The sequence below is a fragment of the Schistocerca gregaria genome, chromosome 2 (assembly GCF_023897955.1).
Source record: "Schistocerca gregaria isolate iqSchGreg1 chromosome 2, iqSchGreg1.2, whole genome shotgun sequence".
Lineage (NCBI taxonomy): Eukaryota > Metazoa > Arthropoda > Insecta > Orthoptera > Acrididae > Schistocerca > Schistocerca gregaria.
Genome location: NC_064921.1, coordinates 737,109,302 through 737,181,390, shown reverse-complemented (window position 1 = coordinate 737,181,390; position 72,089 = coordinate 737,109,302). Strand labels below are relative to the sequence as shown.

General features: G+C 42.7%; 1 long non-coding RNA gene and 1 other non-coding gene across 3 annotated transcripts; one reads left to right on the top strand and one right to left on the bottom strand.

The window, feature by feature from the left end:
- Positions 1-36,976: 36,976 nt before the first annotated feature.
- Positions 36,977-63,033, bottom strand: LOC126336419 (uncharacterized). Of its 2 annotated transcripts, none has more exons than XR_007564958.1 (3): positions 62,919-63,033; positions 48,747-48,947; positions 36,977-37,005 (listed from the first exon to the last, which is right to left on the bottom strand). It is a non-coding gene; the product is annotated as an uncharacterized LOC126336419 (long non-coding RNA). The 2 variants fall into 2 exon arrangements; XR_007564959.1 differs by having other exon boundaries at positions 48,747-48,861.
- Positions 60,604-60,676, top strand: Trnaa-agc (transfer RNA alanine (anticodon AGC)). The gene has a single exon. It is a non-coding gene; the product is annotated as a tRNA-Ala (tRNA).
- Positions 63,034-72,089: the final 9,056 nt, after the last annotated feature.

The following is a 72,089-nucleotide window of genomic DNA, read 5'->3' as shown; positions in this document are numbered from 1 at the left end:
CTTGAGACAACGCCACCTACGACTGGCGGAGCTTAAAAGGGGCGTTACTGTGGGTCTACATCTGATCGGCTGGTCTGTTTATATAAGGGGCGTTCAAAATGAAACGAGCAGGAGGCATAATTGCAGAAACCAGTAGCTGTATGTTAGAAGTATTGATCGTGGCTGTTGAGATACCTGTCCCACTGTGTCACAAGGCGGTGAACGACTGTCTCATAAAATTCCTGGGGCTGCGATGTTAACCAGTTCCGCATGTAGTGCTGGACGTCTTCGTCTGAAGTAAATCGTTTGCCCCTCAGAGCTTTCTTAAGGGGACTAAAAATGACTTAACCACAGGGAGAGAGGTCCGGGCTGTATGTAAGGTGGCCGAGAACCTCCCATTTGAATTTCTGCAGGAGTGCCGCGACTGTGTTGGCCGTATGAGGCTTTGCATTGTCATGGACCAGGATGACCCCACAGGTGAGATTGCCTGGTCGTTCTGATTTGATCGCTTGGCGAAGGGTGGTCAAGATTTGCGAGTAACGCTGGGCATTCACTGCTGTCCCGTGCTGCAGGAAATGAATCATTGTTGGTCCCCTTAAAAAGGCTCTGAGGGGCAAACGGTTCACCGTGGACGACAACGTCCAACTATACGTGCGGAACTGGTTGACATTGCAGCCCCGGGAATTTTATGACATAGCGATTCACCGCCTTGCGTCACAGTGTGTAAGAGGTCCATGATTAAAGAATTTGTTGCTAGCGCACTCGAGCTGATGTAATTTCGATGGATTGCTCACGTGCTACCTGCGATATGTAAGCTGTAAGAGAATCTGAGACCAAAGAGCAGTGTTGACTGCAGTAGGAACTGTGTGGCAGTAGCAGTAAGTAGTTGCTAGCAGTTTGGTGTATCGTGTTGGCTGGGCCGGTCGTGTGCAGCGATGGCAGAGCCTGAGCGTTGAGTATAAGGTAAAAGCAGCCTCGCGCATATGTAGTATTGTTATGTCAAGTCCCATGTAAATGTTTTTTTTAAAAAAATCGCTTAGTAAGAATCTTTCTCATAAAAAGTAACTTTCGACAATCATTCATTGCAATTTAAAGAATTTACTAATTTCTCCGATCCTTGGTCATCCCGATTATTGAAAAGAAAAATTAGTTCTTTCCTTTTATATAAGACAAATCTATCGGCCAGCATTGCACTTAGCTGCGCCAGAAAAACTTCTTATAGGAGCAGATATATACGTGTTATCCGGCGACCTAATTAAGGTAAGATTTTTCAGTTTATTCAGAATGATGTATCAGGGTCATGACGCAGCACTGCTGACGTCCAAAATTTGCCAGGTTAAATTGACAGCCAATTATTGAAAGGTTATAAGTGAGTCGCAATTTTATTGAGAGATTAGTCACATTGTAGTATTGGTAGGTTACGGAATTTATCTGTGGGAGGTTACGCTGAATGCTATAAATAATTATATTGCTTACTGTTGGGAGGTTACGGAAATTATTTTGTGGGGAGGTTACAATAGCATTACCAAAACAGAATTTTCTGAAATCCCTAAATGTGAAAGTCGGTGCATTACCGCTGACCAATGCCTTTGGGGACCAAAATAAGAAAATATCTTGCTAAGATGCTGCATAGTTAAAGCTGTCGTCATTTCTCTACTTGGGACAAACCAGATGAAGTTGGTGAATGCATCCACCACAGTCAATAGATATTTATTGCCACTGTTCGTACGTTGAAGTGGCCCTAAACAGTCCTCGAACAGTATGTCCATGGGCCTCTCTTCCCGATCTTCCCGAGTAGAGTCCAGGAAACCTTGAAGGACACTGAGATTAGGCTTCGCTGAACAACGTTCGTGGCATTGGTGGACCAATTTTCTAATATCAAAATTCAGAGATGGCTGCGTCTGGTGTTCCTTAATTTTCATGATGATCTTAAAGGACCAGTTGCTTAGGAAAACGCATCTTCAAATTTCCATCAAATGGTTCAAATGGCTCTGAGAACTATGGGACTTAACTTCTGTGGTCATCAGTCCCTAGAACTTAGGACTACTTAAACCTAACTAACCTAAGGACATTACACACATCCATGCCTGAGGCAGGATTCGAAACTGCGACCGTAGCGGTTGCGCGGTCCCAGACTGTAGCGCCTAGAACCGCTCGGCCACTCCGGCCGCCAACTTTCCATCATAGCGAGTACTACAACAAAGAACTCCCCTGGTAATCTGATACCCTGCAACTTCCTTCTCACTAAGGAGCTGTTGTTTAACTTCCTTGAGCATCATCGAATCCTGTTGCTGCTGCTCCTCCAAGTTTCCAAACAGTGCGGGAATTGCTGTGAGTACAATTGCACAAACATCGTAATCCTCGTCAAACTGCGTTATCTCAGGGGGTTCCTTAGGCTTGGCGAACATTCGGCTCAATGCGTCTGCCAACCAATTGTCAGGGCCCTTAAGTGCTTAACTACAAGCTGAAATCAGGACAACCCATCAGGCTATCCTACCAGTTTTCCGAGGCGTCACCAGCACCCAAGGCAGAACCTGATTGTCAGTTTCCACTAGGAAATGACGGTGTTCCAAATAAAACTTACGTTTCTCCAGGCCAAATAGCACCGCCGAAGTCTTCAGTTCATACGAGGAGTATTTAACCTCTGTCGCCTGCAGAAACCTCGAGACATAGGCGACTGGCGTACGGTTCCCATCAAATTACTGTAACAAAACAGCAGCAACTCACGGAGTGGTTGTTGGAGAATAAACTGACGCTGAAAATCAGGAATGGATAACACGGGGGCATTTCTGAGTGCTTGCTTCAAAGCATCGAAGGCGGACAGCTGGCTGTTAGGCCATTTGAATGGTTCGCTTTTACCATGCAGTCGATTCAAGGGAGAGGCTAGATGGGCAAAACTCGGCACAAACTTCCTAAAAAAATGCATTATGCTAACAAACTGGGCAACTCTCTTCTTATCCTGAGGTGGTTGAAAATTATAAATAGCCTTAGCGCGGTCATGGTCGATCTTGACACCACTGGCGAAAACCAGATGACCCAAGTTAGATATCTCAGAAAGGCTAAATTAACCTTAGCAGATAATCCCTCCTTCCTAAAATAGGTTAACACCTGCGTAAGATGTTGAAGGTCTTCTGAGAGGTCTTGCTGAAAACAACCTTGTCTTCCAGATAATTACACACAGAATCAGATTTCAGCTCCCCACAAGGTTATCCAACAAACCTAATAGGACTCCTGAAGCAGTGGATAAGGAACGCTGTTGAGCTCGTACAAGCTCCAATCAGAGCAGAGAGCCGTCACTGATTTAGATTTTTCAGCCAGAGGTATTTGGTTGTAAGCCTGATTCAGATCCAAAACTGTGAAATATCGTGCGCCTGTATTCTAACTGATGCATGTGAGAAGGTCACGCAAGGGAACTGACCCCAAAACCACCTTCTCATTTAAAATTCTATAGTCGACAACGGGCCTATACCCTTCGCTATTGGCTTGGGGACTAAAAACATGGGTGAGCCATGCTGAGTAGTAGAGGGTCCAATCACCCCTTCCGAGAGTAACTTTTCAAAAATCCTCCTCAGCTCTCGCATCGTGGGTGGTGACAAGCAGTAAGGAGAGTGTCGCTCTGGGAACTGATCGGTGAGTTGGATTCGGTACTCTATTCTGTGCGTTCCTCCCAACTGGTCCGTCAAAACGTCTGTAAATTGATCTAGCAACTGTAATTGCCACTGTGCTTCATACTACCCGAAAAGTCCGTCATCGAATCGGAACTTCCCGTAATTCCTCCCCCAAACCTGTCTCTGACACCATCACTTGCCACCACCTCCCCAGCGTACCTCCGGACATTGTCGGGCAAAATGTCTCCGTTTCGTACACTAAAACGATTTCCGCCAACATGCTCAGTTCCTCCCACTTTTCCATGAAGCTGAGGGGAAGCATCGCGTGGCATATTGCCTTGCTGGTTAGCTGCATCTCTTTTTTGATCAGCGAAACTATTAGGCCTACAACTTCGCTTGCACCGTTTTGCAATAGACGGTAGTAGCGGCAAGTGGGGTTCAGGTGGTTGGTCATAGGTGTAATACAATAATCTTAGGCATCTGTAAACATAATGCCACAAAAATATTAGTCGATTTGTGATTGCATCATAAGGTTATTCTCGATTAAGTACGTCAACTTACGTACCCATTTCTCGCCATTTGCGGGAAGTTTTAATTTTGTGCTTTAATATGAAGAAATCTGCGGCGGTGGCTCTTAAAATGCTGGTATGGGAACTATTAGTGGTTCAAAAAATGGCTCTAAGCACTGTAGGACTTAACATCTGAGGTCAAGAATCCCCTAGACTTATAACTACTTAAACCTAACCAACCTGAGGACATCACACACATCCATGCCCGGGGTAGGATTCGAACCTGTGACCGTAGCAGCAGCGCGGTTCTTGACTGAAGCGCTTAGAACCGCTCGGCGAAAACGGCCGGCAGCCATTAGTGGAAGAGCGCGCAAAGAATGTTTTCAACGCCTTAAGAGCGATGATTTTGATGTCGAAGACCGGTATGGCGGTGGAAGACAGAACGTTTTCGTAGCTACTGAAACAGACGTTGAAGTCACAGGGCATCATTATCGAAAGCAATTGATGCGTTAGAGCCCAGCACTGAAACACAAACTGCCACAGTGCAGCGATAGACACGTAAAGGTAATTTTGCAGCAGGTCAGTGCTCGACCCCATGTCGTAAACCCGTCAAAATATACATGGAAACGTTGAAATGAGAAGTTCTATCCCTCCCGCCGTATTCTCCATACGTTGCTCTCTCTGACTACCACCTTTTTCGATCAGTGGCATACAGTCTGGCTGACCGCACTTCCGGTCATATGAACAAGTGCAAAATTGAATCGATTCATGGATCCCCACAAAAGACGCCCAGTTCTGCCGCCACGGATTCGTATGCTATCCGAAAGATGGGAGAATGTAGTGGCCAGCGATGGGCAATAATGTTAATCACAATTTTTTTGTAAGTTTTTCACAATAAAGAGCTGAACTTCGAGAAAAAACGGTGGAGGCAAAGTTGTAGACCTGGTAATACTCTCCACACCTCGCTCCACCTGATATAGGTCACGAAAAGTACTTGGTCTGTTAGTAAAAACCGGCCGTGAATGGTCTTCTGCCGGCATTCTCTCAATTATATTGTCAAAAACCTGAGACTCTATGAACATGACACATAACGCTGTTTGAGTGCGTCTGATGTTGTGAATGCAATTCATGCAACTTTCCTGTTGATCTAATAAACTGAAATAATGCTTGTTGATTAACTTATTCATCAATCCATCTGACAAACTTCGGTTAAAAATACGATCGCGCGAAACACCCAAGTGTCCAATTCCCGAATAACCTGATCAGTCATATTAGCCCACTGCGGGTTAGCTGGTAAATGAACTGAAAAACAACAAGATCGGGAATGCAAAAGGCAATGGCCTCTTCTTGCAACTTAACTCACAAACACATAAAGCCTACCACTTTGTTACTCGTCTCCATCGACAACTTCGTAACTCCTTGCATAATAGTCACCATGGTATTAGGTAAATGGCTAAAATGCTTCCATGTCTCCATACCATAACCACGCCTTGAAATATGCCCAGACCCTTTAGTACTGTCTAGCCGTGCCTCCTCGCCCGCACCTCCCACCCATAGCAAAAGATCAACTCTGCATTGAAGTCCCCTAAGATTTTCTTGCATTACTCCAATCTCGGTCCCTTGCTTAGCATCTTTACAAATCCTACGCAGATCCTGGACTCTGTTACTCAGACGGTCGAGATAAGCCTGCACGCGCAACAACTGAGAGCACGAAGAACTGGAACCCTGAAGCAAGTCAGCGTTGTTCAGCACACCGGCGAGGGACTCATTACACATAAGCGTGGCCTGACCTTCCACGCCAAGGGTAGCGGCGCTCAGTTGCAGACGGAACTCTAGGGCACCGTGGAGGTGCTGCGCCAATTCATTAACGCTGTCTTTAACCGGCTGGACGCGGATCTTTAATTTATAACGTATCTGTTCCTTTTTTAAAGGCTCGATGCCCCGTACATATCTGGTTTCCATGGTTGAAGAGGAGGAGGAGGAAGAGGAGGAAAAGATTAGTGTTTAACGTCCCGTCGACAACGAGGTCATTAGAGACGGAGCATAAGCTCGGATGAGGAAAGGATGGGGGAGGAAATCTGCCGTGCCCTTTCAAAGGAACCATCCCGGCATTTGCCTGAAGAGATTTAGGGAAATCACGGAAATCCTAAATCAGAATGGTCGGAGACAGGTTTGAATCGTCGTCCTCCCTAGTGCGAGTCCAGTGTTCTAACCACTGTACCACCTCGCTCGGTGCTCCATGGTTGAAGGGAGAGGGACCTGTGAAAACAAGCACTTGAACAGAATACAACGCCAAGAGACAAACAGAGAATAGGGGAGCAAAGGAATTCTATGACTACAAATTTAATGTTACGTGCCCTTTCTGTGAACTCAGTACACCCCACACCTACAACCACGCTCTGCTACCTACGAAGTCGGGCAGCTAGCAAGAAGCTGGAAATGGTTAGGTGCTAGAAGGTCCAAATACATAATTTTTATTATTAACATTGCCTTAAACGAATATCAGAATTTCAGTGATACCAACTTGCAGCAAACTCAAAAGAAAGCTAACACGCTAAATTATCTGAATTATGAATACATCTAAGGACTATAACAGTATATACAGACACCAAAGAAATCTTTTAGTCTGAACGCTTTGAATTGTACAAACATATATAAACTAAAACAAAAGGAAAAAGGGTCATTAACAACTTGCCAAGAACACAACTAATGCGAATGGAAAACTAACGATTAGTTCAAATGGCTCTGAGCACTATGGGACTTAACATCTGAGGTCATCAGTCCCCTAGAACTTAAAACTACTTAAACTTATCTAACCTAAGGACATCACACACACCCATGCCCGAGGCAGGATTCGAACCTGCGACTGTAGAGATCGCTCAGTTCCAGACTGAACCAGTCGGCCGCCCCGGCCGGCTAACGATTAGTTCAGGTCAAGTAAATTATATATCTCGAGAACAGTGGGCAAAAACCAGCACATATACAGGGTGGTCCATTGATAGTGACTGGGCCAAATATCACGAAATAAGTGTCACACCAAAAATACTACAAAGAACGAAACTTGTCTAACTTGAAGGGGGAAACCAGAGGGTCCTATGGTTGGCCCGCTAGATGGTGCTGCCATAGGACAAACGGATATCTACTGCGTTTTTTTAAATAGGAGCCGGCCGGAGTGGCCCAGCGGTTCTAGGCGCTACAGTCTGGAACCGCACGACAGCTACGGTCGCAGGTTCGAATCCTGCCGCGAGCATGGATGTGTGTGACGTCCTTAGGTTAGTTAGGTTTAAGTAGTTCTAAGTTCTAGGGGACTGATGACCTCAGCAGTTAAGTCCCATAATACTCAGACCCATTTTTTAAATTGGAACCCCCATTTTTATTACATATTCGTGTAGTACGTAAAGAAATATAAATGTTTTAGTTGGACCACTCACAATTTTAGTTGAAAAGTTGGTAACTGGTATGATTTTTAAATTAAAATACAGAACGTAGGTACGTTTGAACATTTTATTTCGGTTGTTCCAATGTGGTACTTTGTCAACTTATTTCTCAGAACGCATGCTGTTACAGTGTGATACCTGTAAGTACCACATTAATGCAATAAATGCGCAAAATGATATCCGTCAACCTCAATGCATTTGGCAATACGTGTAACTACAGTCCTCTCAACAGTGAGTAGTTCATATTCCGTAATGCTCGCACATGCATTGACAGTGCACTGACGCATGTTGTCAGGCGTTGTCGGTGGATCACGACAGCAAATATCCTTCAACTTTCCCCACAGAAAGAAATCCGGGGACGTCAGATCCGGTGAACGTGCGGGCCATGGTATGGTGCTTCGACGACCAATCCACCTGTCATGAAATATGCTACCCAATACCGCTTCAACCCGCACGCGCGCTATGTGACGGACATCCATCATGTTGGTAGTACATCGCCATTCTGTCATGCAGTGCAACATCTTATAGTAACATCGGTAGAGCATTACGTAGGAAATCAGCATACACTGCACCAATTAGATTGCCATCGATAAAAAGGGGGCCAATTATCCTTTCTCCCATAATGCCGCACCATACATTAACAAGCCAAGGTCGCTGATGTTCCACTTGTCACAGCCATCGTGGTTTTTCCGTTGTCCAATAGGGCATATTATTCCGGTTTACGTTGCCGCTGTTGGTGAATGACGCTTCGTCGCTAAATAGAACGCGTGCAAAAAATCTGTCACCGTCCCGTACTTTCTCTTGTGCCCAGTGGCTGAACTGTACACGAGGTTCAAAGTCGTCACCATGCAATTCCTGGTGCATAGAAATATGGTACGGCTGCAATCGATGTTGATGTAGCGTTCTCAACACCGAAGTTTTTGAGATTCCCGATTCTCGCGCAATTTGCCTGGTACTGATGTGCGGATTAGCTGCGACAGCAGCTAAAACACATACTTGGGCATCATCATTTGTTTCAGGATGTGATTGACGTTTCACATGTGGCTGAACACTTCCTGTTTCCTTAAATAACGTAACTATCCGGCGAACGGTCAGTACACTTGGATGATGTCGTCCAGGACACCGAACAGCATACATAGCATACGCCCACTGGGCATTTTGATCACAATAGCCATACATCAACTCGATATCGACTTTATCCGCAATTGGTAAACGGTCTATTTTAACACGGGTAATATATCACGAAGGAAATAACATCCGCAATGGCGGAATGTTACGTGGTACCACGCACTTAGACGTTTGTGACTATTACAGCACCATCTATGACAAAGCGAAAAAAGTGGTCCAACTAAAACATTCATATTTCTTTACGTACTACACGAATATGTTATAAAAAATGGGGGTTCCTATTTAGCTGATATCCGTTTGACTATGGCAGCGCCATCTAGCGCGCCAACCATAGCGCCATACGGTTTTCCCCTTCAAGCTACGTGAGTTTCGTTCTCTGTACATTCTTCATTTCATGCTTATTTCGTGAGATATTTGGCCCGGTCACTATCAATGGACCGCCCTGTATATTACAATCAAGCAATGACACTCTCTTAATTGTACAAGGCATATAACGGCAATAATGGCTTAATACCAAATAATCTGCCACTAGTGACTAATAGACTCAAAATTTCACATGCGTACGCTTCAACAGGCAGTCTTGTAACGTGTCTTCACTTTCCAGTCAGTATCTTAAGAGGAAAGAGTCTTTGAACCCTGTGTACTTAATTCGAACTATTCAGAACGCCCCAGTGGGCACACTTAATACAGTTAAAAGGAATCAGTTCTCGCCCTGAAAAGACATTACATTCTCAGTCATTAATAATCATGGTTTGTGCATACCACGCGAGACCAAAGTTCACTGTCAGGCTGAATTTTAATTCACGAATGAAGTCACGGACAAAAGCCTGTCTTATCAAAGGGGACTTGCAATGTATCCGCAGCACTGAATGCCATGCTGAAGAGATACGGCCTCGGTTTGTGTCGCTCTGCCCTGCCGCCGTTGCTACAAGTAACCGATCGCACGGGCAAGGAAAACCACCCTGCGGTACTGCTGACGTCATTGTCGGCCAAGCGCCGCGACCTGGACTTCCGCTCTGGACGTGCTCCCGTCCCGGAAGGCGCTAGTGACTCGCAACCACGCCTCCCCACCAAGCCGCTGCTCTTTGAGGAACTGTCTTCTTCTAGACGTAAGCACTGACTCCCCATCAACCTAGAGGAACTTCACACGCGCGCCACCACGCGCCAGATGCATCAAAGGTGCGTACGGTTCATATACCTAGGCTAGACAGAAACCTGTCTAAGAGCAGGGGCGACATTATAAAAGACATTAAATCCCATATCCAAAAGTGTGCAATCACCGAAAACGAAATCAAAAGAAACTATGAACGACCTCTCATCCTACACTATTGGCCACTAAAATTGCTACACCAAGAAGAAATGCAGATGATAAACGGGTACTCATTGGACAAATATATTACACTAGAACTGACATGTGATTACATTTTTACGCCATTTTGGGTGCATAGGTCCTGAGAACTCAGTACCCAGAACAACCAACTCTGGCCGTAATAGCGGCCTTGATACGCCTGGGTATTGAGTCAAACAGAGCTTGGATGGCGTGTACAGGTACAGCTGCACATGCAGCTTCGTCACGATACCACAGTTCATCAAAAGTAGTGACTGGCGTATTGTGACGAGCCAGTTGCCCGGCCACCATTGGCCAGGCGTTTTCAATTGGTGAGAGATCTGGAGAATGTGCTGGCCAGAGCAGCAGTCGAACATTTTCTGTATCCAGAAAGGTCCGTACAGGACTTGCAACATGCGGTCGTGCATTATCCTGCTGAAAAGTAGGGATCGAATGAAGGGTAGAGCAATGGGTCGTAACACATCAGTTCAAAGTGCCGTCAATGCGAACAAGGAGACCGAGACGTGTAACCAGTGGCACCCCATATCATCAAGCCGGGTGATACGCCAGTATGGCGATGACGAATACACGCTTCCAATGTGGGTTCACCGCGATGTCGCCAAACAAGGCTGCGACCATCATGATGCTGTAAACAGAACCTGGATTCATCCGAAAAAATGACGTTCTGCCATTCGTGCACTCAGGTTCGTCGTTGAATACACCATCGCAGGCGCTCCTGTCTGTGGTGCAGCGTCAAGGGTAACCGCAGCCATGGTCTCCAAGCTGATAGTCCATGCTGCTGCAAACGTCGTCGAACTGTTCGTGCAGATGGTTGTTGTCTTGCAAACGTCCCCATCTGTTGGCTCAGGGTTTGAGACGTGGCTGCACGATCCGTTACAGCCATGAGGATAAGATGCCTGTCATCTCGACTGCTAGTGATACGAGGCTGTTGGGATCCAGCACGGCGTTCCCTATTACCCTCCTGAACCCACCGATTCCATATTCTGCTAACAGTCATTGGATCTCTAACAACGCGAGCAGCAATGTCGCGATACGATAAACCGCAATCGTGATACGCTACAATCCGACCTTTATCAAAGTCGGAAACGTGATGGTACGAATTTCACCTCCTTACGCGAGGCATCAGAACAACGCTTCACTAGGCAACGCCAGTCAACTGCTGTTTGTGTATGAGAAATCGGTTGGAAACTTTCCTCATGTCAGCCCGTTCTAAGTGTCGCCACCGGCGCCAACCTTGTGTGAATGCTCTGAAAAGCTAACATTTGCATATCACAGCACCTTCTTGCTGTCGGTTGATTTTCGCGTCTGTAGCACGTCATCTTCGTGGTGTAACAATTTTAATGGCCAGTAGTGTATAAACCACAGTACAGACTCAGAATTGTCCAGGTTTTAGGATGTTGCTAACATACGAGGGCGTCTGGAAAGTAATCCATCCGATTTTTTATGAGAAGCTGCTTCAGCTTTTTAAATAAAACGAAGGTTATTAACATAGTCCATATTTATTCTTCATGTTTACAGATTCGTCTCTCAACATAGTCGCCCTAGTGACGAACCCATCTCTCCCAACGAGAGACCAGTTTGTTGATATAGTCACTGTAATATAACTTTGTTGACGGAGCCACAACCTCATCTCTGCAAGCATCGCTTCATCCTTACCAAAGTGAAATCCACCAAGGTGTTTTTTAAGTTTTGCAAACAGATGATACTCAGGTGTGGCCAAGTTGGGACTGTGTGGGGGATGCTCGATGACAGCGAACCGAAGGGTTCGAGTTGTTCCAGACGTCAGAGCGCTCGTATCATGCTGAAGGAGAGGGTGATCCATGTGTGGATGAACTGTTTGTATTTGAAACTTCATCACAGCACGGTGTTTCTCACTCCCCGACATTGTTATATTATGCACTGTCATGTTACATGCCAGAATTCGAAGCCCTCTAGCGGCAGAGGGGTGCAAATATGTAGACATGAAGAATAATCACGTAGAATGTTGGTTGGTTGATTTGGGGGAGGGAACCAAACAGCGTAGTCATCGGTCCCACAGGATCAGGAAAGGATGTCGGTTGCGTCCTTTCAAAGGAACCATCCCGGTATTTGCCTGAAGCGACTTAGGGAAATCACGGAAAATCTAAATCAGGATGGCCGGACGCGGGTTTGAACCATCGTCCTCCCGAATGCGAGTCCAATGCGCTAACCATTGCTCCACCTCGATCGATATGTAAATTGTTTTATTTAAAGAGCTTTAAGAGTTTTCACATAAAAAATTCCGAGGCATTACTGTTCAGCACGCTCCCGTACTTCTGCGTAACGTTAGACAGCCCCACTTTGGCACACTGAAACTAGAAAAACAGACGATAAGTACCTCTGAAGCTACAGGCGTCAGTGTGTACACGAAACTTGCCTTGATGTAAAGACTCTGACATAGCAGTAATGCACACACGTCCATCTAGAACCGTATCAACCAAGCACCGATTTCAAAGTACGGGGGGACGGGCCATGTTGTCACCACGTAAGGGAGTGTACTGCACACTTCATCTCATGTCTAAGGTCCAGCCTGTTATCCACGTTATCGTCATCTCTTAGGCCTGTAAGCATATTTAGTTGTAATTTTTCTGATGCGCTGAAGTTGGAACTGTTTTCCTGAGACCTGGCTGTTCTTTCCTTTTACTGGAAAATAAAAGTTTATTACAACTGTAGCATATGTTATCTATCATAAATAATTTACGTGACAATTGTGGATGTCTTTTCTATCAAGAGAAATATGTATGTTAGAGTTCATTATTCATAGTGCCTGGCGAGTAGTGGCATAAAGATTGTTCAAAACATTAGGGTCTGATCTCAGTTTCTGGGAGGCTTCCCTTGGTTATCAGGCGAATGCCGGAAACGTGAATCCCAACCTGAATATTCCCTTATGGGAACATCTTTGCAGCAGTTCTAGCTTTATGGAAAATTTAGCTGCAAAGAATAGAAATTTGGACATGTCGGCTTGCTCTCAAGAGCAGGGAATCAGCTATGCCTAAAATAAAGTTGTTTTCGCTTTTCTCTTGGACTTGGGCACACTGAGTGAGTATGCTGAGCGGCTAGTAAATTGGATTCGGCTTCAGCAGGGACAGACACTAAACCTAGGCCAGGATTCTAGATTTTGATTTTCCGTTATTTCGTTAAATCACTTAACACGAATGCTGGCATGATTCCTTTGAAAAGAATGCGGCCGATTGCCTTGTCCGATCAGAGCTTGTGTTGCGTCTTTAATGACTCCGTCGTCGACGACGTTGACTGTAAATCATCTTCCCTTCCGTCGGCGTGAGAGGGCGAAGCTTGGCAATTACTGTGGCGTCGTGTCCGTTGCCGAGACATGACGGACAGAGTCCGATACGCAGCAAGGACGAGTCGACAAACTGAAATCGCGCACCCGCTAAGGACTGCGCGAAAATTCTGAATACCTGAGCATTTTTGGGCAAGGAATCGACCCTTTCTACGCCAGTAAGTAAATTCTGCTTTGCATTGATGATCTTGGGACTGTAAACTCTCGTGTGCTAAGCATTGTTTGTTGATATTAAAATAGGAATCTGTTGGGTGTTTACTTTCACGTCCCGTGGTACACATAATTATAGTGTTTGTTGCATTGGAATATTTCATTCAGTAGGAAGTTCCACCATCTTTTATGTTTCTTCTATTAACATGAAAGATCTATAACAAATGATACAGATAGTACAACAGTTTTTAACAAAATAATTGCTTTCGAGACCGTCATTATGTACAGTTTAGCGTTTTCATCAGTGACATCAAGTACTGAGCACTTGCTTACGCGACTAGAATTCAATATGCTCCTGATAGTTTGAATCACTAGTGGCTGGAGATTTATAGTTTTTGGAACAAAATGTGGTTTGAATAAAGTTCACTAATTTTCACATTTCTTGTGAATGTCGTATTACTTCGTCACCGATAACAAAGATGACATATTATGAGTTTAATTCTTGATTTACAAATCTAAGGTGGAACAGTTCACCAGTGGTTGCAGGCTGAAGGTTTGTGCAGAAGGATCAAATGTGACAGATCGAGAGTTTGGTTGAGCTGGTGTTGTCAGATGAGATCGGACCCAGCTGAAGGATTAGACTTTGGGTAGGAAAGTTCATCGTCAAACAGCAGCCATGATAGGTTACGCAGAGTTTCTGGTTTCTCATGTTTGCCTCACACAGCATTGCATCGTTATATCACATGAAACAACTCTACAATTGGATTACAATTACATACAGAAAAGTTCACACAAGTTACATTAAATGAAAGTTTCATTAGATTATAAATAACAGCTTCTTCATTCACATGATAAATAATAATAATCTGAATTTCTTGGTGCGTGGAATGGATTCGGTTTTACTTGAGGGGGGAAGAAAATTCTATTTATACTCCGCATTTTCTAGGATGCCACTTCTGTTTGTACAGCGTTCAGTTAGCAAAGTTTGTGTTTAAGTAGTTCTTGAAAGCAAAGTCATTACTTTATTTAATGCCTATAACATGCACTTCTGTAGTGCCCCTATCGGCAAATCCTTTCTGTTTTCAAAATGTTGTTGTTGTTGTTGTTGTTGTTGTCTTCAGTCCTGAGACTGGTTTGATGCAGCTCTCCACGCTACCCTATCCTGTGCAAGCTTCTTCATCTCCCAGTACCTGCTGCAACCCACATCTTTCCGAATCTGCTTAGTGTACTCATCTCTCGGTCTCCCTCTACGATTTTTACCCTCCACACTGCCCTCCAATGCTAAATTTGTGATCCCTTGATGCCTCAAAACATGTCCTACCAACCGATCCCTTCTTCTAGTCAAGTTTTGCCACAAAATTCTCTTCTCCCCAATCCTATTCAATACCTCCTCATTAGTTACGTGATCTATCCATCTTATCTTCAGTATTCTTCTGTAGCACCACATTTCGAAAGCTTCTATTCTCTTCTTGTCCAAACTAGTTATCGTCCATGTTTCACTTCCATACATGGCTACACTCCATACAAATACTTTCAGAAATGACTTCCTGACACTTAAATCTATATTCGATGTTAACAAATTTCTCTTCTTCAGAAACGCTTTCCTTGCCATTGCCAGTCTACATTTTATATCCTCTCTACTTCGACCATCATCAGTTATTTTACTTCCTAAATAGCAAAACTCCTTTACTACTTTAAGTGTCTCATTTCCTAATCTAATTCCCTCAGCATCACCCGACTTAATTCGACTACATTCCATTATCCTTGTTTTGCTTTTGTTGATTTTCATCTTATATCCTCCTTTCAAGACACTGTCCATTCCGTTCAACTGCTCTTCCAAGTCCTTTGCTGTCTCTGACAGAATTACAATGTCATCGGCGAACCTCAAAGTTTTTACTTCGTCTCCATGAATTTTAATACCTACTCCAAATTTTTCTTTTGTTTCCTTTACTGCTTGCTCAATATACAGATTGAATAACATCGGGGAGAGGCTACAACCCTGTCTCACTCCCTTCCCAACCACTGCTTCCCTTTCATGTCCCTCGACTCTTATAACTGCCATCTGGTTTCTGTACAAATTGTAAATAGCCTTTCGCTCCCTGTATTTTACCCCTGCCACCTTCAGAATTTGAAAAAGAGTATTCCAGTCAACATTGTCAAAAGCTTTCTCTAAGTCTACAAATGCTAGAAACGTAGATTTGCCTTTTCTTAATCTTTCTTCTAAGATAAGTCGTAAGGTCAATATTGCCTCACGTGTTCCAACATTTCGACGGAATCCAAACTGATCCTCCCTGAGGTCAAAATAGGCACTCCCTATTTAATAATGCCGGCGCGCCGAGCACTCATAGCGGCAATGCAGGCGAGAACTAACCACAGCGGCGGTTAGGTGCAGCCCCGATTACCAACTCCGGCGCGTCGTAACTGCGCATCCTGGAATATGACTGTTTCCACACCGTGCAAGCAGGCGTCGCACACCTCACCGGAGAACTCCGTCATAAATCCTGTACCACACCATCAACAAACGGCCCATTGCTGACTACATTACTGGCGAGTACAATATTTCATTGCAAGTGTGCACTGGTACGTTTTGCAGTTACAACACGCCGTAACATGTTAATCACTCTTTATATCTTGTCATTTGTTCGCAGTCTGAAGTGTCTTAGATAGAATTCGCCTGAAAGAGCGGTTAAGAAACGGGACTCGTCCTTTGGAGGAAGCATGTTTCAAATTACTATTCAACGATCCTGAATTCGATTTTCCACTGTTTCCGTAAATAACTAGAAGCTAGCATTGGAATGGTTCGTAAAATAACGCCACAGCCAACTACTTTGTCCGTCCTTCTACAGGAGGGCCAGAAGTCACGATCGGAAAATATTCAAGTTTCTTGACCTAAATTTTTGCGATTATGTGGATCTGGAAATGTATTCTAGGTTGAAAATAATGTTCCATGCTCATAGTACGTTTGTTTCCTAGTAGAGGTCACTCAAATTACAACAATGCAATGCGTCAAATTACAACACGAGCTTTACTCCATGAAAATACATCATATGACCGTCTTGTTTTGCTTGTGGTCCTGGCAAATGCAAGGGCAAGTGGTCGTGTTCTGTTTTGCTACCAAAATGGCATCGTTTTAAATATTTGTGTTATAACGGTGAATACAAGCAGATTCACAATAGAAGAACGTCTTCTTTTTAGTCTATGGGTGCATGAAAAGGAACCAACGGGTGAGACATGTGATGAAACCAGGGAAAACTTTTTTAATCGCTTCAGAAAATAAGCCCCAACGGAGACTAATCTACGGGGAACGGAAAGGAAGTCCTTTGCAACCGGGTCTGTGACAGATGCACCACACAGTGGAAGGCCCAAAAAATATGACAACGATAATGAAATCACACAACGCATCGTGGTTTTGTTCACCTGCAAAATCGTCAAGGAAGCGGTCAGCAGGGATGAACATTCCCAGAACCTCCATGCGTCGTTGGACAAAAAGTACGTTACCATTCACGTCGACCTGTCAGCGTCAATGAATTTTGAAGTTGCTTCTTCTACAATACAACAATATTAAACCTTTTGCTTCTTCTTTCTATACAACAATATTTAACCTTTCTGATCGTGACCTTTTGCTCACCCTGTAGATCTTAAGCAATACATCATTAGTGAACTCGACATCGAATAGGCACTGAACACTAACTTTGCTAGCGCTCGGAATTCGCCTTCACCTGGAAAGTATCTGCAGCGTGAAGTATAACTATTGCGTTGTTTTTATAGCAAAAAATGGTTCAAATGGCTGTAAGCACTATGGGACTTAACATGAGGTCATCATTCCCCTAGACTTATAACTACTTAAACGTAACAAACCTACGTACATCACACAGAGCCATGCCCGAAGGAGAATTCGAACCTGCGACCGTATATAACAAAAATTGTACTGAATAACATGAAACCCATGGACATGTCGTCAAAGACGTCATAATAATTTTAAAAATGTATTATCTAAATGTAAGCACTATAATTTAGAAGGGAGTATGTTAAAGTAATAGGACTGCAGAGATTTGCTATGTGTCCGCAGTAAAAAGCAGTTGGGGACGTGTGCATGTTGTCAGATACCGTATCTGTTTCACGGCACCGTACGACACCTCTGTGGGTTGAAATCCTTCACAAAAGGTTTCGTGCCAGGCAGTGACTTGCAAGTTGCACAGTTTCAAGGTTGCAGATAACAAATACGAGTATATTCAGTTAAACGATCAAGACTGTCACCTGGTGAACAGCACGGACAAGCCAGAGTGTGACAAGTCTATTTTTTCCCTTAATGGGTGTTACAAAAATACGAAAACGACTTCATGCGTTAGCTGCAATGGAGAGATAAGCAACCTGTGAACCCTGAAAAAGAGAAAGAACGAAGTATTCGAATGTCGATAATGCTGGGTGTCTGCTCATCCAGGATACACACCTCTTCGTCTGGAGACAGAGATCGAACAGTTGTTAACACATTTTCCTAAAACGTGACTACCCCTCCAAGTCTATTCTGGAGGCAACTTCCTGTTCAGTCACCCATCCCAAAGACAGAAGTTCATCCTTCCTCTCTGTGCTATGGCAGCAAAGTGATTCGGAGCGTAGCTAGTGTAATCGGGTCTCGATAAGATACACTTCCGTTCTCGTCCTAAGGAAAAGCATGCGTTTAAAATTAGCAGATGTTGGAAGGATATAGCTGTGAGAGGAGCATATGTCAACAAATTTTAGATTATAATTGCCAGCTAAGACAATATTTTTTGTTGTTATTAGCACTACTTGTTAGTATGGTTTGTTGGCCAGCTTTTAAGTTTCCATCACAGTTCCTAGCAACATATATAGGGTGATTATGATTAAAGTTAAACTTTCAGATCGCTGTAGAAATAACATCACTAGTCAGAATAATGTCAAATTGCAACGGAATATTATCGGAGAAGGGGAAAAACATATGGCAGAAGAAAAATAAATAGTTACGAAATGTCGCATCTGATGGCGATGTAAGCACCATAATTTAATAGTGGTCAACTACAAATGATAAATGAATCATACAACAATGCCTAAGGTGGACGTTTGACGTTAAAAACTACTACTCAGTGTGTACGGGTATACAGGTGTGAAACAGTAAGTTACGTAAGCCCATCCACCACGGCAAGGTCATATCACATCGGATGGAAAAAATCCGTTTTTAATTGTCCTGAGGCGAAAAACCGCATAAAAAGCATCAAACTCATCGGTTTTTAATTGTCCTGAGACCAAAAACCACAGCAAAAATATCAATCAAAATGAAATCTGGTTATTAATTTTCGTGTGTCTGGCGCAAAACATGTTCATGCTGTCCACCGATTTCTGCAACACGTTGAGGTCGAGGAACAGCATGTTCCACAACTGATCGAAATGTTTCCCGGGTCCCATCAGAATGTGTTTCGCAATGCGTGTCTTCAATGCACCTAAGTTTGCAATCGGAGCACTGAACACATCTTTCAGATAGCCCCACAGGCAGAAGTCACACGTATTAAGATCAGGCTGTAGGGAAATGGCGGCTGATAATTCTAGCAATTCCTAAATGGCGCCTTCAGCAGCTGCTTAACTGGATTTGCAATATGCGGATGTGCGCCATCTTGCATAAAAATGACCCCATCCACATATCCACGCTGTTGGAGGGCTGGAATGACGTGGTTGCCAAAAGACGCTCATAGCACTTACCAGTGATGGTACAGATAACAGGACCGGAAGCACCTGTCTCTTCGAAAAATGTGGCCCTGTGATAAATGATGCCGTAAACCTGCACCACACAGTGACCTTTTCAGGATGAAGTGAAGCTAGTTAATTTGCGTGTGGATTTTTCGTTGCCCATTTTCGACAATTCTGTGTATTGACATACGCTGTAAGATGGAAGTGGGCTTCGTCTGTCCACAAAATCTTTCACGGCCAATCATTGTCCACTTCCATGCGAGCAAGAAATTCTAAAGCAAAGGTAAACAGGAAGCTACTCGTGCACACGGGCAATTTTGAATGAATAGCAAAGAAGGATGTTTGGTAGGATTGTACGCATTGTACTCACGGGTATGTCCAATGTTCACGCAATTCTCTGTGCACTACACGTTTGCAAACCACCGCTCGTCTCCTCCTGCATTACTGTGGCCACTGCTTCCACTGACGTCGAATCAATTGGTTTCCTCCTCCTACCAAGTTGCACACCAAAAGAAACCGTCTTTTCGAATTTGCGAATGATTTTCTCCAGACCCACGGCAGTCTTTGGACCAACGCCTTTTTTCAAACCCTTCAGCGTCCGGAACTTCTGCAGAGCGACGTGTGCACAATCATCATTCTTGTAATACAGCTTTAGAAGCTGAGCGCGATCCTGCCTTGAGACAAACAGGGCGAATGTCGCAGACGCGAAAGGACGAAAAGCCGGACCGGCTGGGGTGGCCGAGCACTTCTAGGCGCTACAGTCGGGAACAGCGCGACCGCTACGGTCGCAGGTTCGTATCCTGCCTCGGGCTTGGATGTGTGTGGTGTCCTTAAGTTAGTTATGCTTAAGTAGTTCTAAGTTCCAGGGGACTGATGACCTCAGAAGTCCCATAGTGCTCAGAGCCATTTGAAACATTTTTGAACGAAAAGCCGTGTACCCGACTTGTTTATACCAACTGCAATGGGTCGTACGCGTGACAGGTGTTTTCATTTACGTATTATAACACATACAGCGCCATCTATTGATCAATTTTCATACTATTTTTCTTCTTCTTCCATACGTTTCCTCCTTCTCCGATAAAACTCAGCTGCAATTTGACGCCATTCCGACCAGCGGTGTTATTTCTATAGCGTTTTGAAAGTTTAATTATAAACATCCTGTATATAATTGATATAATAGTTGGACATGTTCTGAGGCATCAAGGGATCACCAGTTTAGTATTTGAGGGCAGCGTAAAAATCAGAGGGAGACCAACAGCTGAATACAATAAGCAGATTCACAAGGATGTAGGTGCAGTAGGTACTGGGAGGTACAGAGTAGAGTAGCATGGAGAGCTGCATCAAACCAGTCTCTCGACTGAAGACCACCGCAACATCAACAGCCCTTTAAATATCAAATTACAGATACAGAATGCAAAAACTGTAATCAGAGTAGGCCCCATGATTTTACTTTATTATTTTTGTCTTCTCTTCAAAGAGTAAGACTGTATTGATTTTCCTTGCAAACTCTTGTAAGTGCAATATTTGTTTATAGACCATTAACTGTAACTGTCTTTAAGTCCATATTTTCACAATGAGAGTTTCCTTGCAAAGAGCTATTATGTCTCTTTAAAAAATAAATGTAACTATTTATTTCGAGGAAACTCCCCTAGTAAATTTGTTTGTCCTTTGATTTATCGTGATCTGTTACTGATTTTTAGTGAAGTTATTTTTTTCGTTTATCTTTCAAAAAATACAAAAGCCATATAATCAGCAAAATAATGAATTTCTTAGGTATTATATCTGGTTTTATCGAGCGCCAGGCTCACTACAAATTACTGTGAATGCAATAGCCTAGCATTACTCAGCTCCAGTTCACTGATGTGAAATTATGACTATCACAGAAAATAGACAAGATTTAATAAAATTATTTCACTGGATTCCTTCAATTAATCTAACTAAATATTTTTACATAATTTCTTCCGCTCCGACTATCAGTCATTGTGCTGTGAAAAAATATTTTTGAATGTACCGCGTAATGGCGGCTAAATGTTAACAGTCAGAGATCACTGTTACGCGCTACGCAGCAGTTGGAAACATGCTAAATAATTTTCATTAAATATTCTTTTCATAAGATAAATGTGGCGTAGGTTCTTGAAATAACACACTGAGATCACTTTATACTAATATATTCTTACTAGGGCACAGTTTACACCATTAAATATTTGCAATTACGTTACGACAAAAACAAATGCTAGCGCAGCACAATAGATTGCGTACCTTAATCCAGCTAACACCAGGACGAACAGAACAAAAAAGACTAGACAGAAGAATGAGCATTGCATTGTGTTTTATACTCTTACTTCTTTTAATTACTTACTCATTATAATCTCATACAATAAAAATAATGTCTTTTCTGCATCTATCGATCTATACTGTATATTTTTACAGTTAGTGTTATTGGCTTTCGCAGATAAACCGATGTTTGCAGTTCACTTTGAGTTACATACAGTCATTTTTATTTATGTTTCACCTCGATAATGGTGAATATTGCAAAAGGGACACTACAGAGCCTCACCATCTTCAGTGCAAGAAGATTCAGTGAACATAACTTTTTATATAAAATGAACTTATGATTTTTTCAGATTTTATTTTCTTTGAACTATTTTTCAGTTTTCTGTCAATTGTTCAAAGGTTTCCATTTTAATTCAGGATTTTCGGTCTCATTTAATATTGATGATTTTCTTTTTTTTCCAGATGTACTTTTTACTACTGCTTTTGAAAAAGGCCGGAGAGCTTCATCTTCAGGTGCCCTTCACTCCTGATTTCTTACAGTTAGCTGTATATTCTTACCTTGTGCTCCGTTCAAGTTCAGCTGGGCAGTTCACTTCAGCGTGCTAAGAAACAGGTACAACTTTCAGATTGTGTATACGGTCTCCTGTACAATCTCTTGAACAAATAGTTTATTCATAATAGTAAAAAATTTGGTGGCAATTTCTTTATTAACAGTTGTTTCTCCTGATAAACTGTTCTTTTCAGGTTTTCGTTAGGTGGGCTGCTGATATCAGGTGATGAAGCCCTTGACCCACTCAGTTACAGCTATTTCATTTACATCCTAACTAAATCGTGTGCTTGAACCCAGCCGTTTTGCATATTCGCATGAGAGCTGTCGTTTTTCTTTGTAAGGCAGTCAGTAATGCATACTTCTATCACTCAGCTTAATATCAACTACATTACTGTACCCTAATCTGTCAAATACATACCATATAGGAGCTCTAAAATAACATGCCGTGTTTTACTGTTTTCGCTGCCTTTGCAGTTTTTTTCGTCACTAGCTTCTAGTTTGCTATGCTTTTTTTGTAAGTTCGCACCATATTATCAAAGCCTAAAAAGAAAACAAATTACTTTGGATCTATTGTTCCACAAAGTGGTATATTTTGTCGAAATAAATTATTTATATCGGCTGAGGAAAGATTTCAACACAGCTGAAATCTACCGCCAAATCTGCCCCTTCTCTAATCATTTAAGTTAACGCATTGTTACTGCTTTTAGAAAAGTGTTTCAGGTAGTTTTTAGTGTTAGCAGATGCAGAATTTTCTAATTAATTGGATGAATATATTTCATATACATTAATTAATATTAAGAAAATAGTGGTCTGTCGGAAACGGAACTGAGCATTTACTTTGTGCAGCACGAATCCGTATTTATTGCTTAGCAATCCTGTAACGGATAATAATGGTGAGAAATCAATTGTATGCCGTTGTCTTGTCGTGAATCTTAATTTTTTTACTTACTGACTGGTTAAACAGAGGTTACAGTGCTGACAAGACTCAAACCGTTGAAATGTTGCCTAACTGAAATCCCACCGTTCCCTCCCTCAGCAATGCTTCTGTAGATCTACTTCTACATTTATATGATTACTCTGAAATTCATAGTTAAGTGCCTGGCAGAGGGTTCATAGAACCACCTTCAAGCTATTTCTCTACCGCTCCACTGTCTAACAACGAGCGGGAAAAACGAGCTCTTTGAACTTTTTGTGCGAGTTCTATTTCTGTATTGTATTACGATGTTCATTTCTCACTAGGTAGGTGGGCGCCATCAAAATATTTTCGCATTCGGAGGAGAAAGTTTGTGATTGGAGATCCAGCCACAAAGAAAAATGCCTTTGTTTTAATGATAGCCACCCCCAATTCACCCATCGTGTGCGTACCACTCCCCTATTCGCGATGACACGAAACGAGGTGCCCTTCCTTGAACTTCTTCGATGTCCTCCGTCAGTCTCGTCTGATGCGGATTCCTCGCCGCACAGTAACAGTCAAGAAGAGGGCGGAAAAGCGAGGTATAAGCAGTCTCTTTAGCAGGCCTGTTGCACTTTCTAAGTGTTCTGCCAATGAATTATAGTCGTTGGTTTGATTTCCTCACAGCATTACCTACATGATCATTCCTATTTAAGTTATTCGTGATTGTAATCCCTAAATATTTGGTTTAATTTATAGCATTTATATTTATGTGGTTTATCGTCTAACCGAATATTTAGAATCAGCTGGCGCTTTTCATACATACAGATATCTTGTCTAAATCATTTTGCAATTGATTTTATCATCCGATGACTTTAGAAGATGGTAAACGACGATACCGTCTGCAAAGAAGAGGGCTGCTCAGATTGTCACCTAAATCTTTTATGTAGAACAGGAACAGCAAGGGGCCTATAACACATCCTTGGGGAACGCCAGATGTTACTTCTGCTTTACTCGATGATTTTCTGTCATTTATGATGAACTGTGGACTTTATAAGTCACGAATCCAATCGCACAACTGAGGTGATGCTCCATTGGCACGCAATTTGATTACAAGTAGCTTGTAAGAAACGATGCCGAAAGCCCTCTCGAAATCCAAAAATATGGAATCAATTTGACGTCCCTTGTCTATAGCACTCATTACTTCGCGAGGGTAAATTGTATTACATAAGAACAATATTTTCTGAATCTGTGCTGACTATTTGTCAATAAAACGTTTCTTTCGAGGTAAATCAAAATGTTCGAACACAACATATGTTCCAAAATCCTTCTGCAAATCGACATTAGTGATATGGGTCTGTAATTCTGCGGCTCACTCTTACTTCCTTTCTTTGGTATTGCGATGACTTGGGCAACAGGTCTCTCGACGAGCGAGCGGTTGTATATGATTGCTAAGTACGCAGCTATTGCATCACCATACTCTAAAAGGAACCTGGCTGGTGTATAATCTGAACCGGAGGCGTTGCCTTTTTTAATTCATTTTAGATGCTTCGCGACACCGAGTATATATCTATTTCTTACTTTCTCATGCTGGCAGTTGTTTTACGTTCGAATACAGGAATATTAACTTCATCTTCTTTAGGAAAGGAGTTTCGGAAAACAATGTTTAGTAATTCTGTTTTAGTGGTTTTGTCATCAGCGACATCACCATTGTTATCGCGCAATGAAGATACTGGTTACGTCTTGCCGTTGGTGTACTTTACATATGACCAGAATCTCTCAGGATTTTCTGCCAGATATCGAGACAGAGTTTTGTGGAAACTATTAAAAGCATCTTGCATTGAGGATGGTGCTGAGTTTCGAACTTTTGTAAAACTTCCGTAATCTTAGGGATTTTCCGTTTTTTTTAAAATTTGGCATGTTTTTTTCCGTTGCTTCTGCAACAGTGTTCTTACCCGTTTTGTGTTCCATGGGAGATCAGTACCATCTCTTATTAACTTATTTGGTATACATCTCAATTGCCGTCTATAGTATTTCTTTGGATTTAAACCACATCTGGTTTACGCTTACATAGCCAGATCGCAGGAGTGAAGTCTGTCTCTTAGAAAGGCGGAAAGCGAAATTTTATCTGCTTATTTAACAGATGTTCCTTGCGTTTACTTTTGTGGTTTTTGATGTTAAAGTAATCAGTCTCACTACAACAACCTTGCGATCACTAATCCGTGTAACTCATGATGCGCCCTATTTGATTAGAATTATTTTTTGGTAAAGGGTCAAGTACGTTTTCGCAAAGATTTACTCTTCCAGTGGGCTCCTGAACTAATTGTTCAAAATAATTTTCTGAGAAAGCATTCAGAACAATTTCAGACGACGTTTTATGCCTACCGCCGGCTTTAAATATGTATCTTTGCCAACATATCGAAAGTAGATAAAAGCCACCACCATCTATCATTGTATGAATGGGGTACCTGTTTGAAATGAGACCCAAGTTTTCTTTGAATTGTTTAGCAACTGTATCATCTGAGTCCGGGGGCGTTAAAAGGAACCAATTATTAATTTATTCCAGGTGTCAAGTATAGCATCTACCCATACTAACTCACAGGAACTATCTACTTCAGTTTCCCTACAAGATAAACTACTTCTGACAGCAATAACACTGCAACTGTATTTAATCTATCATTTGTGAACACAGTTAGGTCATCTGTAAACAATTCTGCTGAACTTTAGGCAGCTTCCCGTACCTATAAAGACCTGAACTCCTATAATTTCCCAAGACACTCTAATCTAAACCGAGACGCCGCCAAACAGCTCCCGCTACCCGTGTGTAGTGGCTCTTTGAACTATTAAGCGGGCCGCGCGGAGTGGCCGTGCGGTTTGAGGCACCATGTCACGGACTGCGCGGTCCCTCCCGCCGGAGGTTCGAGTCCTTCCTCGGGCATGGATGTGTGTGTAGTTCTTAGCGTAAGTTCGATTAAGCTGGTTGAAGTAGTGTGTATGTGTAGGGACCGATGATCTCAGGTCGAAAAATCCGCAGCTTGCACGGTCACAGAACCGTCTGAGACTATGATTCAGAATCTCCGCTCGGCTCTTTACCTGTCCGCTAAAGTCGGTTTTGTTGACGATACTACAGATGGTGAGCTCTACCTTCATATGGAAATACTTGCAAACAGTAAACTAGCATGGAAGGCTGCATTAAACCAGTCGTCGTACTGAAAATCACAACAATAATAAGTGCAGCCCTTTCTAGCTAACGTGGCCATACGAGAAAGAGCTGGTAGAATCCTTAAAATAAGTGGTACATCGTTAGTGTTGTTGTTATTATTATTATCTTAAGCAACAAAGCGAATTATAAATGATAATTCATTAAAACCCTCAGCTGCCGACAGGTGTTGTTGATATACCTCGATGGGGACAGCTGAAAATGTGTGCCCCGACCGGGACTCGAACCTGAGATCACCTGCTTACACGGCAGACGCTCTTTTCATCTTTTATTTTTTTAATCTCGTTTTGTCCGCTTTCGTTCGTTGCATCTGCTTGGGGCGGACGTCTTAAGACATCCGTTTAAGTTCGTTGTTGATCGATTAACTCGGATTTTTTTTTGTTACAGAGGGCTGCTAACCCCCTGACCAAACACGCAGAGCTACCGTGCCGGCACCCATCTGAGCCACCGAGGACACAGATAAATAGCGCGACTGCAGGGACTGATCCCTTGCACGCTTCCCGTGAGACCCACATTCCCAACTCTCCACAATTCTACATATGTATTGTACCTAATGTACATTGTAAGAGGTCCATGATTAAAGGATATGTTCCTAGCGCACTCGAGTAGATGTAATTTCGATGTATTGCTCACGCGCTGCCTGCGATATGTAAGCTGTAAGAGAATCTGAGACCAAAGAGCAGTGTTGACTGCAGTAGGAACTGTGTGGCAGTAGGAGTAAGTAGTTGCTAGCAGTTTGGTGTATCGTGTTGGCTGGGACGGTCGTGTGCAGCGATGGTGGAGCCTGAGCGTTGTAGTATAAGGTAAAAGCAGCCTCGCGCATATGTAGTATTGTTATATCAAGTCCCATGTAAATGTTTTTAAAAGAATCTTTCTCATAAAAAGTAACTTTTGACAATCATTCATTGCAATTTAAAGAATTTACTAATTTCTCCGATCCTTGGTCATCCCAATTATTGAAAAGGAAAATCAGTTCTTTCCTTTTATATAAGACAAATCTATCGGCCAGCATTGCACTTAGCTGCGCCAGAAAAAATTCTTATAGGAGCAGATATATACGCGTTATCTGGCGACCTAATTAAGGTAAGATTTTTCAGTTTATTCAGAATGATGTATCAGGGCCATGACGCAGCACTGCTGACGTCCAAAATTTACCAGCTTAAATTGACAGTCAGTTATTGAAAGGTTACAAGTGAGTCGCAATTTTATTGCGAGATTAGTCGCATTGTATTATTGGTAGGTTACGGAGTTTATCTGTGGGAGGTTACGCTGAATGCTATAAATATATTTCTTACTGTTGAGAAGTTTCGGAAATAATTTTGTGGGGAGGTTACAACATATGTAAGCAGGAAATCCCGGGTTCGAGTCCCGGTTGGGGCACACATTTTCAGCTGTCCCCATCGAGGTATATCAACAACACCTGTCGGCAGGGTTTCAATTATTTATTCTAGAGAAAGCTGCACGGTCATCAATAGTATCTGTTCTTTCTAGAACAGTTACTGTCTTCATATATAAAGCGAAATATGCTTTTGTGCTTAGCCTGGAAGCTTAGAGTAATTTCTCAATTCAGGGTCAACGACATCTGACACAATAAAATGGTTCAAATGGCTCTGAGCACTATGGGACTTAACATCTATGGTCATCAGTCCCCTAGAACTTAGAACCACTTAAACCTAACTAACCTAAGGACATCACACAACACCCAGTCATCACGAGGTCTGACACAATAACAATATCCTCTTGTAGTATATGTTATTCCTCACTATGCAGTTGTCAGTTTAGTCGAGCACTCCACTTGGTCGGGCTGTATCAGAAAACCGTACGTAATTGATTGCGAAAACATCGATCATGCGAAAACTCGCGCAATTCCCACGCGGGATATAATGTGTCTTGAGTACACGTAACCATATGTATTCGACCTTTCTAGGCTCCAGGAAAACCTATGCTTCACTACGAGTTATGTACCTATTAAAACGTAGCGCCTGCACGGAAAAACCTAATCAGGCTTGCGAGTGGATCGAAATCTACAGACTGAACGCAGCACATTGCTGTTTGAAGGGCATCTACATACGCTAAAATTATATCTGGTTTGCCCCATTGACATGTATTCGGCGTATTACCGTTTATGTTATACATCAACCACTTAGCTGATATTTTATGATCTTCGCCATTATTACACGAGGATAGGCCGGCCGGTGTGGCAGAGCGGTTCTAGGCGCTTCAGTCTGGAACCGCTACCGGTCGCAGGTTCGAATTCTGCCTCGAGCATGGATGTGTGTGATGTCCTTAGGTTTATTAAGTTCTAGGGATCTGATGACCTCAGATGTTATGTCCCATAGTGCTCAGAGCCTTTTGATTTTTTTGCTAATCGACCCTTGAGGTGGTGTAGAGAGTGAGGCTATTGGACAGTGGATGACTGGAAACGAGTGCTATGGAGCGATGAATCACGCCAACTCAAAATGCCCAACGGGAGTGAGCTATGTATGTTGCTCGGTATCCTGGACGACATCGTCCAAGTGTACTGACCGTTCGCCGGATAGTTACGTTATTTAAGGAAACAGGAAGTGTTCAACAATATGTGAAGCACGACCTGCAACAAATGATGATGCCCAAGTATGTGTTTTAGCTGTTGTCGCGCCTAATCAGCACATCAGTAGCAGTCAAATTGCGCGAGAACCGGGAATCTCAAAAACTTCGGTGTTGAGAATGCTACGTCAACATCGATTGCACCCGTACCATATTTCTATGCACCAGGAATTGCATGGTGATGATTTTGAACCTCGTGTATAGTTCAGCCACTGGGCACAAGAGAAACTACGGGACGATGACATATCTTGCATGCGTTCTATTTAGCGACGAAGCGTCATTCACCAACAGCGGTAACGTAAACCGGCATAATATGCACTATTGGGCAACGGAAAATCCACGATGGCTGTGACACGTGGAACATCAGCGACCTTGGCGGATTAATGTATGGTACGGCATTATGGGAGGAAGGATAATTGGCCCCCATTTTATCGATGTCAATCAAAATGGTGCAATGTATGCTGATTTCCTACGTAATGCTCTACCGATGTCACTGTAAGATGTTGCACTGCATGACAGAATGGCGATGTACTTCCAACATGATGGATGTCCGTCACATAGCTCGCGTGCGGATTGAAGCGGTATTGGATAGCATATTTCATGACAGGTGGATTGGTCGTCGAAGCACCATACAATGGCTCGCATGTTCACCGGATCTGAAGTCCCCGGATTTCTTTCTGTGGGGAAAGTTGAAGGATATTTGCTATCGTGATCCACCAACAATGCCTGACAACATGCGACAGCGCATTGTCAATGCATGTGCAAACATTTCGGAAGGCGAACTACTCGCTGTTGAGAGGAATGTCGTTACACGTGTTGCCAAATGCATTGGCGTTGACGGATATCGTTTAGAGCATTTATTGCATTGATGTGGTATTTACAGGTAATCACGCTGTAACAGCATGCGTTCTTAGAAATGATGAAGTTTACAAAGATATATGTATCACATTGGAACAACCGAAATAAAATGTTCAAACGTACCTACGTTCTGTATTTTATTTTAAAAAACCTACCTGTTACCAACTGTTCGTCTAAAATTGTGAGCCATATGTTTGTGACTATTACAGTGCCAACTATCACAAAGCGAAAAAGTGGCCCAACTAAACTTTTGTATTTCTTTATGTACTACACGAATATATAATAAAAATGGGGGTTCCTATTTTTGAAAATGCAGTTGATATCCGCTTGACCTATGGCAGCGCCCTCTAGCTGGCCAACCATAGCGCCATCCCCTTCAAGCTAGACAAGTTTCGGTTCTTTGTAGTGTTTTCATTTGACGCTTATTTCGTGAGATATTTGGCCCGGTCACGATCAATGGACCACCCTGTATATGGATGGAGACCTTACGTGTAGCGCCAATAATGAAATACGGAGAAGGTGATGTTACAGTATGAGGGTGTTTTTCGCGGTTAGGGTGTAGTCCCCTTATTCTGCTTCGAAGAAAACAATAAATGCAGAAGGACGTGAGCACATTTTACAGCATCAATTCGGAGACGATGGTTGTTTGTACAAACATGGCAATGTATCTTGTCATAAAAGAGCATCTGTGAGGCAATAGTTTGTGGACTCGATCGTTCTTGAAATTAACCCAATGGAACACCTTTCTACGTCGACATCGCTCCAGACCCCAACGTCCAGCATCAGTATCTTCTCTGGTTTTGGCTCTGGAGGAAGAAAGGACTGCCTTTCTTCCATAGACATTCAAACGCTTCATTAAAAGTACACCCAGTACAGTTCAAGATGTCAAAAAGCAAAAAAATGAAAACAGCCAATATTAATGTCCACTAATAGAACTAATGTCAGGATACTTTGCGTAAGAGAGTGCATGTGAAATGAGATGGTGAAGAGAGCTCAGTTTTATCTACAGAAAATAACAGGATTCGAGTCTTCGATTAGAAACAGGAAAATTACAGTTCATCTAAAAAGGAGAGCGCTTAAAAAGACACTTTTACTGTGCGTAAAGGAATGTAGCTATAGTTCATGGCATTTGTTTCAGTCTGCGTTAGCAATGCATAATGAGCGGACAGAAAAAAGAAGGGAGCGAAAAGTCACTAGCTTTTTCACAGACGAGAAGATGTAATAGAAATGCTGAATGTTTTTTACCGGTAAACACACGAGAGAAGAAGCCTTGTATGTGTCTTGGCGAAAACTAGTTAGAAAATTTCAGGACCTGGCTTTCATGGCCACATCTGCAAACTTTTCAGCGATGCGCATGTCGACCACGTAGAGTTTGTTAAAATAAAATTAGATTTACCAGAATTCGTTCAGAGGTCTCCCAGCAATAGCCTTCGAAGTTAACAAACCTCTGCCAACAAAGGTAACGAAATCTCCCCGGCATTTGACAGTGCTGAGCGTTGCCTCTGGAAAACCACTACGCAGTCTAAGTACACAGTAAAACGTCACAATAACGTCGATAGCTAGAAATAGAAAGCGTCCTAGAGACTGAAAGTAACTCAAAGGTATTATTTGCACATTATTTCCACCGGAAACCAGTGCTCCTGGGTATTGTTTTCATGCGTCATTGTGATGCTGAGTTCTTGACCATTGTATTCATGAGCCACGCTGAAATATGAGCGTGAGTATATCCATGCGCTACAAATCACGGAGAATTTTTTTCCTGTAAGTAGAACAAAATAATTACGTATAATTATGAACAATTAAATTTAGCATGTAAGAATATACACAATTCCAGAACGCAAGAAACGTAACAAAATTATTGCCATTTTGGAGGGGAGTATTTAGTATGTTGGGAGAGGAGTGCAGGGCCCAGGCACATGTTGTTCGGTGTCTGCTCTGTGCTAGAGTGGTCAGAAATGGTATAAAGTGAATCTCTAAACTGTGATTTTTGTTTGTCCCACTCAGATGCATGTATACAACAAATCGTGATTTAACGGTAAAATGGCAAAGAACTGAGTAGTTATATCGTTCTTTTAAGAGCCAAAAGTGAGCTGTAGCTTTTACGGCAAGACTTTAGTAGCCGGAAGTGCCGGTTAGCGTTATAACAGGTCACCTTCGACAAATTATCGTTCTAGATAATAAAGGTATATATGCATACTACTATTTTATGAGGTTTGACAATTCACCGTTAAAGCAAATCATCAGGTGCAAAAATATTACATGTGTCTGAAGAACATTCATGGAGAACAGAGCTGACGCTCGCCGTCGACAACATCATAAGATATTTGGGAGACTTTGCGAGAATGTATGAGAACCATGACGAAACCATTCCACCTGGAATGCAAGATATATGAGAGGTGAAATATGAGACTTATCGATTAATGCAATTCCAAAGAAGGCAGTTGCTGAAAGGTGTATTACAGAACCATCATTAAGTCGTAGTCACACGAGTCATTTACAGACGAATGGAAAGACTTGTAGAAACTAACTTCGGGAAAGTTCAGTTTGGATTGCAAAGAAATGTACGAAAACTAAAGGTAATCCTTACTGTAGAATTTGTTTTAGTAGACTGGGCGAAGGAAAACAAAATTACATTTACAGTATTTGTAGATTTAGAGATAGCGTACGACAATTTCTGCAGAAAGCAGACTGTAGTTTTAAGATCGAAGGACATGAAAAGAAAGTAGCCTTTGAGAAGAGTGTGACAATGCAAGACAGGTGTCGGAAGTTCCATGCGGCTTTTCGCGGATGGTGCTGTAGTGTACAGAGAAGTTGCAGCATTAGAAAATTGCAGCGAAATGCAGGAAGATGCAGCGGATGGGCACTTGGTGCAGGGAGTGGCAACTGATCCTTAACATAGACAAATGTAGTGTATTGCGAATATATAGAAAGAAGGATCCTTTATTGTGTGATTATATGATAGCAGAACAAACACTGATAGCAGTTCTGTAAAATTAATTGCTGGTCAGGAGGGTGCCAGGTTGAGATTCATTGGGAGAGTCCTTAGAAAATGTAGTCCATCAACAAAGGAGGTGGCTTACAAAACACTCGTTCGACCTATACTTGAGTATTGCTCATCAGTGTGGGATCCGTACCAGGTCGGGTTGACAGAGGAGGTAGAGAAGATCCAAAGAAGAGCGGGGCGTTTCGTCACAGGGTTATTGGGTAAGCGTGATAGCGTGGCAGACTCGAGTCGGCCGGCAGACTCGAGTCGGCCGGCAGACTCGAGTCGGCCGGCAGACTCGAGTGGCAGAGAGGCGCTCTGCATCGCGGTGTAGTTTGCTGTCCAGGTTTCGAGAGGGTGCGTTTCTGGTTGAGGTAGCGAACATATTGCTTACCCCTACTTATACTTCCCGAGGAGATCACGAATGTAAAATTAGAGATTCGAGCGCACACAGTGGCTTTCCGGTAGTCGTTCTTCCCGCGAACTATACGCGACTGGAACAGGAAAGGGAGGTCATGACAATGGCAGGTAAAGTGCCCTCTGCCACACACCGTTGTGTGTCTTTCGGAGTATAAATGTAGATGGTTGTAGGCGATTTTCGAAGTCACTGAATTTGTATGTTGGACAAGCAGTACAGGAAACCAAGGTGAAATTCGGAAGGGGAATGAAAGTTTAGAAAGCAGAAAAAAAATTGATGTTGCCGATAACATTGTAATACTGTCAGAGACAGGGAGGATCTATTGGATATAAGGTATAGGACCTTGGAGAGAAGTTACAAAATGAATTTCAACTAAAGTAAAACAATAGTAATGGAATCAGGCGATGCTGAGGGAATTAGGTTAGAAAACAAGGCACTAAAAATTGTAGAAGAGTTTTGATGTTGGCCAGCAAAATAACTGACGATGGTCGAAGTAGAGAGGATATAAAATTCAGACCGGCAACAGCAAGTAAAGCGTTTCTGAAGAAGAGAAATTTCTCATGGAATATAAATTTAAAAGTCAGGAAGTATTTTCTGAAGGTATTTGTTCGTAATGTAGCGTTGTAGAGAAGTGAAATGTGGGCATTAACCAGTTCAGAGTAAGAGAGAACAGAAGATTTTGAAATGTGGTGCTATAGAAGAACGCTGAAAGATCGGATAAATAAGGAAGAGATACTGAATAGAATTGGAGTGAGATTTGTGGCAAAACTTGATAGGTTGAAAGGAAAACTCTAGAAGCAGTTTGGTATTGTCGATTATGTAACGGAGGGAAGTAAGGGGCGAGGGGTAAAACTGGTAGGAGGAGAGCAAGACTCGACAGTAGGTTGTAGTAGTTACGCAGAGATGAAAAGACCGGCAGAAGGGGAGCTGCACCGTACTACCTGACCACGATATTATTGCACTTGGCCTGCCGTTGCTGTCATCTGAAACACCTGATGACGTTACCGTAAACAAGTACAATGGAGACTGAGGAAAACGCAACGCACTGTGAATGATTTCAAGACAGATGTGGGTTTTCTATTAAGTGGTTCAGCGTGTTATTCCGATAAAAACTCACGATAAGCCTACCGAAGCGCCCTCACTAGCAGGTGCAGTAATATTGTAGTCGACTGATGCCATACCTGGAAATGAAGACCACAACAACAATACCATTCGAGCGACTTCGCAGTCCATTATTCTGTATTGCTACCCGTTACTCAATACTACAGTAGGTTGTCTCCGCATCCGTTACGAAAGCTAGCTCAGAACGAATAGCGTATGATTCCTATGAGACAACGGAACGATGTTAAAGCGGCCACAGCGTGACGTCACGGTGGCAGAGAGTGAAAGTGCTGGCAGGGAAAGCTTACAGCCCAGAGCGCGGCCGCCCGCTCACCACAGAGCAGCGTTCTTGCCGATGTGAAGCAGTCGTTTGTCTCAAGATCCACAGTCAACTGCTGCAACGGATGTGCAACCAGAAATACATGATGTTATAGGAGGAGTGGTAAATATTTTAGTAGGTGGCAGTGTAGACGAATTGCAGTAAAATGTCTCATATACAGGGTGACATTTATTTAACTGTGTGAAATAAAATCGCTACAACTTCTGAGCGGTTTGAACAAGGACGTTCAAACTGCATAGGTGGTCGCGGGGCATGATGGGAATCAGTATGCGCATTATTGTTTGGTTTAGAGAGGAAGCCCACTTTCATTTGGATCGGTTCGTCATTAAGCAAAGTTGGCTCCTTTGGGGGACTGAGAATCCGCATTTCACGATCGAGTCGTCTCTTCACTCTCGATGGGTGACTGTGTGGTGCTCAGTGTGCAGTCACGGAATAATCGGTGATATATTCCTTTATGGCACGGTGGCTACCAAATGGTACGTGCAGGTTTTGGAAGATGATTTGATCCCCATTACCCAAAGTGACCTTGATTTCTATAAGATGTGGTTCATGCAAAATGGACCTCGATCCCATCGAAGCAGGGGAGTGTTTTATGTCCTGGAGGAGCACTCTGGGGACAGCATTCTGGCTCTGGGGTACCCAGAGGCCACTGCCATGGTCTAGATTTATCTGTCATATTCCATATTCTCCGTTTAAGTAGTTCTAAGTCTAGGGGACTGATGACCTCAGATATTAAGTCCCATAGTGTTTAGAGACATTTGAACCACTGCTGAGCTGAAAACAGCCTTCAGCAGGTCATCGACGGCATCGATGTTACGACACTTCAGCAGGTCATGCAGAAATCCTCTATTCGTCTGCGCCACATCATCGCCAATGATGGCAGGCTTCTTGAACATGTGAATCTAAATCCGATTATCTGTAACGACGTTTACTTGTTGAATAAAGTGTGTGCCCTCCGAAGTTTGTAACTAATTTACATTTCTTTTCATATAGTTCAATAATTGTTGCCCTGTAACAAGTGTCCAGTATTTACTGATACAGAGGTACAGCTGAGTTCAATGCATTTTCGTTTGGTGCGTTGGTACACCGATTGCTATGGGCGTATTTATCGAAAATCAGCAGTAGAGTGTTCATGTTCACATTGTGAAGTTGTGCTTTAGTTAACATTGAAGTTTTCATTCCGATTTGTTGGCCAAATCTACTGTACTGTAGAATGTAAACATGCCGCACATTTTTACACATGCTGAGTATGCCGATATTGTAATTGTGTATGGTTTTCGAAATGAAAACGCTGCTGTTGCTTGTAGAGCATACGGCATATGATTTCCTAACCGCAGACTATCACATTAAAGCGCGTTACTGATTTGTTTAATACAATGAGTGACACTGGTACAGTGCACAGCAGTATATTGCATCTAAAAGTGTAAATGAACAGACTGTGGACGAAGTAAAAAACATTATTTAGTCGGTAAACGCAGTCCTTCAACAAGCACACATAGAATTTCTGCACGTCTCGATATTCGACATACAAGAGTATAGCGAACATTAGGTATGCACAGGTTCCATCCATATCATTTACAACTATTCAACACCTTCGAGCAGGAGCAGGATGATAGACGATTGGAATTTTATCACTGAATACTTATAACACTTAACTCTCATCAATGGTCTGAAGATAACCCACATGCCTTTGTGGAGACATTTTCAAGTATCCTTCTCTGTAAATGTGTGGTGTGTTTTGATAGACAATCAGTTGTTTGAGCGTGTTGTGTTACCGCATCGTCTTACAGGACCCCATTATCAACACTTTTTTGAAAATGAGCTTCCAGCATTATTGGGAGAGATTCCTTTGGCTACAAGAATATGTTCATCAGTGTAACGGGGCTTTTACACATTGTATTCGTCGGATGACATCATCTAACCGTAACATTCCCTGGAAGATGGATCGGTAGATATGGGCACGTTTTTTGCCCATCCACGTCCCCGAACCTTAATCCTTTGGATCTTTGCCTGCGGGTATGGTTGAAAGGCGAAGTCTACAAAGAAACAGTAACCACAAGAGTCGATTTGACCATACGGATTATGAGTAGTGCAGACCTTATAAAAGAACGCAAAGACGACCTCACAATAGCTGCACGTGGTGTTATCAAGCGAAGTCATAAGTGCATTGAAGGTGGCAGTGGAATTTTTGAAACTCAGCTGTAAACGTCCTCATTTGCCTGTGCTTTAAGTTTGTTTGGGTTACATACTAACAGCTGTAACTCCATACTTAAAATTGGGATTTTTATTGCCTTCCTAAAATATTTACTGTTCCTCCTGTAACACTCTGTATAACGCTTCCGCAGCTGTCTCGAATTTGCATGTGGCCTCCTCCTTGTGAATCCAAATGGGGTGGACTTCAGCAGCTCACCCAGTGTTGTCTTGAGTCGGGTTCGGTTAGCTTCGGACTTCCGGCCTAGGACGTTCACCACCATCGTCAGTCTTCTGTCAATGTCGACACGCACTGAACATCAGCGGAACGGAGCGAAAGGCAACGTCACCATAGAACGGAGATATGTTCACACTACTTCTGTCAACACGTCTCTTCGCTTAGCCCAGTAGCGAACTGTAAAAGTGAGGTTATGAGAAACCATTCGTGATTCAAAAAGCCGAAATATAGTATCATAATCAAGGAACTAGCAGAGCTACAGTGTATCACTGGCCAAAGCACAATTCGTAACGAATATTCTTGACAAAGATTGTACAGTAAATTTTCACACTGCTGAGAATTTAAAGAATAGAAAGAGCGGCATCTAAACATTCAGACCACTGACATACATTTCCCCGAGGAAATGTAGAAACACAAACAATATTAACATTCAATGCATAGAGACTTTCGATCTAACCCACTGTGTTCTGTTTTGTTTCTAACTACCATTAAGTGCCAAGAAACTAATTTTTCTTCTTCGATAGAGCTCACTTTTTCTTTCTTCAAAAACTTCAGTGAAAGAAAATTGTTTCATTACTTTGCGTTCTCATTTATTACCACTGTAGTCTTTTTTGTCTAGTTATTGTAAAACATAAATCACTTTTCCATTTAAGATACATCCGAAGACAAAAAAAGACAAAGGAAGCATCCGAATGGGAAGGAAATCGGTAGGTGTGATGTACATACGCAGTCAAACAAATGATTACAATTTCAGGAAAACTGGATGACTTACTCAGCAGGAAGAGCTTTAAAAAGTGGCTCTAAGCACTATGGGACTTAACGTCTGAGGTCTTCAGTCCCCTAGAACTTTGAACTACTTAATCCTGACTAACATAAGGACATCACACACATCCATGCCCAAGGCAGGATTCGAACCTGCGACCGTAGCGGTCACGCGGTTCCAGATTGAAGCGCCTAGAACCGCTCGGCCACTCCGGCCGGCTGCAGAGCTTTACAAATTGATGAGAAATTTTGTTGGGAGTTCACTTTATGCTTTAAACAAAATTTAGTTTGTCGCGATATTTCGCGCCTGTATTCGTTTTTACTTAAGTTTTTGTGTTCCAAGCCCATTTTTCTCAGCGTCCTGTGTGCTTCACAACACCTCATCAATATATGATTAACGAGTTGGTGTGGCGATGATTAAAACAAAGGCGTTTTTCGTTGTGGGAGAACCTTTTCACAAACTTTCGATCACTAACTTTCTCCTTCGAATGCGAAAATGTTTCGGTGACGCCTACCTATGAGAGAGAGAGAGAAAAGCTCGCACGGAAAGATTTAAGTGTGTTTTTCTCGCGCGCTGTTCGAGAGTAGAACGATAGAGAAATTGCTTGAGGTGGTTTGGTGAACCCTCTGCCAGGCACTTAATTCTGAATTTCAGAGTAGTCATGTAGATGTAGATGTAGATATCTCAGGGTGGGCGTGGATGAGAAATCCAAATTTCATGCCCACTTTAAGCACAATACTCAACAGGTTTGTTAATTGAACAAAATTTTTAACATTGCACAAAGATTCGGTGTACCTCTCTTTTTAAAATTCCTATCGTGATGCCATACGAGCGACCACCGTGTGTTATGGTGCGACTGTATGGACGCATGGGCTGTGGCTGGTGGCTGAGAAACTGGTGTGAGTGCAGTGTGCAGTTCTACTGCTTTGCTGCTTTGGTCGAGTGCATTTGGTACAACATCAACAGGAGTTGTGCAAGTGCTTTTTTGGTCATACTTTTTGATCTGCGTTTCAGAGAAAGAGATGCTATCTATAGATAAAGAAACCAAACCAAATAAAGTACATGAGATACTTGATATTCGTGAAGGTAATCGCTTCTCAATCAGAGAACGTATAACGGATTTTTGGGAAGGGATGTTACGCTGTTCTGCCACGGGAATGAGGACATACTGCTTCTTCCCAGCCGTCGGGAAGACGTTAGAAGTGGGTCACGATCTACCAGCTGCTGGTCTTGTGTACTGTCTGACTGATAATGGTTCATTCCCGGAATAGCTGTATAGAATCCAGAGAAAAGAACAGCCCAGTCATATTTCGGGAACCATAGGTGACCACATCTCACTTGGATGTCCTTGTTGACAGAGTGGAGTCAGAAACTTCAGGGCAGTGCTCATTGAGCTACAGTTTGGCTTCTTGAATAAAACAGCTTCAGTCTTCTCACAGGCAGCCTAAAGTGAGAAAGCAGAGCAACTACTTCGTATCCAGGGAAACATGTGACGTGTCGTGCAGGAGGGAACGGCACGATACCAGGGCAGGAATAAAGGGAAATAAATCTAGTGAACCGTCAGCTTGTCTTCGGTCCCGAAGCAGAGTTGTTCCGGATACCAAGTATAGTTCGAAAGAGAGATTGGAGCTTCATAGGACAGAATCCACTCCACCATCGAACTAGATTTCAAATCCACGAGCTCCTAATGGTAGTGCGATGAAGAAACTGGACATGGAGTACCTTAACCACTTAGACTTCTTAAGGTTACACAAAAAGTCTCATGTACACATTGTTATGGCAGGCTAAGTAACTTATATTGAATGCTGCACCACACATCAAAGCGACAGAGATACATCAAGTCTCTAAACAGCTGTCGGAACATGCTACCGATGGGTCAGTTCCTTGATGATAGAAATCCGCTTCTTGGTCGCGGAGCCATTCGAGAACCGTTGTGTGAACGTACTCTCGTTGGAAAATCTCTTTCCGCCCAGGTGTTGTTTGAGCTTTCCGATTGGAAATCGCGTGTTGCGCCATCTGGACCCCATGGCGGAGTAGCGCCATCCACATCTTTGCTGCCTTGGTCACATTGTGGCGTCATTTCAGTATGGCTGGAAACGACATTGCATATGGTCCACATACAGCCAGAATTTCACGATGAATCTACTCTCAGACAGTGTCACTCTTGTTGCGCGTTGGTCTTAGCTTGGGACGACATCTGTAACATACTTTCTGGAATCCCTACGTATTTGTCGTCTTCTCTACGTATGTCTGTAATAATGTCAAATTCTTTTCTTTCTTCCTCCTTTCTATTCTTCTTTCCATTCTCTCAAAATTTTTTGTTATTAGTTCTCTTTTTTAATACTATTATTAGATTTTTGTAATATTATTTGGAGGAGAGCTTTATTCGATAAATTAGTAACAGATGCCTTGTAGCTAGTTCTGAGAAGAAATAAATACAGATGAATACATACTGCCGAAGCGATCGTTCTCCGCAGGTAACGAGGCCACTAGTGTGTTATAGGTATTCTAAGAAGTAGCGATAAAAAAGTATGAGTTTTTTGTATAACTTAATTGTAATTTTAAGAAACGGTCTTCCTGGCGATGGATGATCAACAAAGATAGATAAATTTCGAAAGAAGTCTTTATGGAAGTACGCTCTAGGAATTTCAACAGATTTCTCCATGATGCAGAGAGCAACTCTCCTATGTGTGTCACTGGAGTTTGTCGAGAGTTTTCGTAGAACTCATGCGCATGCCGGTGTGCACGACTGACCCCGTCGGAAGTTCGAGTCCTCCCTCGGGCGTGTGTGTGTGTGTATGTGTGTGTGTATGTGTGTGTGTATGTGTGTGTGTATGTGTGTGTGTATGTGTGTGTGTATGTGTGTGTGTATGTGTGTGTGTGTGTGTGTATGTGTGTGTGTGTGTGTATGTGTGTGTGTATGTGTGTGTGTATGTGTGTGTGTGTGTGTGTGTGTGTGTGTATGTGTGTGTGTGTGTGTGTATGTGTGTGTGTGTGTGTGTGTTCTTAGTGTAAGTCAGTTTAATTTAGATTAAGTAGTCCGTAAGCTTAGGGACCGATAACCTCAGCAGTTTGGCCCCATAAGAACTTACCACAAATTTCAAATTTCCATGCGCATGCCAAACGATCCCGTCACGAAACGTGCCGCTCTTCGTTGGATGTTCTTTATCTCATCTATTAATCCATTATGGTAACGGTCCGCCCCAGCTTGATGAGCAGTATAGAAGAGTCGGCCTTTTAAGTATTTTATAAGCCAATTCTTTCGTAGATTAATTACGTTCCGTGAGATTACACCCATGAATATCAGCCGGGCAACTGCTTTTCCTACAACTTGTTTTATGTGCTCATTGCATTTTAGGTCGCTCCGGATGGGTACTACTGCATATCTTTCAGTAGTTACTGTCTCCAGTGATTTATCGCCAGTACCGTGATCGAGCAGTAATGGATTTCTTTATGATTTATGCGACGTACCTTGCATTTAATTTTAGGGTCAATGGTTGACCTTCCCAGGTCGTCTTGTATTCCGCTACTCTTGTGGGGACACTACCTTCCTATAGATAACAGCCTCACGGAGCCTCCAACATTACCCACTAGATCATTAATATAAATTGTAAACTCAAGCTGCCATGTAACACTTCCTTGGGGTAATCCAGAAACTAACTTTACGTCTGTTGATTCTATTCCATCAAGGACAATCTGTTGAGTTATGCAAAGAAGTCTTGAATCCATTTACAAATCTAGCCCGATACTCGGATGAAATGGCTCTGAGCACTATGGGACTCTACTTCTGAGGTCATTAGTCCCCTAGAACTTAGAACTAGTTAAACCTAACTAACCTAAGGACATCACACACATCCATGCCTAAGGCAGAATTCGAACCTGCGACCGTAGCGGTCGCGCGGTTGCAGACTGAAGCGTCTAGAACCGCTCGGCCACTGCAGCCGGCAAAAATCAGTAGAACAAAAACAGTTTACTTGTTATTCAACCGTAAATATGGCAGTGACAGAAGGCTCCATAAATAAGATGCGGATACACCATTGCTCGCTATTTCAACTCCGTGCCAGAGTTAATCAGCCGTAGCGGCTGGCGAGCGACGGCATGCCAGTCTCTCGGAAACAATAACGAGATTTGTTCAGTGGGTAAGTGACCTGGAAAACTTGCTCTGTACCGGGATACGGCAGGACAGCATGAGCGACATACGGTTTTGTGTTATCTTGTTGAAGGTTAACGTCAAGAAGACTTCTAAGACAGGGTGCAGCCAGAGGCCTTAACAAGGCAGAAAATCAGCGGCTGCTGCCCTGTTACAAGCTGTGCCAACACGAGGTAATCATGTTGTGTACCCAATGGCACGCTATACGATCACGTCTAGGGCTAGGTCGAGCGAATGCAATATAGCTATGATCACTCCCGTCGGGACCTTCACATACCGACATGTTCATTGTACTGCTTTACAGAACTGGGACTCGCTTGAAAACATGACGTGGTGTTCCACCACTATCCAGTACGTCGTTAGGCACACCATCTGTAACGTGTCTCTGCTGCCTCTGGAAGCCTCAACAATGGTTTCCCGGCTGACAGTCCGTGGTGTTCTACACATCGTCGCGCCGTCCTTCAGGAGACTTGTCTTGCTGCAAATAAGGCCATTTCCTGGCTCAGGGTATGTGACGTTACCGTTCGATCCTGCAGAACAATGTCTGCCCTCTCGGGTGCTAGTCGCGTGGGGCTCGCTGGGATCCTGCATAGTGTTGTATGTGGCTCTCCTGGGCCCAATGCTTTCGTATTCGCGTGACAGCGTTGAAATCTCCACCGACACGAGTAGCAATACAGCGTAAAGAAAAATCACCAGCATCAGACCTGGTGCGGCGGGTTTCGACACATGCTGAAAAACGTTTCTTCTTTTCTCACAATAGAACCAACATTTACATGCGATTTCTGGAGGAGGAGTGTGCTGGTTAATCTTTCCTTATACACTACTGGCCATTAAAATTGCTACACCAAGAAGAAATGCAGATGATAAACTGGTATTCATTGCACTTATATATTTTACTAGAACTGATATGTGATTACATTTTCACGCAATTTGAGAAATCAGTACCCAGAACAATGGCCTTGATACGCCTGAGCATTGAATCAAACAGAGCTTGGATGGCGTGTACAGGTACAGCTGCACATGCAGCTTCAACACAGTACCACGGTTCATCAAGAGTAGTGGCTGGCGTATTGTGACGAGCCAGTTGCTCGGCCACCATTGACCAGATGTTTTCAATTGGTGAGAGATCTGGACAATGTGCTGGTCACAGCAGCAGTCTAACATTTTCTGTATCCAGAAAGGCCCGTACAGGACCTGCAACTTGCGGTCGTGCATTATCCTGCTGAAATGTAGGGTTTCGCAGGGATCGAATGAAGGGTAGAGCCACGGATCGTAACACACCTGAAATGTAACTTCCACTGTTCAAAGTGCCGTCAATGCGAACAAGAGATGACCGAGACGTGTAACCAATGGCACCCCATACCATCACGCTGTGTGATACGCCAGTATGGCGATGACGAATACACGCTTCCAATGTGCGTTCACCGCGATGTCACCAAACACGTATGCGACCATCATGATGCTGTAAACAAAACCTGGATTCATCCGAAAAAATGCTTTGCCATTCGTGCACCCAGGTTCGTCGTTGAGTACATCAAGGCAGCCGCTCCTGTCTGTGATGCAGCGTCAAGGGTAACCACAGCCATGGTCTCCGAGCTGGTAGTCCATGCTGCTGCAAACGTCGTCTAACTGTTCGTGCAAATGGTTGTCATCTTGCAAAACGTCCCCATCTGTTGACTCAGGCATCGAGACGTGGCTGCACGATCAGTTACAGCCATGCGGATAAGATGCCTGCTAGTGATACGAGGCCGTTGGGATCCAGCACAGCGTCCCGTACTACCCTCCTGAACCCACCGATTCCATATTCTGCCAACATTCATTGGATCTCGCCCAACGCGAGCAGCAATGTCGCGACACGATAAACCGCAATCGCGATAGGCTACAATCCGACCTTTATCAAAGTCGGAAACGCGATGGTACGCACTTCTCCTTACACGAGGCATCACAACAACGTTTCACCAGGCAACGCCGGTCAACTGCTGTTTGGTATGAGAAATCTATTGGAAACTTTCCTCATGTGAGCACGTTGTACTAGTAGCCACCGGCGCCAACCTTGTGTGAATGCTCTAAAAAGCTAATAATTTGCGTATCACAGCATCTTCTTCCTGTCGGTTAAATTTCGCGTGTGTTGCACGTCAACTTCGTGGTGTAGCAAATTTAATGGATAATAGTGCATATAGAGCGAGGTAGGTGCCACTCTTAGCTACTTTGTGTGGCAGCGCTGAAATGCTTATCGTTTGCTTACCTAAATATCCAGTACTCTTCGTGCCAGTTTGACGTTTGTTGCATGCCGTCCTCATACTGTTTCAGTTTCAATGTCTAAGAGTGTAGCCAGAACTGTAACCCAACCGTAGCTGAGCGCGTTAAAGCGCTGCCCCCGATCGAATCCATCTCGCGGATTACCGACGAGGCTGGTGAACCGGCTAGCCTGAATGCGCTTTTTAAGCGCTTTCCCACGGCTACCCAAGTAACTAACGAACTGATTCCTCCGTCTCGTCTTAGATATACGCTATACAAACATGTAGGAAATGTTCTGACACATGAACATAGATTTACTGTAGACGAAGGCTGGTGGGGTATACAGATTCTGTCCCGCGCGGGAATAGTGACATCTGCCACTAACGACCACTAACATTGTCTTAACACATACAACAGTGGCGACCCAGTAGAAGAAACGGAAAAAGCAAAATAAGTAGAGGAGTAGTGTAATTAGAATCGCAAAGAAGCTCTCACTGCAACCATACGTCGATAAAGCATTTACATTTTATAAGAATGTATTGCTAAGTGCAATAAATGGCCTACTCCGTATTACAGCTTTTAAGACACTGTACTCTCATTCGGGAGGACTAAGATTCTGTTCCCGATAAAATCATGTGTTCAGTGATTTCCTAAATCACTCAAGGCAAATTCCAGGATAGCTCATTTGAGATCTCGTGCTCCATCTCTTATGACCTCGTCATCAGTGGGGCCTTAAAACCTTATTTTCCGTTTTCCGCATGATAAGCAACAGTGATATATGTGTGTCAAGCTTGAAATGTTGTAAATGATATGCAACAAGAATAAACAGTGAAGGTGACTCCCTTTTACATGTTGCTTTAAGTATGATGCACTTTTGAGGCCAGCCAACGAGGACACATTCCCGTGCACCGAAAAGCTGTGAAACAACATCTTAGCTGCAACTTTTTTTCCGGTGAATGGAAAAGGTTGGAGGACGAGTGTTTAACACGACGCTGACAGGGAGGTGATTATGTAGAAGAGAAGGAGTGAGCATTTCAAGATAAGATACGACCTACATTCCCGGCTTTCTGTACGTCGGCTTAAAGAGATCCGAAATTTTGCGACTTCATTTTGATATCCGTGATATCCAGCCTACACAAAAAAAGGTCCTAGCCGATCTACGCTTACACTCATCTCCCATTATCTCACTGTGTGATGTTCCGGAGTTGCAAAAGTTGACCCTACTCTCTGCTTCTTAAATGTTCTGTGGCATGATCCCCATCTGGCATCAGAAGTTATTTTCTCCCAGGTGAGTATCCTCCAGTTAATAGCCTGACCATTAGAGGCGCACTGATGAATGAGGAAAACATGTGTTCCTCGGATTGAGTAATGACCTCAGTATTTCCTTTTCTTAAGGTGGGGAGCATTTCCTCCTCTAAGGGCCTTTCTGAATTATTCACAGTACAGAGATCTGCCACTCCACGAAAAAACGTTAACAAAGGACTTTAGTTCCCTGTAAGAAGAAACTCAAGCATGTCTCGAGCATCGTTCTCGATTTTGGCATATGGTGTACAGCCTTATGAAAGTGTTTTTGAAAGGAATGGTTGCCACCAACACCAAGTTTTAAGTCCCGTTGCCTTCTAAACACAGACGAACGGCTTTTACCACACTCAACAGGAATGAAGGGGCACAAACAGAGGTATCACATAGACTTTACTCGATGACAGAGTAAAATCGTATTGGTCATTTACGAATTATTTATAGCATGAATACCACACAAACACAAATAACTCCCTTCCAAAACGGCACACAGGGTTCACTGTAAGGCTGAAGAAACAACACAGGAACAGACAAAATACTACGACGCAGGTTCACAACGCTGTCTATCCTGATATATCGATCAGCTTTCACACAAGTAGTGTCAGTCGGACCAAAAGGTGCCGTCTGGGCCGGTAGGAGTTGCCGTGCGGTTCTAGGCGCTTCAGTCTGGAACCGCGCGACCGCTACGATCGCACGTTAGGATCCTGCCTCGGACGTGGATGTGTGTGCTGTCCTTAGGTTAGTTAGGTTTAAGTAGTTTTAAGTTCTAGGGGACTGATGACCTCAGATGTTAAGTCCCATAGTGCTCAGAGCCATTTGAACCATTTTTGGTGCTCGTCTAGCTTACTGCTCAGCGCGCTAGCTTCCGAGACAGATTTGAGACAGACCCAGTCCCGGGCCCAGGTCGAGTCTGCGCGGCGTTGATCTCTTTTACCAGGCAACCTGCGAACTTTTCTGGGATGATTGCCACGCTCGTATACGCAAATTTTCGGCTGGCCCCAGCCTTCGTCTTAGAAAATATGATAGCACACAGAACAAAGGTTAGCACGATTCACAGACAGATCAGACCCACCGACTTCCCTCTTCTAGGTTAGTAACCTTGACGACTGTAATGACAGAAAGAGAAAGTTTTATTCGCTAGATAAACCATGGACATTAAGCTAATACCTCAGCCCAGAGGAAAGCTAATGATAAGCCTATTGGACGCGTCAGGGATCCTGAGGTGAAGTTTGTGAACGCATAACAACATGCCGTGATCAATGTCTGAGCTGTGTGTGGCTGTTAATTCTTCATGGATCAGCCTGATCCCCGAATGTCCATTACATTATGGAGTGTTCCCTAGAACTATAAACAGTCGTGATCTGGGCCAAACGGGTTATTAACGCCCTTCTTTTGTTTACTGTCAGTAACCACGGATTATTTCCAACCAATAGACCAAAACGTGATACAGTTTCGAATCAAATACACAAATAAATGAAATTAATACTAGACCTACCTGAAAGAGATCTAACACTCCAAGAAAATCTTGACGGTCCACAAATGGCAAAGACGAGTGTAAGAAAACGATTATTTTGTTTATTTCTGTTGTATACGAGTATATACTGCGATCACTTGCATAGTTTTTCATGCGTCTTTTGTGGACTTTAATGCTTCGTTTCTTGCAAGAGTTATTGCTGGCATTTTAAATTAAAAAAACTATGCTGGCCTTTTATGCTGTGACGAACTTGTTCTAGACCAGAGGTTGCCAAACGTTCTTTTCTCGTAGACCACTTTCAAAGTTTCTGTTTTCGGTAGACCCGCTGCTGCTGCATTCATACAATATTCCAAAAACTCCTAAAAAATGTGATGGTCGAGTCCCAATCCTAAATTCGGAGTGGTAAAAATAAAAGTAATAATAGCACATTTTCTTGTGTCCTATTTATTAAAATGATACTTATGATTATATACTTAATATGATTAAAAATAAACTGATAAAATACTAACCAACAATTTACAAAACAACAATCAGCTCTAAAATGCAAATAAACAATTTTTTTAAAAATTGTCATAGTTTTAATGAGACGGATGTACTTGATGAATTGACAGCAAATTACCAATATTTGGCTTCAGTTTTGTAAGGAATAACCCCAAATCTCCCCCTTCTGTAATTTTCAATCTGCCTCTTTTTTTGTTAATAGGTGGTAACGACACAAACTTTTTTCGACAAGATATGACGAGGGGGACGCTATCAAAAATATTTCATCAAATCGATTTATGATCCATGGTGGTATTTTCATCGTCAGAATATCTTCAAATCTATTTCTGAAGTCATCAAGCAAGGTAATTAAATGTTGAGCGTAATGTCTGAATATCCTCATCAAGACATTCCGCCTGTGACAAATTTGGAAACTGGGAGAATTCGCGATGACTAATATTTTGCTTCATAAACTTCGATTTATCAAGAAAAGCCGAAATTACACCCTTTGTCTTTATTAAATTTAGTCTGTCCCCTTGTAACTGCAAGTTACTGTCATTAAATTTGTTGAACGAATCTGTCAAGTACATAATGTCTACTTTAAATTTGATAAAATTTTCTTTTAAATCATGATCTTTAGTTTCCAGAAGTTCTATAACTGACTCGAAAAGTGAGTAAAATCTTGATAAACACACACCTTTCGACAACCAACGTATTTCAGTATGTAAGAGCAAACGTTGGAAATCATTTTTATCGCATAATAGTGCAAATAAGCGGGTATTCAACGCATTGCTTCTTAGTTTGTTAACTGCGTTAATCACAAATTGAAGCGATTGGTGCAATTTATCACTTAAATTTTTCGCTACAAGTTTTTGTCGGTGGGTAACAGTGAATCGCAGTTAGTGCTGGTATTCTTTTAAAATGGCTCATAAACCGGCGATATCGCCCGAACATGGCAGGAACTCCATATGCTACCACCGAAATGATGTTTGTCATTGGAATCGATTTTTCCTTAAAAAATCATTCAGGACATTAAATATTGATTCGCCTTTGGCATCCGTTTCCATGTTTTCGCGAATAGCAGCTCTTCTCGGATTTCTTTGTCCATAAGAAATCGAACATATGCCAATAATAATGCTTCATTATCAGGTCAAGTCGACTCGTCCAGTTGAATAGAGAAATGAGTGATCTGCAGATAATTACATAAGAAGCTTTCAATATCAGAGCTTATTTCATCAATACGTCTTTGTACAGTGTTGTTACTTAAAGGAATTCTTTTGAGTAGTCAAATGAAGGTTTGTGCAGAACAGTTTCTAAAACCTCTTCAATAGCGGGTAAAATTATCTGTTCTCCGATGGTGTGCGGTTTTCCAAATTTCGCTATAAGCAATGAGATATTGTGAGATACCCGCAAGCCATCATCATTACTTTGAGATGTTGAAGTGAACATAGTGTCCACAGGGGGTCGGGTTTGATATTTTTCCTTCAATGTTTGAAAGTATTTCAAATCTTTACCTATTTCATCGGGATGACACCTTCTTAGATGATCTTCGAGCTTCGATGGTTTCATAGTCATTGCTCAAAACTTTTTTTGCATAAAAGACGTAAGGGCATCGTTTGTCTGCCTTTGCTGGAAGAAAACCAAATTTCAAATAATCAATACTGTATTGTCGACATTTATTATTAGATTCAGCCATTTTTCGTATCAGTTGTTACCTGTAAAGAGAAAAGTTTGTTTTAGGAATCATGAGGCGATTTTAACAGGCTATGGGTATTTTAACAGAATAGAATAAAATTAATTATTGCAGTGAAAAAACCAAAATTCCAGTAGAAAAACTGTTTTTAATTATGAAAGCAAACTGCTAAGACCCATTGGTTAATCGTCGAACCTTTAGCAGCCACGAGATTAAATAACCGGTTTTTAGTTAATGATTAAAGAAAATATATTCCTAATTCACAAGACCAATGACTCGTTTCTTAAGCATGAATTCTCTTTAGTAGTGGACTGTGTTATTATTTAGTTGTACTGCAGTCAACGTCTTATTGATTAGTACTGATTCTTATCGTTAATACAAACAATAAGTCTGAGAAGCTTGAAAAACTATTTATTATAGATTTAATATATCGCTAACAAATGGGCAGGTACTTACTTTTTCGGCACTGGCAACCACTGACATCGAGTCACTCACACTTCTATTCTCAAAACTCCGTTTTGTCCTTTGCATTCGTATTTATATCTGAAGCTTGCAGACACAACACAAGTCGTATTTGATCCCTTTGCACGTTTAAGCAAGTAGTCCGATTGAGCAGACGCGCGGGCGGCACTTTGCAAGTCTCTACATGCGTTATACTAAATATCGAATATGCTTGTTTTTTTACAAGTAGCAGTCGCCGACTTTCTTAAAATACACTAGTTACTCAAAAAATTAAGAGGGTTACAAATTTTCGTCGACCCCCACTTGCGACTTGTGAATCCCCATTTTTTTCATGTCTACGTGGACCCCCGTCTGGTCTCCCGTGGACCCCTGGGGATCCACCTGAACCAGTTTGGGAAACACGGTTCTAGACACATGTTCGTCTAAAAGTCAGTCCTAAAACCGATCCATGACTGACTCAGTATCTTCTATCCTTCTACGAGGGTGAGTCAAATGAAAACCTTACACTTGTAATAACAAATCGAAATTTCTCGCCGTTATCCTGTAAGTTGGTAAGCGTGCTACAAACAGCGTGCAGAATGGATTGTAGATGGCACCATAGTGCAGATGCACACATACCGTTGCAGTATCAGTATAAAGATGGCCGCCCACTTGCGACTTGCACCAGGGAAGAACGGCGTTCTGTTATTCTGTTATTGCGTAGTGAAGGTGTGAAACCTATTGAAATTCATCGACGAATGAAGGTTCAGTTGTCACAGCAGCAAGTCTACGAATGGAGTAGGAAGTTCGCAAATGGTGTGACTTCAGTGGAAGATGCTCCTCGTCCAGGTCAGACACAACGAGTTGTAACTCCACAGAACATTGCAGCAGTTGAGGCCATAGTGTAGGAAAACCGCCGAGTGACAATGACATTGCAGCATGTTTACAGATTAGTCATGGGTCGGGACACCACATTGTGCATGATGTGCTCCAGTTTCACAAAGTGTCTGCAACATGGATGCCACGGCGGCTGACTCCTGAAATGAGGAAACGATGTGTTGATGCTTGTGAAGAACTTCTTCGGCACTTTGAACGAGAAGGTGAAGGCTCGTTGCAAGAATCGTTACTGGGGACGAAACCTGGGTTCACTTCCACCAACCGGAAATGATGAAAGCGAGCAAGGAATGGCGCCATTTCCCATCACCAAAACCAAAGAAGTTTCGAACAGAACCATCAACAGTGAAGGTTATGCCGACTCTTTTGGAGTCATTTTGGAGCATTACATGCCTAGAGGGACCACTGTCACCAGGGCATCATACACAGATCTCTTAAAGAAATCACCCGCAGCCGGCAATCAAACCAAAGCGACGTGGTTTGCTGTCAGCAGGTGTCCTTTTGCAACATGACAATGCAAGGCCCCACACTGCCCGTACAACAGTTGCAACAACCACAGACTTGCATTTTGAGTGCCTTCCTCATCCACCGTACTCACCAGACCTTGCCCCCAAGTGATCTCCATATGTTTGAACCACTCAAAGACGCAATGGGACGAAAGAAGTTGCGTTCTGATGAAGAGGTACGCCATGCGATGCATGAATGGTTGCGAAGACTACCAAAAGAATTTTTTTCTAAAGGAATTTATGCACTTTGTAAAAGCTGTAGGACGTGCATTGAGCGTGGGGGAGGTTATGTTGTAAACTGATGCAGCTTTGTACCGCTTCTGCACAAAAGTAGTATTTAAAAAAGTATTTAAGATTTCCATTTGACTCACCCTCGTACATCTATATCTACATACACCGTACGGTGGAGGGTATGGTGTATCACTGCTAGTCATTTCCTTTCCTATTCCACTCGCAAACATAGCAACGGAAAAACGACTATCTATAAGGCCCTATACAAGCCCTAATTTCTCCCATCTTATCTCCGTGGTCCTTACGCGAAACTTACGTTGATGGCAGGCGAATCGTTCTGTAGTTAGCTTCAAACGCCGTTTTTCTAAAGTCTCTCAGTGGTGTTCCTTGAAAGGAACGTTGCCTTCCCTTCAGGGATTCTCATTTGAGTTCGCTAAGCTCGTCATAGGTTGTGTTCGAAAAATGAACGGCATAGAGACAGAAGTGATGAGACTTTCTGCAGGACCTTCTCTAGATTGTCGCACAGATGAGAAAATGGTAGATACCGAAATAGATGACAGATGGATAGAGAAACAATTAAAATCGCTCAAAAGAGGAAAGGCCGCTGGACCTGATGGGATACCTGTTCGATTTTACACAGAGTACGCGAAGGAACTTGCGCGCCCACACAGAAGCATACCGACAATCCTTTCCACGTACAATACGAGACTGGAATAGAATGGAGAACCGATAGAGGTACTCAGGGTACCCTCCGCCACACACCGTCAGGTGGCTTGCGGAGTATGGATGTAGATGTTGATCTAATATAATTTGCGAAAATTTGTATCTTCATGATGAGACTCTGTATTATTTTTGTACAGAAACGACTCAGAAACAAGTCACAAAGGAACGAAGTATAATAAATAAAATAAAAACAACGTGTGCATATGGATTTTCTGTTTCCAATGCAAACAGTAACAAGCATAAAATTTTTTAAACTGCTTATCTGGAAGGAAATAACCACAAAGCTGTACAAAAAGCAGATTCCATACTGAAATTAGTTGGAATAATCCTAAGGAAACGTAATGTACCCACAAAACCAGTACTGTTAGTCTGTATGGGACCATTACCAGGTAGGATTTATAAGAGAAGATAGAAAAGACCAATAACAGCTCAGTGCATTGTTTTCTCACAATTATCAATGACATTGCGGCCTGAGTGGTCATGTCTAGGTACTCTTGCAAGATGAGAGAAATGTTTTCCCATAGGTATGGTCCTGACTTGCCTAGTGGCAAGTGATTATGACATTCGTAGTCTACCACCCACCGCCACCTTGCGTCAGATGTGACCTTGGAGTGCACACTGATGGTGTTGAGCTGAAGGAACAAGATTCGCAGGATTCTGCGGGCTGACAACTGTTGTCACGATCCCAGGCGCAGAAAGCTGAAACATCCACTTCCTGACTTTTCTGTCATCGAGCTAATCTGTCTGTCATGCCTATGAGATTTTTCAGATATTCATTGTCATTCCTCCCAGCAGACGGGACAGTTCTTTGAAGCAACAATGACGTCACAGATAATTCTGCCCAAGTAACGGCTTTGCCACGAGTTTTGAAGGTATTCCTCCAGTCATTATGGCGGCATTTCTACATCTACATCTATTATATCTACATACATACTCCGCAATCCACCATACGGTGCATGGCGGAGCGTACCTCGTACCACAACTATCATCTCTCCCTGTTCCACTCCCAGAGGGAAAAATGACTGCCTATATGCCTCTTTACGACCCCTAATCTCTTATCTTTGTGGTCTTTCCGCGAAATGTAAGTTGGCGGCAGTAAAATTGTACTGCAGTCTGCTTCAAATGCTGGTTCTCTAAATTTCCTTAGTAGCGATTCACGAAAAGAACGCCTCCTTTCCTATAGAGACTCCCACCCGAGTCCCTGAAGCATATTCCATAATACTCATGATGATCAAACCTCTGAATTGCTTCTATGTCCGACCTCAATCCTACCTGATAGGGATCCCAAACACTCGAGCAATACTCAAGATAGGTCATATTAGTGCTTTATAAGCCGTCTCCTTTACAGATGAAACACATCTTCCAAAAATTCTACCAATACCACTGAACCGAAGACGACTATCTGCCTTCCCCACAACTGCCATTACATGCTTGTCCCACTTCATATCGCTCTGCAATGTTACGCCCAAATATTTAATCGACGTCACTGTGTTACGCGCTACACTACTAATGGAGTACTCAAACATTACAGGATTGTTTTCCTATTTATCTGCATTAATTTACATTTACCTATATTTAGAGTTAGCTGCCATTCTTTACACCAGTCACAAATCCTGTCCAAGTCCTCTTGTATCCTCCTACAGTCACTCAACGACACCTTCCCGTACACCACAGCATCATCAGCAAACAGCCGCACATTGCTATCAGCTCTATCCAAAAGATCATTTATGTAGGTAGAAAACAACAGCGGACCTACCACACTTCCCTGGGGCATTCCATATGATACCCTCACCTCCTATGAACACTCACCATCGAGGACAACGTACTGGGTTCTATTACTTAAGAAGTCTTCGAGCCACCCACATACTTGGGAACCAATCCCATATGCTCGTACCTTAGGAGTCTTCAGTGGGGCACCGAGTCAAACGCTTTCCGAAGTCAAGGAATATGGCATCCGTCTGATACCCTTCATCTATGGTTCGCAAGATATCATGTGAAAAAAGGGCGAGTTGCGTTTCGCAGGAGCGATGCTCTCTAAAGCCGTGCTGATGCATGGACAGCAACTTCTCCTGTTTAAACACCGAAAACAAAATGAGAGACGGCGGTAGTAAGAACGTAAGCTCCATTCCACTTACATGCGGAGCGCTGTCACACATTTAACGTTGACAGAACAGCTGAGTGCGTGGTTCCTGGAAGGAATGATCATCAGTAGCAAAAGAACCTCATAGTAATGGGAGTCGTCCAGTAGGTTAAACACGACGGTTCTTCAAAAATAACTACTTGAGAACAAAGCCGGACGAAACCAGGGCGTAGGCACAAAACTTATTAAACATATGAAAAAAGTTACCGATTTTGGAAAATTCGAAACGGATTAAACTATATTTCTCCCTAGACTTCAGAAACAAGTTTCTGTCTACCTCCACACACTGCTCGTACCAGCTTTCAGACAATGCCACTGCAGTAGGAGACTTAATCTTCGCAAACAGATATGCATTAAGGTATTTTGTAAATGCACGTTCAGGAAATGAAATGATCGTATGACGTTGATCCCGGGAGGCCCCACCCGGGGAAATTCGTTTGCCACATTGTCTTAAGTTGACGCCAAATTGGGCGACTTGCGTCTCAATGACGAAGAGATGATAACTAAACACCCATTCCCCAAGCTCTGAAAATCTCAAGCTCGGTCTCGCTATATGGAGTCAGACACACTGACAGCTGAACTTAAGTGGCGGAGTATAAGTACTTGTACTGGATCGTTTAATATAGCAGATACTCATCATTTTGGAAAATGAAAGGAAAGAGTTAAAAACCTTAGGAATATGATGTCACAGCTTAATTTAGTACGCATGAACTATTTACTATTAAGAGGCAAAGAAGCTCTAATGTTGAAAAATTTGGATGAAATTAGAAGAAAAACTGGTGATTTAATCGTAATGTCTATCAGAATTTTTCCGCCATTGAATTAGTTACCAGCCATCTAAAACCACGTCAGTGAAGAAATCTATAGAAAAAAGTGAATTGGCTTCCTGCTAGAAGTTTCGAGTCCAGTACATATTATCGGAAATCGTGTTATGGCGTATTCTTTTGCTCCTTGGTAGAACAATTTTATATTTAAAACTGGACACCTGTTGCTAGTAATAAGCATTGTAGGAACGAACGGGAAATAGTTTGCTTTTTATCATCAGGAATCATTTGTTCAGTATCTGCTTCTACATAATTTCATTATGATCGAAAAACGAGGTTCAGGCTGTATATATATATAGATCTAAACTAATTATTCACAGCGTACAGCAAAGGTCATCCCTTTCCAGGAAGTGCTCATTTACTATAATTTTCCTCTCCATTTCCTCCCTTTGCCCGGAGAAAACTTAGTGAACACGCCATTGGCCATGACCAGTGCCAGAGCCAGTGTTACCAGATGAAAGTCTCGAAATCAGGAGACAGAAGGTCGAAAAAGCACGCGATAGCGATAGATGCTAGGCAGCCTACTGTCCATGGTTGTACTCCACAGTTAAACATTAATAAACGTAATATATGTACAAAATTCGCACTAACTAGGAAAGCACTTTCACAAACAATGTACAATGAAATATCTTTAAGCAGACCCCTTGAATTTGTGAGCAAGGAGTTGTTTGGAGGGCTGGTCCTCTTAAAAGGTGTTCAAGGTAATTGTGATGCTGAACATATCATTTAAACACAATGACAACCTGCTAGAATGAAAAACAAGCTCTTATAATGTATTAATTACTGTAGCAATAATCCAGCACATAGGTAATCGTTTATATAGTAAAAAACGCCGAAATTGGCATCTCCACACAATTTTCCTTACGTTTGTTTACAATCACTTTCTCATATTCCCTTTCTAACTCACAGAAATACTACGTAAGGCATCGCTTAATGGTTTACCTCTAAAAGAATTGCGTCATCTTCACTATCACTGTTTTGGTTACCACTAGGCAGAGTATCTGGGTTCATTTCCGCAACAACTTAATTATCATCACTGCTGAAGGATTCACAGGCGACTAAAGATATTTATTGATTCATCGCCATCTTCTTCTCCAGCATCCACATTTTGTGAAGGTTGAAATCAGAATTAATGAAGCATTTTATAATTGTTTCGTTTTTCGTTTAATTCCACAGACTTTTAATCCAGCTAACAGCATCACCTGCGCTCACAGAATTGGTTATGCCATACACCGATGTGGCGTTGTCCATTATCGCAACTAGGGAACGCAGAAGGTTCTTTCAGTTATTTAATTTAAAAGACCTGATCACTCCTTGGTGAAGAGGCCGAACACACGACATTCTGTCGTCAGGAAAAATATTTACTTCCACATCCCAGGGAAGCGCCCTGGGACCTCTACTGTTCCTGATCTATATAAATGACCTGGGTGACAATCTGAGCAGTTCTCTTAGACTGTTCGCAGATGATGCTGTAATTTACCGTCTAGTACGGTCATCCGAAGACCAGTATCAGCTGCAAAGCGATTTAGAAAAGATTGCTGTATGGTGTGTCAGGTGGCAGTTGACGCTAAATAACGAAAAGTGTGAGATGATCCACATGAGTTCCAAAAGAAATCCGTTGGAATTCGATTACTCGATAAATAGTACAATTCTCAAGGCTGTCAATTCAACTAAGTACCTGGGTGTTAAAATTACGAACAACTTCAGTTGGAAGGACCACATAGATAATATTGTCGGGAAGGCGAGCCAAAGGTTGCGTTTCATTGGCAGGACACTTAGAAGATGCAACAAGTCCACTAAAGAGACAGCTTACACTACACTCGTTCGTCCTCTATTAGAATATTGCTGCGCGGTGTGGGATCCTTACCAGGTGGGATTGACGGAGGACATCCAAAGGGTGCAAAAAAGGGTAGCTCGTTTTGTATTATCGCGTTATAGGGGAGAGAGTGTGGCAGATATGATACACGAGTTGGGATGGAAGTCATTACAGCATAGACTTTTTCGTGGCGGCGAGACCTTTTTACGAAATTTCAGTCACCAACTTTCTATTCCGAATGCGAAAGTATTTTGTTGAGCCCAACCTACATAGGTAGGAATGATCATCAAAATAAAATAAGAGAAATCAGAGCTCGAACAAAAAGGTTTAGGTGTTCGTTTTTCCCGCTCGCTGTTTGGGAGTGGAATAGTAGAGAGATAGTATGATTGTGGTTCGATGAACCCTCTGCCAAGCACTTAAATGTGAATTGCAGAGTAGTCGTGTAGATGTAGATCTGAACTTTTCGCTGAAATGACATGGTGCATTATTTACGAAAAGTAGGATTTTACGTTTCTGGATGCTCATTTTGGAATTTAAATTTTTCAGCCAAGAACGACAAACGTCACATGACATCCATGTATATTTATTTGCACGCCAAGAGCAATAAAAAAGGATATGTCATTGTTTTTGGAGCACCGTGGACTATTTGCTGTATCACTAGTGGTTCTTTTTCACCTCCGAGGTTAGGAAAAAGACCGATCGACCATCTTTGTTTTGCCATTTTGCCGCCTTTGATCACCCTTCACAGTTACTGTTTTGTCTGGAATAGCTTTAAAAACAGACCTGTTTCATCCATGTTGTAAATGTCGTTATCACAGTAAGTACACTAAGTCTCGACTTCCAGTTGGATACAACACCTTGATTAACTTCGGCACTTTCTCCATAGACTGTTCGGAAAACAATACTGCGTCGAACACGAATTCGGTCTAGCCAACCATTGCTTGGATAGAAACGAGAAATTCCTAGAAAAGAAGTAAATTTAAGAACTTTTTCTTGTAGCACCGGTCCACTAATACGCAATCTTTTGCATGTGCTGCATTAAACCACTGTAAAACTTCTTTGAATTTTTGTTCGTGCTTTCTTCCCATTTAACCTACCTGCAGCGATTTGCAAGTATATTCTGTATTTGTCTTTTTCCACAGTTAAACTCACTCGCTAATAGACGCTGAGATTTTCCTTTCTCACTCTGTCTCTAAAGACAGAAATTCGCTATTCTAGTGAAAGAACAGCAATTTTCTTTTATTTGAAGTAGCCACGACTGTTAAATACATAAGAAAAATCATTTGCTATTAGAAGTACAAATGACAATGAAATTTTTGAGATTGTCACTTTGTTGACTTGAAACCTTGCCGTAATACAATATTGTAATATTGTAATATCCTCTTCTATGATTCTTTTGTAGGCGTTTTAAAGGGAGGACATTGTTAGTGAAACAATGGTCGGAGGTCGGGAAAAGGGGTGGCCATCTTAAAGGAGATAGATGCATTGGTCTAATGGAAGTTTATTTCAGTTCCTCTAGCCGTTTAGAGATGGGTCGGCTTAAAGGGGTGGTCTAGAGAGGTTTCGCTTCATCTGAAATTATCGCACTTTTTAGTACATTGTGGCCAAAATTTAAATTTAGCTTCACTTCCAACTCAGTTTTTTAGAGTTCTCAGTGTTCTTTTCCCCGAGCTGTGGGTACACTGATTTCCCCGTTTAATTTCCATGGAAAAAAATTTCAAACTTCGGAACTCTAACTGTAGGGCTACAAATATACAACACGCACAACCATAGGCGTTGTGAGGCAGCTTATATTAAGCGGTGAAATGCAGTAAACCAGTTATTGCTAGCAGTAGGCACCGCAATAACAGAAGGCAGTTGACACCACGTGACATCACCATCGCCGTTACTCTTTAATCCCTTGATACCGTAACTCTGCAAGCATGTCAGCCATTGTTACTCACGTTTCTCGCAAAATTTTAGCTACGGAAATACGGATACCATGAGAGCAGCCTTACTTTCTTGGAATAAATAACGAAGGGACTACTGCAGGCTTATTGTGACTCCACTATATGGAAATAAATGACAGACGCTTTATTTTCAACTTTAACTTATGAATCATTACACTACATCTGTTTACCTTCTCGCACTAGGGCATAGGGTGGGTTATCGTTGCCGAGGCACTATAAACCGAGGTTTTAAATAACATCCATGGGAGGAATAAACAGACTCAGAACTTGGAGCTGATAATAGTCCGTGGTGTGAGGAATTCACAGAAGGATGTTCAAAAGTTAATTACAGTATGTATCTCAAGAAATAGAGTTAATGAACTGGTGTACCAACAGTGGCCAAAATGAAAAATACTTGGAAGGAATAGGTACGAATGTTATTAAATAAGCAGGTGATTTGCCGTTTGTTTATTTGCTTTTTAGCAGTAGGGGGTAGATTTTTTTAAAAGCTGGAAATCTCCTGCAAAAGCAGTAAATCTGACAACAGTGTGTAGAGCATACGTTTATTTCCACGAGGGTTCAACTTGGTTGAACAGTATAGCTGCCTCTAGTCACAACGACTAACAACGCCACTAACATTATTAATCAGTCACAGAAGGCTCATTCTAAAGTTTTTTTTATTTACTACAAGATCTAGATGACAGACTGTAAAAACACAGCTTATTCAGAAAACCTGTAAAAAGGTAAAAGCACACTATAAAATTCATGATGTATTATTTTATTCAAGAAACATTAAGCAAAACAAGTGGTGTATGTATTCCTGACTCTTATAAACAGGCTTTAGTATGGCACACACACTTTTCTTTGTGGGGCCACTATGGAAAAGATAAATGCCTAAGAAAACTTAACAGGTGTTGTTACTTTCCAAACATTCGTAGGTACATACACAACCACTTAAAAACTTGTTAATTTGGCAGAAAGATAAGCCAGCAAGCACATTGAGTTATATCCAATCATCGAAACAAATACAGAGAATTATTATGAGCCAATATCACGGATCGAGTCCCAGCTGGAGGCGACTGTACAAACTAAAGCATTTTCCTATATTTCCATTGTTTGATGACATACGGAGTTAAACTCTGAGGAAACGAAAAGTTGGCAAAGAAAAGAATGTGGCCCAAAAACATTTACTAAGAATAATGAGTAGTTGTAGAAAACCTTTCTGGAAATAATTCTCACTACTATTTCCCAATATATTCGCATTTGTGTTTGAATAGGAAAAATACTGAATTGTACAAAGTAAACAATGAATGTCATGAGTACAACACTAGGAGGAAGCATGATTTCCACAGTGCTTATAAAACTGTGTCGACTGTGCAGAAGCGCGTGCTGCACACCGGTAAGGAAGTTCATAATGCTTTCCGTTCAGAAATTGAATGCAACTTTTGACACCAAGTTCGCGTTTAATGAGGCCCTCTGGCGAGGTAGTTTTACGGTTTGGAAGAGTTTCTAAATCTAAAACGCAATGATAAACACTCTAAAACTACAAAATCTACTTGTAGTGTAATATAAGATAGTACAGATGTAAGGATACAGATCGGGTGGGTTTCCAGATCACGAACATTGACATTCCTATGCTATAAAATCTATATACGATGTAATACACTGGGAATTTAAGACTGAAAAAGTAGCATACTCACGTAGAACCAACATACAGTACATAGTTTTTTTTGTTACAGGTGTCCTCTATTTCATTTGCTGTTACGTTATATATTGTGTAATTTGGAGCTTACCACATGTGCATAATATTTTTCTCTCTTTTCTAACATTGCTGCCAATCTAACTGTGTTTAAAACAATAACATATTGACAAAAAAAACAAGGGTAAAATTGACATACACTGTACCCATGTGAGCTTATCGCAGTTAGACCGATGAAATAAGAAACAAATATATAAAAGTTCCCCTATAGCTGTACGAGACATGCGCTGAGCGGAAGCCGTTATTTCAAGGGCGCCACTGGGCCGCTTTCTCCCGAAGGACGCATCTAATGCTGAGTGTGGAGCAAGTCTGCGAACAAATCGCGTCTGCTCGTGAGTGTGCCACTGATTTTAAATACCTACAATCTCACTAAGATTGGCTATTATGTAATGAGATTTGTACACTAGGCATTCAACGGGGGCGTAGCTCAGATGGTAGAGCGCTCGCTTAGCATGCGAGAGGTACCGGGATCGATACCCGGCGCCTCCAATTATTTTAACCTATCCCTTTCCCCCGTGAGGGCCACACCTCAACGTTAACAACTTCGGGATGTTCATAAAGAAGGCACTTGTTGATTTGTATGACAGGAGTACAATAAAATATTAGAAAGATAATACGAACTCAGTAGTGGCGTATTGGAAGATGATTACTCATCACTATTTTCAGTAGCAGATGATGAACTAAACTTGCAGTGAAATTTTACGTAAACCTGGATTTAGGGAGCTATGAAAAAATTCCACATACCAACATAAGCCCGCAAAGAAGACCCAACGACACGAAGTAGCAGATCTAAACAGAAAGAGATCACGCAATGCTTTGTACCACCTGAAATCTGAAAAGACAAAAGTGATATCTTTGCTTAGACGCCTTGGAATAACAGTTTTGCTCTAAATCGTATACAGTCTTTATTGTTGTGAGCAAATCAATTCTGTTGACATGAACGAAACCTAAATCATTTTGGGAGAAGTAGTGCGAGGATTTTCTGTCTGTAGCCAGACTCGTCATCTGATACATGTAAAGATTTCGGAGAAAACTGTAACGTAATTCCTTGGTATTTGTCTCTCCAAGTCCCGCTATAGTAAACGAGTGGACAAGGATTCGTGGTCTGTAGTGGGCTAAAACGATCTCTTCATGTAGCGAATGTAGTGAATCGAATGCGTGACCTCGGCGCACCTGGAGCAAGAAACTTAATGTGATGAATACTTACTTGCTAAGCTGTATCCTGCACCAAATGATAAAGGTGATCTTCTGGTGCGGTGTGTGTGGGAGAACTGCAGAGTGATCTGTTGAGCAAGTTTGAGGAAATATACTTCTAGCAGAACAGCAATGGATGCGGAAAGAGAATCTTCGTGTTATATAAACGAAATTAAAATAGTAAAAAAAGATGAAGAAACAAGATTGCGAAAGAAAACGTTACAGAGTACATAAATACTTTTCGACCAATATCGAGTGTAACAAGAGAGGCGATTAATGGGAAAGTGTGTCTTTTTTACTTGCCATGTATAGCATGGCACTAATGTACAAACTGAGGAGGAACTGGCCTCAGGATTGATCCACGAGAGAGTCTACTATTTACTATGAATGACTTCCTAGACTTTTGTCCACTGAAGTAGCTAGGATGATTGCAGGTACTAGTAGATGGGAACAATTGCAGGAGGGTGTCCACAACGAGGAAATCAAAGAAAAACTGGGAATGAACTCTATAGATGTAGCAGTCTGGGCGAACAGGCTTAGATGGTGGGGTCACGTTACACGCATGGGAGAAGCAAGGTTACCCAAGAGACTCATGGGTTCAGCAGTAGAGGGTAGGAGGAGTCGGAGCAGACCAAGGAGAAGGTACCTGGGTTCGGTTAAGAATGATTTTGAAGTAATAGGTTTAACATCAGAGAAGGCACCAATGTTAGCACTGAATAGGGGAACATGGAATTTTATAAGGGGGCTATGCTCCAGTTGAACGCTGAAAGGCATAAACAGTCTTAAATGATGATGATGATGATGATGTATTCTACAACACCTAATAAAATGAGAGGATCTGAGGTAGTGTGGTGTCAAAAGTTCAAAGTTTCTGTGGCTGCAATGAAGTGCCTTGAAGTTCCACTGCAACGCTAACTTCCCTGGCTAGCTGAAAATTGCATGTAAAAGTAAGAAAGTGCCTCCTTAGCTGCAACTAGTGTTTACACTGTCTGGAACATATCGAAAGCGAAACATTGTTTGAGAACATAGATCTGAACTGAATAAACATAACGATTTGCAAAAAGATCAGAGGAGTGAAAGACAAGTTCATAAGAAACCCAAATTATATAAATACTGAATATTCATCTCGTTCAGAAAATGAATACAAAGCCTTCTCTTTCACACACAAATGCCTTTCAGTGGACTACCTGATTCTGCATGATCATACATATACAAAATACAAGGAAAAAAAAAAATCACCGTATTTTCGTATTAACGTCTATGATGTTATTTAATGAGTGGAAAAACAATGAGAGAATCAACTTGCAAACCCGAATAATTAATTAGAAACTGAATATTGACTCCCATGCGTTCTATAGAAACTGTGAATTAAAATAAAGTAATACTATTGTCCGTGTTGAATACGATTGCAAAGTATCCGTTGGAAATCGCAAGCGAGTAACTATTTACCATTAAGACAGGATGATGTCGCTTCAGCCTACCCATTTCTTTATCACAAGACAAAGCATCTACTCTAAACACTTCGGCACATCCTTACCGCACCAAACGGAAGAACAGTGTGTGTCGCTTTTGTCCACTGAGCGTGTGGCCCTCGCTAACCGACTCCGCCTGCCATGCGTTTCTTCGGCGTATCTCAGAGTTCAGGCGACTTGTTTATGACATGCTTTGCAGTTCCCATCCAAAGATAAACTACTCTGGTCGATGGGTAAGTGACTAAGGTTCTTTGAGACAGAAGAATGTTCATAGATGCACGCGGAATACGTACCACGAAAGATGTCTTAACAGCAGACGACTTTCAACACGGGGGCGTGTCAGCTTCACTGAAAGCGGCAGCATATAGACGTGTAGCTGCATACTACGTGGCGGAGGTACCTGACGATCGCGTTACCTGACGATTGCTGAATCAAGAAAGTAACTCACGCCTCACAAATGGTAAACGTGCCGGTCTGCTGTATACTAGAGCCTCTTAATACTTCTCTGGATGTGCAAACTCTCAGTAACAGAAATTAGGCAACACGGCGGCTAACACCAGGTCCCTTGAGATATGCACAGACTACATGACGCTGACATAACGTTCTGGCTGCTTCACAAAATTGACGAAAGTCAGAGAAAGTAATTCTGCTGAATCCTCTTTAAACACTCGATGCCGACAAGAAAACAGCATTCCACTGTTGTTGCCGCTATTTTGTACTGTAATACTAAACGTCGTTCGTGGAAAAAGAGGAAAAATCTAGATAATATTTTCAATTGAATTCTCAGAGAATTGTACATATCTGTTAGACTGCCATGACCTACCTGGTTTTAATCACCAACTACCTCCCATCAAAGGTATCCTTTTGGTCATGTTGCCTCCCTTCACATTAAGGAACCTATCCAATGGCCACCACCGTGATGGTCATAATTAATAACTACAAATCCACTTACATAAAAATTAAATCCAAGAATACTGGGTGGTTACAATTAAACTGACAGTTTTCTGAGAACTGCAGTGTGGGTTGTATACATCGCCGGACGTTGAAATATCGTAGCTATTATCATTAACGGGCGTGCTCGCAGAGTATGCTGAAAAAAATAATAGTTCCACTTTCTGCCACCAGGTGAAAATACGGCGCTGTAAGCATTCAGAATGTGGTATGGGTGCAGGAAAAAGGGAGGAACGATCAAATACATGATAATGACGGTTCTGCCACGTTTGTTATGATATGGTCACAGGTTAGAACATGTGTTCAGTATGGTCTCAAAACTCAAGCAACATGGTGCATTCATAACACAGCATGGTCGACACTTGCTCACAGCATATCCAGTGCAATCAGAGCAATATATCGTCATATGCTTTCCTTCAGATCAAGAAGAGTCCGCTTACATCCCTGATAGACGCTCTCCACAACCAAAGTCACATTGATTTAGGTCAGGGGACCTGGAAGGCTACAAATCTTGAAATAGCCTAAAGGTGATACAGTCAATTACTACTGTTTCACGAAACAAATATTTCACCAGACAAGCGACATGTGGTTTTGCCCCATCTTGCATGAAAATAGTGGTGTGCATATAGTTGCGTCCTTGGGAAGCTGGTATCACGTGTTGCACAAGGAGGTCCTTACAACGTGCAGATGTCACTGTACACCTAACAGGTCCATGAGGTGTCCTCTCCTCGAAGAAAAATGGACCGAGAATGAAGGAGTCTGTCAAACCACATCACACAGTCACTTAAGCTGAGTGCAGTGGATGTTGTTGCACAACATGTGGCGGATTAGAGCCCCTATCCAATGGTTCTGTGCATTCACGGCGCCACGCAGAGTAAAATGTGAATCGTCTGTTCCTGGCCACATGTCATCCATTTCCAAACTCGCCAAAAAACGAAGGGCAAAGTCAGCATGTTGTAGACTATATTTGGACTTGATTTAGTGCACATTCTGAATCGTGTAGGGATACCAGTGTAAATTAAATCGCGAAACCTGTTGAACTGTTGACCAGGTGAGACAATTCCCGTACACAGCTCGAGTACTGGCTTCAGAATTTGAGGCACGTGCTCCACGGTCGGCTACGGCTACAACCACCAGAAACTGCCATGGGAATGGGCCGCCTGCTCTCCATGCTGCAACCCCCAATTCACCTGTTTATTCAAATTTCTTGGTTGTATATTTAGTTCATTTATTGGAATGGGGCCTCTTCACAGTTGTTTCCGTCGGCGATGTTCAAGCAGTGCAGCACTGCTATTGCTGCCGTTCTGATAAAACAACTTTACCAACAGTGCACAATCATTCTTCGACTTTGTTAACCCTTCACACCAACAGTAACTTCACGAAAGAGGGCAACATGCCTCAGCAAGTGACAAACATCATACTGACGTCAAAAACAGGAAACATTGCTCATTCTGATTGCTCACAAGCCATGTTTTCAACTGGTGGCTGGAAGTGGAACTATTATTTTTTTAAATTATATTTCACAAGCGCGACGATTAATGAACATACCTAGATGTTTCAGTGTCATCCCATGTATACAGCCCGCACTGTGCATTCGGAACAGTGTCAGTTTCATTATTACCCTTCGGTTCTTCCTTACGTACTGAGTTACAATAACGAAGTTCAGTTTCTCTTTCCTCGCAGGAACGGATACAAAATCATTTTTTAATCTTACTAATTAATATCTTATTCATTAAAGAAAATATCGCACTTCAATATAGTGAAGTGTGTTTGAATTTTGGCCAGACTTTTATAGTTATATCTTCACCATTTTGCACATTTCGATATTGGACTGTAGATTTAAAGGCCTGTGCCCAGATCCCTGGTGGGTCCTAGGATATTACTCTGAGCTTCAGCTCTGGAATTGCCGCGCTTGGTGGTCTAATGGTAATGTGAGTACCTGGAAAGGTCGTGGTATCGAATCCCAGTTGGACGTGCCTTTAACTAAGCCTTCACCTCTATGTGATGTGAAATCTCTCTGAGAACGACACGTGATTCAGAGCTCATGTTGAAGTGTAGCATCCCTTAACCCAGTATCATTACTGGAATACGTTGGCGATATGAGAGTCATCGTAGTGGGGCCTTACTGAAGACTTGCACTATGACGCTGAGCCTCGCGCAGTTGTTATTATTATCATCTCTCGAAAAACTTTGCGATTATGACAGACTCGTTGCTTCACCATTTGGATTCAATGTTAAGGTGTAACCTCATTAGAACATTGCCTGAAGCAGGCAAGGGCATCTTCTTCTTCTTCTTCGACCTATCAGTTTAACGCCAGACGTCGACTAGGCACTTCTTATATTCGTCGATCCTCTGCTTCTTGCTTAGTCTGCTGACAATTTAATATTTTTCTATATCATTCAGCTTTCCACTCTTCTTCTCTCTCTCGCTTCCCTCTAGTGATACTTCATTGCAGGCAACCTCTCCACAGTACACTATCCAATGGAAAGTACCTGGTCGCATATTAATGGACATTAATATCGAGTGTGTCCACCCTTAGCCTTTATGATGGCTTGAAATCTGCTGGGGACATTTTCAGTGAGGCGCCTGAATGGCTATGGGGAAATGCCAGCTAACCCTTCTTCAAGAACCGAGACCAGAGGAGGCAGTGAGTTGGACGTAGGGGTTTGGAGCAAAACTAACGTTCTATCTCATCCCAAAGGTGTTGCATTAGTTCATGTCGTGACTCTGGGAAGGAGAGTCCATCTTAAGAATATTATTGTCCACAAACCATTGTCTCACAGGTCCTGCTTTATGACGGGGTGCAGTGTCATGCTGATATAATCATCGTCTCCGAACTGTCCCTCTACTGTATGCAGTACATAATGCTGTAAAATGTGTTCAAATCCTTCTGCATTAAGCTTCATCTTAAACACAGTAACGGGACCACTCCCTAACCACGAAAAACAACCCTACACATTAATAATACCTCCTATGTACCCCCCCCCTTTGAACCATGGACCTTGCCGTTGGTGGGGAGGCTTGCGTGCCTCAGCTATACAGATAGCCGTACCGTAGGTAGGTGCAAGCACAACGGAGGGGTACCTGTTGAGAGGCCAGACAAATGTGTGGTTCCTGAAGAGGGGCAGCAGCCTTTTCAGTAGTTGCAACGGCAACAGTCTGGATGATTGACTGATCTGGCCTTGTAACAATAACCAAAACGGCCTTTCTGTGCTGGTACTCCGACCGGCTGAAAGCAAGGGGAAACTACGGCCGTAATTTTTCCCGAGGGCATGCAGCTTTACTGTATGATTAGAATGCTGAAGATTAGATGGGTAGATCACATAACTAATGAGGAAGTATTGGAGAGGAGAGGAGAGGAGAGGAGAGGAGAGGAGAGGAGAGGAGAGGAGAGGAGAGGAGAGGAGAGGAGAGGAGAGGAGAGGAGAGGAGAGGAGAGGAGAGGAGAGGAGAGGAGAGGAGAGGAGAGGAGAGGAGAGGAGAGGAGAGGAGAGGAGAGGAGAGGAGAGGAGAGGAGAGGAGAGGAGAGGAGAGGAGAGGAGAGGAGAGGAGAGGAGAGGAGAGGAGAGGAGAGGAGAGGAGAGGAGAGGAGAGGAGAGGAGAGGAGAGGAGAGGAGAGGAGAGGAGAGGAGAGGAGAGGAGAGGAGAGGAGAGGAGAGGAGAGGAGAGGAGAGGAGAGGAGAGGAGAGGAGAGGAGAGGAGAGGAGAGGAGAGGAGAGGAGAGGAGAGGAGAGGAGAGGAGAGGAGAGGAGAGGAGAGGAGAGGAGAGGAGAGGAGAGGAGAGGAGAGGAGAGGAGAGGAGAGGAGAGGAGAGGAGAGGAGAGGAGAGGAGAGGAGTTGGCAGGACATGTTCTGAGGCATCAAGGGATCACCAGTTTAGTATTGGAAGGCAGTGTGGAGGGTAAAAATCGTAGAGGGGGACCAAGAGATGAATACACTAAGCAGATTCAGAAGGATGTAGGTTGCAGTAGGTACTGGGAGATGAAGAAGCTTGCAAAGGATAGAGTAACATGGAGAGCTGCATCAAACCAGTCTCAGGACTGAAGACCATAACAACAACAACTATGTACTTCAGTGTTGGCTTTACATGAGGTGGCAGGTAACGTTCTCCAGATATTCGCAAAGACTCAAACCCTTCCATTCGATTGCCCCATATCGCTTTTTTACAATCATCCACTGTATAATGGCGTCGCTCGTTATACCAGCTCAAGCGTCGCTTAATAATGGCTACAGAAATCTGTGGCTTATGAGGAGCTGCTCAACCGTTTTCTCCATTATTTTTAATTCGCTACGCACAGCTTTTGTGCTAACTGGGATGAGGGCAGCACGTTGAAAGACGCGAGTGATCCCTTTCACTGATTTCATATGATTTACAACCATCATCCTCAATGCTGAACAATATCCGTATGTCAGTACATGAGGTCAATCTAGCCTCTATTTAACTGTGGTTGTTCCTCTGCATTTCCACTACACCGTCACATCACCAGCAGTCGACTTGGGCAGCTTTAGAACGGTTAACATGTCCCTGATGGATATGTTACTTAGGTGACATCCAATGACTAGTTCACATTCGAAGCCAATGAGCTCTCTTCACCGACTCATTTTGCTGTTATTGCTTCTCTGTCGACAGCAAAACACTCCTGTCTCCGTTTACGCTGCCAGGACTGCATCTCGTGACATCCAGTGGTCAATTCCGCATTACAAATGAGTGCCCTGTCACTTTACATCGCCGGCCGCGGTGGTCTCGTGGTTCTAGGCGCTCAGTCCGGAACCGCGCGACTGCTACGGTCGCAGGTTCGAATCCTGCCTCGGTCGTGGATGTGTGTGGTGTCGTTAGGTTTAACTAGTTCTAAGTTCTAGGGGACTGATGACCATAGATGTTAAGTCCCATAGTGCTCAGAGCCATTTGAACCATTTTTTTTCACTTTACATCGGATAGTACACATGCGTGTAGTCAGTCAGTGTTTTGCTCATTGTAACCATATTGGCTAATTTTCTTTCCTCTTCTGTTCTTAGAAGTAATTCTCATTCGTTATTATGTCAGTCTGTTTCTGTACCAGCGTTTCTCCCCACGGCACCATTAGAAAATTATCCAGGTATTTAGCATCTATTCGTTTATACTGTCAATGAGGCATACCACCGTCATTAGAATAATGTGTAGTGAAGCTCTATGGTGTTCAAAGCAGCATTCCTATTGAGCTAAGCTGTACTTTGTGTAGCCTTTAACCCTTCTAGAACGATTTTCGTATTGTTAAATTTAGGTTTTGTATTTTTCATATGTGGTTCTGTAAATCGCGTTTGAGCCAGTTCTTCTCGTGCTGCTGCTTTCACTGGATAAGGAACATCGTCAGTGTAGTATGGCGTTCGTTAGAGGAGACTTCCAGCCGTCCTGCGCTATCAGCCCGTAACCGGACAACAGGGCTCTCGTACAGACTAATTACTGCCCAGCTGATTTACTCGCGCGGCCCTTCTCGCGCCACGTGTTCGCCGTTCGAGCTGTCACTTACCACGGGGCACCCGTGGTGGGGAAACCGACTTTAGGCAAGCAGCCCGCTCTAGCCTGTATGCAGTTCTTTCGTGAGTTGTTGCAGGAGATAGCGTTTAATTAACCATCATCACTTAGTATGGCTTTATGGTAGGATTATGGGTAGTTACAGGTAACGCTATCATAAATAATACGGGATGCCCTTTGTTACGTTTTATGATGGCGTTTGAAAACACCTCGAAACATATAGTATCACTTCCCTAACCGAATAATAAAGTTCTTTGTAAGTCATTCGAGAGCTGACCCTGGAGATACGTGATTCGTCTGAGTTGTAAAATCTGATTACGTCTCAGCGAGCGATTCTTCATATAGTCTACAATCTGACGCATATTTGTTACTGTCATTTTTGTTAATGTGCTAGATAGTCCGCAATTATTTCTACTTGGAATACGTTAATGAATGTAGTAAGGTAAGGCATTGTTATCTTAATAGGACGTATATGGCGTTCGAATGTCTATTACAGTCAGAAGTCTTGTTTGTTGGTAGACACCGTACTCCATCGATGGCGCAGCTTTCGCAGAAACTTGTAAATAGGAGTGTCGCGTAGTGCTAAATCATTTCTTCTAATGGACTACAGTACATATACGAGGGTTGGAACTTTAATAGTGGCAACTATTTATTTACAGCTCGTACAAAATAGATACGTGTTTCAAAGTTTTACTGACCTTCAGAGCAGTCACCAGAATTGTGTATAACCCGTTGCCAGCGATGTGGAAGTCGTAGGATACTCTTAGCAGTGCCAGTTGTGTTGACAGTTCGAGCGGCGCGGTCTATTGCCCGACGAATTTGTAATAGTTCTGAAGCGAAAACCGTGAAGTACAGTTCAGAAATCGAGTTGAACACACGAGGGCTTAAGTCAGGGGAGTTCAGTAGGTGGTATTGCATTTACCAGCTCCATGAGTCAAACAAATCAGTAGCAGCTTGCACTGTACCTTCTTGAGCATTGTCCTGCAAAGTGATGGTCAGGTTCTGCAGAAAGTGTCATCACTTCTGTCTCTAAGCTGGTCGTAGGTTGTGTTCCAAAAATGAATAGCATAGAGACAGAAGTGATGACACTCTCTGCAGGAGAATGCTCAAGCACGTACAGTGCAGGCTGTTACTGATTTGTTGCCACTACTGCCACTATTAAAGTTCCAACCATCGTACTTACTATGTTCATTGAATTTATGGAGCATAAAATTTTTAATTACTGGGAAAATTAATGTAATTGTTTATTGTACAGACACTGTTAATCTGTTAAGTTGAAGTCGCCCAGTTGAGATATCGTCTGAATTCAAATGGTTCAAATGGCTCAGAGCACTATGGGACTTAACTTCGGAGGTCATCGGTCACCTAGAACCTAGAACTACTTAAACCTAACTAACCTAAGGACATCACACACATCCATGCCCGACGCAGGATTCGAATCTGCGACCGGAGCGGTTGCGCTGCCAGACTGTAGAGCCTAGAACCGCTCAGCCACCCGGCCGGCTCGTCTGAATTAAAGATCAATAAAACTCATGGTGGCCTTATGGATATCACAAAAAAGTGCTCAAATGAAATGGTACGAAATGTCATAACAGCCAAACCTGTTGAATTTTACATATGCCGCTTTGGGATAACGTAGTGAGAACCTAGGGAAGCGAATGTAGTATCGCCACCTCCCACTAAAATGTTCAAAGCTGTGACGGCAGCAGGCAAGGTGATGCTCACCGTCGTTTTCGGCGTCCGAGGTCCGATACTCATCGAATTCCTCGAGCACAGAATAACCATTAACAGTGATGTGTACTTTCGAGACACTCCGCAGAATGCGCAAGTCCTTCGAGAGCAAACAGCCTGGGCTACTCACAGGATGAGTGGTTCTGCTCCAAGATAACGCATGTCCATTCGTCTCCAAGGTCAAAAAATATGTAGTGGGCAAGTTTCAAGTGGGAGCAGCTTCGCCCTACAGCCCGGACATGTTGCCCGGCGACTTCTATGCTATTGACCATTAATAAAACATCTAAAAGTTAAGCGCTTCAACTCGGACGACGAACTGAAGGACAGTAGGATAGTGGTGGTTACGAATACTTTTGATTACTATTAAATAAAGACTTAATTTTACAAGTTTCGCAAAGTTCACTTGCAATATGAAATTCCTTTGTGTAGCTCTGTGTGGCTGTAGATGAATCGTGTACTTGTCATCCCATCCGGGAAACAGCAATCAACACATTGCATCGAAGAAGGAAATTTCCTGGAGATTCAACGGGTATCACAGTAATTGGATGTTTAAAAACGAATGACTGTCCCTTAATATACAATTTGTCCGCCCCCCCCCCCCCCCCCCCCAGTAGTGGAACGTTAACTGGCGAGTAGTGTGGAGGACAATTCACCACGTAACACTGGACACTGACGTCACGGCGATGTGTTATCTCACTGTCAACGGTAAGCAGGTGACCAGATCAAGGCTACGTGCGATCCACATGGAAGACTCACCCACGTGCACGAGCTGTGGCGTTCAAGACAACGATGAACACCGTCTTAGCTGTGGCGAGTCTGCGGCAGTGTGGCACTTAGTGAGGCAAATGTCAGCATACTTGCTTCGAGTAACGCCGAATCATATCGACCCCAAGACTATCTTATTCCCGGATGAGACGTATTATCCACGCACTAAAACTAATGCAATGACGTGGCTTCGTGGACATGCAATGCATTATTTGTTTCAAGACGGCACTAAGGACACTTTCGACTTTTGAAATTATTTGCAGGAACGACATTGCA